This window comes from Apodemus sylvaticus, chromosome 7, assembly GCF_947179515.1.
Source record: "Apodemus sylvaticus chromosome 7, mApoSyl1.1, whole genome shotgun sequence".
Lineage (NCBI taxonomy): Eukaryota > Metazoa > Chordata > Mammalia > Rodentia > Muridae > Apodemus > Apodemus sylvaticus.
The window spans coordinates 72198125-72268063 of NC_067478.1; the positions used below are offsets into that span (position 1 = coordinate 72198125).

Here is a 69939-nt window from a genome sequence, read left to right on the forward strand (position 1 = left end):
AGCTTGTCTCTAAAACAAACCAAAACAAACAAACAAACTTTTTCTCCAGAAGACAATACAGGTGCAAAGAGAGCTGTCAGGGCAAAAGGAGAAATGGGTCTTGTTAGTGCTAGGGCTAAGCTGGAGAGATGGCAGTGAGTCTGGGGGCCATCCATGGGGAAGAGCAGGGTGAGGAAGATGGGTCCCAGATACCCACAGCATGCACATTCATTCATCTGTGTGGTTCGTGGACATACCAGATAGCGATGTTCAGTGACCTTTGTCTTTCATAGCCATAAAGCTCCTTGTTTCCCAGCCTAGAACGCCCAGTTCCTTACCTTGGAACTCAGGGATAGATTTGGAATAGGGCTTTGTGATAAGTTATTTCTCTGCCGGTGAAATGAGCCAATTCAAGCCAGATTAGATTATATTAAATGCAGGTTTATTGGGAAGCTGCTCTCCAGAGAGTTCAGTGGCCCAAAGGACTGAGGCCAGGGAAGCCACCATGGGGGGAGGGGAGAGAGGAAGGAGGGAGGGAGAGAGAGAAAAAAAGAGAGAGGGAGAGAGAGAAAAAAGAGAGAGGGAGAGAGAGAACAAGTATATAGAGAGAAAGAAGTAAAGGGGAAGAAGAGAGAGAAGGAGAGAGAAATCAAGGAGAACAAAATGGATTATAAAGGGAAGAGCCTCTGGGGAAGGGCAGCACAGACCTGGGCGCTGAAATCAAACACTTAGCTCTGTTCTTGGTGTTACACTCCACACTGCATCACACCGAGAGCAAAGTCGCAAAAGAAATCCCAGGCTGGCGCTCTCACTACCACAACTGCTGGCTTGCCGGGACTGATGCAGCCCTCTGCAAACTCCAGTCAGAGCCAGAGTAATCTTTACAGTCATATTCCATATCAAACCACGTGTCTCCGTGCTCCAGAGAGACTGTAGCTCCCCTGTCAGGGTGCCTTCTTACTTCAGGGCTTTCGGGGTGCCACTCGAGGTTTAATAATAAAGACTGAGACATCTGTATAGTTTAAACCTGTCGGGCCTTTTGCTGGTGCAGTCTCAGCTAGCTTCGAACTTCTTAACCCGACTTCTCTGCCATTTCGTCCTTCCATGTGGCACCCTCTGCCTAGCCCCCTGCCTTGTTCCCTCTATCTGTTCAGTCTCCAGCCCTGAAGATCTGCTAGTCTTTTTTGTCCCTGCTCTAAGCCACCAGCCCTTTATTATGCAAAAAGCCACACCAACCAGTAGTCTTTGGGGGCTGTGTGACTTTCCCTAAAGCCTTCCTTTTTTGAGCAGGTGAGGAAGTGGCAAACATTTATACATCCTGCCAGGCTGGCGCTGGCTACTTGAACAGTTGGGAACACAGGGACACACTTTTTCACAGCTGGTAAATACCATATTTGCCGGCCATCCCAGCACCCTCTGCTCTCCCCTTGGGCTTCCCCATCCCCCACCTAGAGTTTCAGCAACTCTAGACTCCGCAGCTCCCTCTTCCATATCCGTATTAGATTCTTAAGGCCTTTGTAATCACTTTCTCTGACTGGAAAGGTCTTCCCTAATACTTCAGTTTTTATTGATTTAGTTAGAGATAGGGGTCTCATATAGCGCAAGCTAGTCTCAAACTCACTATACAGCCAAGGCTGGCCTTGAATTCCTGGTCTTTCTGTCTCCATCCTTGTCAGTGCTGGGATTACAGATGCAAATCATCATGGCTAAATGCTACCTCCTCCTCCTCAGAGAAGCCCTCCTTGACCACCCACTTTAAGGAGACTTCCTAGTGCCTCCATCCCTTTATCTCACCCTTATATTTTTATCTCACTTATTGCCAGCTGAAATGGTAGTATTTAGCTTTTTATATTATGGGCAGTTTCAAAGATGCAAAAAAATAGAGACACTCGTCCAGCAGGCTCCATGAGGCCATCTCTCAGCTTCGGAATAATCAACAGTGGGCCAGTCTTGCTTTCCCCACAGCCTTTGCTTTCCAGCAAATTCCAGATATTTCATAATCTTATCTGCAAATACTTTAATAAAAAGTTTATATTTATTGTTAGTTCTTCATTTATTTTTTTGATATTTTCTTTATTTACATTTCAATTGTTTTCATTTATTTATCTTTTTCTTTTCCCTTTTCCCTTTTTAATTTTTTATTTTATTTATTTATTTATTGTTTTTGAGACAAGGCCTCTCTGTGTAGCCTTGGCTGTCCTGGAACTCACTCTGTAGATCAGGCTGGCTTTGAACTCCAACATCTACCTGCTTCTGCCACCCGAGTGCTGGGATTAAGTGCATGAGCTATGACATTTGGTTGTAATTTTATTTTTTGAGTCAAGGTCTCTCTCTACAGCCCAAGCTGGTCTGGAATTCACTATGTAGTCCAGGCTATGACTATACTATTACTTATGATTATTTTTGTTTATCTCAGGCTGGCTCTGGGCTCCCATTTCTCCTGCTTCAGCTTTCCAAATATGATAGCAATTAAAGGGATAAATCACAAGGCCCAATTTTTGTTATATTATCTATTTATATTTATTTTATTAATACTAGGTTACATATAGCCAAGGTAAGCCTCATACTTACTATGTAGCCAAGGATGACCTTAAATTCTTTGCCACTACCTCCCAACGCGCTAGGATGACAGGTGAAAAGCTGTTTGCCCGAGTCCGAAGCAGCATCCATGGGGACTGGGTTTGTCTAGCTTGTTCACTGCTGTAACTCCTGTCTAACACAGTGCTTCGCTCAGAGCAAGTGACTCTGGACATCTGCAGGGATGTCAGCACTTCTCAGGACAGTGCTGCACATGCATGTGCATGGACCATGTGACGGTCCTGTGAGTATGTGCTCACTGGCTTGTGGGTGCTGCCATCATTGCAACTAGTGGCTGAGAGCGTGCCTCCTTCCTGACATCATCGCCCACACCCCTGAGCCCCAGTGACTCATGTGGGTGTATTTCCCCCTTTCTCAGTCAGGCATGAGGAGGGAAGAAGGTGTACCCTGCCTTTTCCAGCTCCCTGAAGGCCCAGAGAGCTCCCTCCTGTCCTGTCCTGTCATTCTTTGGTTATCTGCTCTCCCCAACCAGCAGAACTGTACCATCCTCCTCTCCAGTCCTGAAGCCCCACCCAGCTGGGCCAGCATCAGCTGAGTGGGATGCAGGAAGGATGGCCGTGTCCCATCCCATTGACTCTCGGTGCGGTTTCAGGATAGCTGAGCAACGGCTTCTCAGCTGCCCAGCAAAGGCTGGGCAGCTGAGAGCAGGGTCTGTCCTGGAGACGCGGCCATACCCAGAGCCACACCAGTCCTGCACCTTAAAGGACTTGTTTCCTGAAAGGTTGATGACAACCAAGATCCAGTCCATCACGGACGCCTTCCAGATGGGTCTAGGCCAGCTGCAGAAGGCAGTGTGTTTGGGGCTGCTGCACCAGCCACAGCTGGCCTTTGGAGTTGTTGGGTTTTTTGTTTTTTGTTTGTTTGTTTGTTTGTTTTGAGACAGGGTTTCTCTGTATAACCCTGGCTGTCCTGGAGCTCATTCTGTAGACCAGGCTGGCCTCGAACTCAGAAATCCACCTGCCTCTGCCTCCCAAGTGCTAGGATTACAGGCGTGCACAACCACTGCCTGGCAGGGCTGGCCTTTGGGAGGCAAGGGTTGAAGTGGGCTGTGTCCTGGAGACCCTCCATCACATCAGACCTGATTGCCAGCAATCTCTACATAATTTCCTTCTCTTGATTTTGGTGGAGTGTCCTGTGGTTAGAACCCTACCCTGAGGTAGCGCACAAAGGGGAATTTATAAATGTGCACGGAAGGACAGATGGAATCATGAAGTAAAAGTCAAAACATGGGGATGGAGAGATGGCTCAGCGGTTAAGAGCACTGACTGCTCTTCCAGAGGTCCTGAGTTCAATTCCCAGCAACCACATGGTGGCTCACAACCATCTGTAATGGGATCTGATAACCCTCTTCTGGTGTGTCTGAAGACAGCGACAGTGTACGCATAAATAAAATAAATCTTATTAAAAAAAAAAAGTCAAAACATTTGAGCAGGGTTTTATGGCCCGACTCCTTCCCACCCAGCTACTGATTGTGCTACCGTGATGTGCCTCGCTCTAATCTGTCAGTATGATGAGCTGGCTCCAGGTTGAGGAGTGGTCTTCAATGTACCATGTACTTTATTGTGCTGTGTGTGTTCCAATTGCCTGTAACCTTGTTAAAATCTCACTCAGCCACTGGGAGTCTCTATTTCCTTTTTGCAACCTAGAGCTTTATATAACTTCTTAGGTGAAGGCTCTGTCACAGAGCTGCAGCCCAACCTGGTTCTTTGTTTTTAAGATAGGGTCTCATACAGTCCAGGCTGGCCTTGAACTCTGATCCCCCTGCTTCTACCTCTAAATGCTGAGATGACAAGAATGTGGCCGCCATGTCCTGCTAAGCTGTCCTTTATGTCTAACAAGTTCACAAGTGATGCCCACAGAGGACTTGGGCAACAAAGAGGATGATCCGTTTCGTTTGCCATCAGGACCCAGAACCTGGGCCCCGGGAGTCCTCTGCAAACCACCCCGACAGAGCATCAGAATGTTAGCTTGGGAATAGCTTCAGCCTCTGGCTAACTGTGCTCAGGTCTGGGGACAGGAGATCTCTAGCCTCAGCCTCAGTCCTGTTTATGTGGAAAAGTCTTTTCTTGGTTACTGCTCGATTTCGCCAAAGGGTTGTTTCACATCTGAAATGGAAAGGAACACAGTTCAACCCACTCATTATCTTGATGGCCACAGGAGGCCCTCTGAGGAGGTGACGCCCTTTATGAGGACAGCAGCCATCAGTTAAAGACTGTGATTCATTACACTGAGGACGGAGACATGCTCAATTCCTGTGGCTGTCTGCTGTCTCTTCAATGGAAATGCCCAGCTGTCTGTCAGAGGAGAAGAGAGTGGACAAGAGTAGGTTAGCCTCCCATTCTGGACTTCTCCTAACTGACCACTCCACTGGCTCGAGGCACGCACACACATTACAGTTCCTTAGTTACTTTTTGGAATGTCTAGGCCTCTTCAGGAAGGGTTAAGTGGATTTCTATTTGTAGCTACATCAGCCATTTCAGCTTATTGTGCCAAGACCTGAGTAATCTTAGGGGTTACTGCAAAGTACATAGGAGAGCACTTACTGGGAGGGAACCCAGGGCAAGATGGACATCAGGCCAACCTTACCTACTTGCCAAGACTCCTCCCATGTGCACAGGAAAGGGACTCAACCAAAGACTCTGTAGCTCTGCCCTCAGACCATCACTCCTTTAAGATCTGTATCTTCTGGAAAGTGAGGAAGATGTCAGCTGCTTTAGCAGATTCTATTGGTCGGGGGAGGTTAGGCTGCAGTTGGAAGAAGCACTTCTCTGACTTCCTATTGGAAGATGAAAGTCCTAACTCGGTGAACTGCACAATTGCCATAGCAACCACACTTAAAGGGCCAGCTTTTAAAGGGTTCCCTTTAGACTCTTAAGAGGCAATAGGCAGTTTCCAAGGGGGGGTCTAGAGATCTGGGGATCTGAACCCCTGTGGAAAGCCCTACCCATGGGGTCTCCTCCTCCTCCTTTTCCTCCTTCCTACTCTCCTACTCTTCTTCCTCTTCCTTTTTTTTTTTTTCGAAGACAAGATTTCTCTGTGTAGCCCTGGCTGTCTTGGCACTCTATAAACTAGGCTGGCCTTGAACTCAGAGTTCCATCTGCCTTTGTCCCTCAAGTGCTGGGATTGAAGGCATGCACCACCACCAAATGGCTTTCTTTTTTCAATGATGTTGGTACAGGTCCTTTAATGGGTGGTTTGTCCTGACCCCTTATCTCCTAGGCCTTTGGGGAGGGCCACAGGCAAAGGGCCCAGGCTTCCAAAGCTTGGATATATCTTTCATGGGTTGTCTTTTGTCTAGACAAGTACTGATCTCTGTATTGTGGTCCAAATGCTATGGGAAAAAATCCATATTCACATATATAACCACGTGTGTTTGTATATGTGTATATAAAAAAAGAGGGTAAAGTTTTCAACATCTTAAACATTGTTCATAGATCAAGTTCCTATCTATTTCCAGAGCCTAGGAGGAACAAACTCCTTAGCAAAGGAGAAGGTGATATAGTTGTCTTTTTTTTGGTGTTTTGTTTTAAAGATTTAATTTTAAATATATGGATCTTTTGCCTACATGTATGTTTGTGTGCCATGTGTGTGCCTGGTCCCCACAGAAGCCAGAGGAAGGTGTTGGATTCCCAGAACTGGAGTTTCAGTTAGTTGTGAGCCACCATGTGGATGTTGGGCATCAGACTTGGCTCTCTTAACCACTGAGACATCTCTCCAGCCCTGCATCCTTCCTACCAGTAAGCTCCATCTCCAGCCTCTGTGAGCTATTCAGTAGAGGGGATGGAGCCCCACCCTTAAGTTTTAGGAGTATATTTAAAAGGGTCAAACACATACATACACCACACACACACACACACACACACACACACACACTGTTGTGTTCAGTGCTCAGCTTGGCTGCATTGTGAAAGACTCAGGTCCTAGCACGGCTATGGGTACAATGTCTGGGTACCAGCTTACCATCTAGTCCAGGCTCAGAGTAGCAGAGCCGTGTCAGCCTGTGCCAGTGCCTGGGGGCAGGGCAGGGCAGGGCAGGCTGTGTGAATAGAGGGTGTTGTCAGTCCTCTAGGGGAAACAGGAGATGAGGGCAGATCCTGCCTGGCAGGTTTGTCACCCACACCTCTGCTTACACTTTCAGGGAAGCTCCTAACTCTGGGTGGAGACCGGCTCTTGATAGCAAGGCCCTGAGGAGCCAGCCTTAACTTCCTGGGAGTGGCAAGGTAGAGCTGTGAGTGTTCTATGAGGATGCTCTTGGTCTTCCTAACCTGGAAGGAAACTAGTGTTGGCAGTTTAAAACGCAGAGTATTTCTGGAGGCCATATTTGGGGGAGGGACGAGCGACAAGGGAGCAGTGATTTTTCATGGCAGTGTTTCTCTGTGTGGCACCGCTGAAGCCTTGCTGGGTCTCCTCTATCATTACTCTGCTTTGTGGCTCTAGTTGGGTCTCATACCCTCCCTGATTCTGTCTCCCTGTCCCTCCTGTTCCTCTGGAGACCTTTTTGTCAGTAATCCACCTGGTTCCAAGTTCCCTGCCTGAAGTCTCTGCGAGGGGGCCAGATGTTTAAATGGACATCATACCATGAGGGAGTGTTGTCTGGGGGCAGGCAGGGCGGTGAGCAGGAGAGAGGCTCAAATGTTACTGATGCTGGGACTCATGCAGAGGAAATCCTACTCCCCAGAGGAAGCTCAGCGGCTAAAGGCTACTTTCTGCCTTCACCTCTAACTTGCTTGTTCTTAGGCCCCATGAAGTCCCACGTTTTCCCAGAGCACAGACACCTATTGCCTCCTCCCTTGCGCTCAGACAGGATCTCTGGTAGCCCAGATTGGTCTTAAATTTTCTAGGGTCAAGAATGACTCTGAATTCATTCTTATGTTCCTGCCTCCTAAGTACTGGGATTATAGGCAAGAGACACCGATTCAGCTTCATGTTTCTTTTCTAATGACTTCAGCTCATTTTCAAGACCAGATGATCCCCTGGGCCAGAGTTAGCTTCCATTGCCCCTGATCTTGCATCACCCTCTTGTAGGAAGGGCCAGTGGATTCTGTCTGCCTTGTGGCTCATATAATGGCATCACTTTTGGAGACCTGGGATCTCATGACCCATTGCTAGCTGAATGATGTGCTCTAGCGGGTATGGTGTTTCTGTATCTGCGTTGGTTCCCCTCCTTTAGAGCAGTACCGGGTCCTCCTAGTGAAGGGTGGATAGAGACTGTAAAAGTCTGCACGCCCAAATCTTCCCTTTATGCACTGTTCCAAGCTTCGGCATCTCCCCCACCCCGCCCCCATTCCCCTCACTTTGGCTCTTGCAGCCACAGTGAAAGGAGGTTGGGGAGGGCTTTGGAGGCCAAAACCCAGGCTAAGGAGTCTATGGCTGGGAGCATTTATTTTTATTTTTTTCCCTGAAGTTCCCTGTAGCGTAAGGGCTTTGGTCCCATCTCAACAAACAGCCCATGTGCCGGTACAGGTGAGAGCAGAGGACTTTGGGAATGCCCCAGGAGGTGGAATTTTAAGAGCTTGTCCAGATCTGTCCACCCCTACCCCCATGAAGCTAGGCCACATGGCCTTGCCCCAGGGGAGCGAAGCTGCCATGGATCAGAGCCCAGTGCACAGTCAAACACAAACAATGCACAGCTGTCCGGAGCCTCTGAAGCGCCATTCACTAAGGCCCCGTGGAGTCAAGTGCCCCAGTTTGCCTGTTCCCTAGTCTTGAGGGGACCATGGCCACCAGAGTGGCCTCCAGCACTCCCTGTCCAAGTGCTGAAGGTTCCTCGCCAGTGCTTCCGGTGCTCTACCACAGGGCTCTGTGGGTGACATGGCTTCAGACCTTTGTCCATCCCATGTACTCCAGGGCTTCATTAGGCCTGGCTAGCCCAGCACCATGTTAAATAGCTTTCTTGCCTTAAATTAACGAACCCCAGAGCAACCCCACCCATCTTGCACCTTGAATATATTAATCTATTGCCTAACTTTCCTCCTCATTCAGCTTCAGGAAAACACCAGAGAGGGGGAGTTTCTTCCCCAGAGTCGACAATGACCAGAGCTGGGGTGGAAAGGCCAGGGTGCTCTCTTCTCCCGACCTTGGTAGTCCGGGTCAGGTATGACTTATCTAAGGTCACAGTCCCAGGACCCAGAGCTGTGACCCATCTGGGATGTTATCCTGTTTTTTCTGCAGTGAGCTGACTTTAGCTGCCTCTCTCCTTGGCCCCCATGGCTCTCCAGGTCTAAGGGAGCTGAGGAAGGTTCCAGCTCTTGACTCCACTCACTCCAGGATCCCTAGACTGTCTCCCAGCTCCCTCCATCCCTGGCATCTCAAGGTCTTTTTTTGGCTCTTGAGATCCTCAGGCCAGGCCAGGGTACAGAAGCAGTGGGCCTGGAGGGTGGGCCGCATCTGGGTACAGGCCAGGTCTCACACCCAGTACTGGCCATTCCTGAGGGCAGGATTGGGTGTCCGGCAAAACTGCAATAGTTCTGGGTCAGGTTGGCCTCCTGGCGGGGGCCCCTGGCCAGGCACAGTCATGAGTGGGATGGCCTGGCCTGGCTCGACCTTTCGAAAGGTCTCGGTGTCACCGGCTAGGCCATTGCGGGGTTTGGCGGTCAACACCTGGACATCGTGCTTGCCCGTCTTGTTGCGTTTTCGGAGGTAGAAGAGCAGAGGCAAGATGAGAGCCAGGAGCAGGAGGACCAGGCACACGGGAATGATGATGCTGAACATGTTGGCCTCTAGGAAGCCCAGGAAACCACTTGTGGCCTCAGTGGGCATGGGGCTGGATGCTGCCTGGCCTGGCTGGCCAGTGGGGGTGCTTCTTCCTGGTTTATCTGTTTCTGCACGAGCAGCCTCAGGGACACTGAGTAGGATCACGCTGTAGGATTTGGCTGCATGGTAAGGCTCAGTGGCAAAGTCCAGCAAGGCCACAGCAGGTGGGACACCCCTTGCCCACAGCTCCAGAGTAAGCCTGTCACCTGCTGGGCCAGCGGACCTGCCCTCTGGCCTGCCCACCTCGAGCCCCAGCCTTCCTTCTTCCAGGTCCTGCTGAGTGAAATGTTCCACGAGTCGGTTGCTCCTGGATTCTGATCGGCCTTGGGACACACGGACCACACGGCCATATCGGGGTCCCGCCAGGAGCCGGAAGTGGGGCATACTGCCTGTGTGGTTGGCCAGCTCACTGGCGTCAAGCACAGTGGGGTCCAGGCGCAGGGTGGTCCCCTGAGGCCACGGCCCGCCAGCCCCCACACGCAACAGAGCCTGCACGGTGACATTTACAGTGGCCGATGCATTCACACCCCTGGCCAGAGCTAGGACTTTGAAGTGATCCTGAGAGGAAGAGAAGTTGGTGAAGGCAAAGACCACGTCCCCCTGGTCTACCTGCAGCTGGCTGAAGGCGGAGACGGGCTGCCCCCCTACTAGCAGCTGCCCATACAGGGGCCCCTGAGTGAGGCGGTAAGCTACGTCTGGCTCCTCGCGATCCGAAATCACCTGGAGCTGCTGCCGGCTCAGTGAGGATCGTCCTAGAGCTTGGGGTACCTCCAGGGGGGCTCGCAGCTGCACCTCGATGGTGGATGGTAAGACATCCACAGCCAGGGACATGGATATTGGGGGGCTGGCTCCATCAGACATGCTCAACTGGAAGATGCCAGCCACACTGCTCCCGTTTGCCACAAAGGCCAGTCGCCCTGCGTCCACATCAGCCTGTGTGAAGTGAGTCACAGGCCCAGTGTTGTCCCCAGCCAGGCTCAGGAAGCCGTTATGGGGTGCCCTCTGTACTTCATACTCAATTTCCCCTGGAGCCGAGTCTGGGTCAACGACACTCAGCTGGGCTCGAGAGACAGGGGCCCGTGAGCCCCTGGTAACACGAAGGGGAACGGAGGCCTGTGGCTGTGGGGGCCTCTCATTCACGTCCCTCACGGTGATGACAAAGGCCTCAGAGGTCTGGGGCCCTGCCACAGAAGCCCTCATTGGTCCCTGGAGGTGGGCACGGAAGCGGAAGCCATCCTGCTGGGTGCCCCCACCACCATGGGCATACACCAGCTGCCCCGCAGCTAGCTCGGATTGCAGGAAGTAGGGTCTCCTGGCATGGAGTGGCTCCTCAGACACCAGGAGCTGGCCCCGCGTGGGGAACTGTGTGACCTGGAAGAGTACGTCATGTCGACTGCGCTGAGATGCTGGCACACTGGCTAGGAGGTTGGCGGCATCGAGGGCAGCCACAGTGATCTTGGCCCGCTGGCCCTCAGGGACCCAAAGACCTGGGGGATGAGACATAGGCTATGAAGGTCCAGTCCACTGGAAAAAGAGTCATGAATCATCAGAAAGGAGACCCCAGGGCAAGTCTGCACTTCTCCTGTAGGCCAGTAGTAGCTCGAGGATGGGGCTCACGACCCTGGAAGAGCAGGCCTTCCGATGTCATGTTCCCCACGCACCACCCTATACCTCCCTGGGACTAAGACAGAAGCTGCTGGTCAGGCTCTGTCCCTCCGTGTGGGCATCTCTATCTCCCTGCGTCCTTGGCCTGGCCATCCCTTCATGCTATTCACCTTTGTTCCTCCAGAGACGGCTGGGGCGCTGGGGACAGGCAGCATCAAAAGACACCATCACAGCCAGGGTGGCAGCCAGATCCCTGGCAGGTGGTGAGGACAGCAGGAGACCGATGGTGTCCTGGGCTTCCCAGAAGGGCTCAGAGGACATCTCGTGCTCATACAGAATATTCCCAGCATTCACCTGGGGAGGGGGCAAGATGTCATGACTGGCTATGACAGGGGGGCTCAGCCTGGAGTACCTGGAGGTTCCCTGTCAGGATGGCAGGGCACGGGAACTCTCTAATCTCCTCCGTGCCCAGCCTTACTCTGAGTTCTTCTGGCTGAACCAAGGTCTCTCTGTGTAGCCTGCTCTCTACCCCCCTGGTTCAAGGGGGTCACCCCTAGGGCATTGCGTGGCAGGGCAAAGCGGGCTCTGAAGCCTGGGGTTCAGCTCTAGCTTTAGCTGGGGAGACTGGTCACTGATTCGTGTTTCCATTTAAGGTGGGTCCCTTCTCCTTCACATACAGTGTGCCCCCATACTTCTTGCTTCCCATCGGCACTGCTTCTAGTCTCTCTTCGGTTACATCAGCGCTCCCCCAAATAGATTATCTTTTTTTTTTTTTTGCTATGTTAATTTTTCCTTTCATCTTAAAGAAAACCACTCTCGAATTTACTTTTTTCTTGAGAGAGGGTTTCATGCATCCTCGTCTGTTTTGCCTGGAGCTTGCTAAAACGCCAGTTTTATGTGGTGCTGCTGACGGGGACCAGAGCTTCACGCGTGCTAAGCAGGCATGCTTCTGTTTGAGCGACATCCCCAGGTCTCAGAACATCCTTTCTGCTGCCATTTGCCACCTCCCCCTTCTCATTGCAGCAAAATTCCCCAAGAACGGTGTCCACTGTCACCACACATTCTCAACCCGCTCCACTCAGGATTTTGTTCCCAGGATGTCACCGATGGCACTAACGGGATGACACAGAGACTGGCTTCAGTCTGGCTGACTGCTGAGCATCTCTTGACATGATTTCCAGGATGTGATGTTCTGCTTTGGGTCTCCTCAGATCTCATCGTCTCTGCTGATCCTGCTCCCAGCATCCTGTGGCATGGTCTCTGTCCTACCTACCCCATGGAGTCTCAGAGCCCTTACCAGGATCTCCAGCCCAGTTTACTCTCACCGGAGCCCTAGTCTCAAATTCCCACCTGTGTCTTTTGCTCTCCAGATGTCTAATGGACGTTTCAAGTTCCCTAGGCCCAGGTGTGCCCCAGTGGCCTCGCCTGAGACTCTATCGCCATGACAGCAGCTGTGCTGTTGAGCGACTCAGGGAAAACCCCAGAGGCTTCCTTAGCTCCTTTTACCCTCAGCACCCAGGTCCTACCTGGGTTACCGCAAATGTTTTCTCTCTGTGTCCCGCTCAAGGCCTCTGCCCACTGCCTCTACAGTCCTAACACAGGACTTTGAAAAACTATGATTAGTTTCTTGTTTTTGTTTTGAAGAAGGGTCTTACTATGTTGCCCAGGCTGGCCTTGACCTTCCAAGCTCAAGTGATTCTCCTGCTTCAGCCTCCCAAGTAGCTGGCATGTGCCACTGTGCCAGGTTGAGCTCAGCTCTCGCTTTTATGACTTCTTCTTCTTCTTCTTCTTCTTCTTCTTCTTCTTCTTCTTCTTCTTCTTCTTCTTCTTCTTCTTCTTCTTCTTCTTCTTCTTTTTTGACTTGTTTTTTTTTCAAGACAGGGTTTCTCTGTATAGCCCTCACTGTCCTGGAACTCAGTCTGTAGACCAGGCTGGCCTCGAACTCAGAAATCCGCCTGCCTCTGCCTCCCAGAGTGCTGGGATTACAGGCATGTGTCACCGCCGCCCGGTGATGACCTATTCTTTAGGGCATTGTGTATGTTCAACACCAAGTAATATTCTTTGTTTCTGTAAAGAAATCTGTTTCCTGCACCTTCGGATCAAGACACATCCTCATGCCTTATCTTTGTTTTCCCCTCTTAGGAGGGAAACACAGGAAGATTTTCCTTTCAGCAAAACAGGACTTGCGCAATAGTAAAAGAGAAACAGAGTGGGACTGTTGTGAACAAGCAACAATCTCAGAGTCCCGGAGCGTGGCAGTAGGGCTGTGTTGTCTACACCGGGAACCAATCTGCATCAAGAGAGGGGCTCCTCCTCAGTGGTTTGCTACAAGAAGGAGCACAGGCCTTTAAAGAATCAGTTTATCAGGTTTCTGTGAACTTTCCTAAGGCTTCAACGGTGACAACTAATGTTAAAATATTAAATGTAATAAATATTCCAATAAAATATATCTGTGGGCCAGATGTGTCCTACAGGATTGAAGACTGTCAGTTGTAACCTCTAGTCCAGGCTGGTGGTGGGCACGGTAGGAAATAGAGCCTCCCAGAGTGGTGGTGGTCGGAGTGACACCTGGCTGCCTATCGGTGTTCCTGTATGAGAAGGCACAACTGAGAAAAAGGCAAAACTCAGGCCGGGCTTGGGGACAGTGTCCTTAGGTTAAGGGAACTCACGACAAGCAGTTAGAAGGTTGAGTCGTGGTCTTGCTTCTTACTAGCCATGTATACTGAATAAAAATCACCTGACTGCGTATGCACTTCTTTTTCTGCAAAAAGGTTTTCAGGAGGTTACCTGAGCCCTGCCCCGTCCAGCCCAGGGCCTTGCAGGGCAGTGGTACTGCTCACCCACTGCTTACTGCTGCCTGGCCTCTGCCAGAGCCAGTGGAGGAGGGTGTCTGTGCCACGTAGCCTCTTTCCAGCCTTCTTGGGTGGCACTGCCAGTCTGGCCCCCTGGTGGCCATTCAGCTCTGTCCTTCTTGTTGCTGGAGCCTGGGGGATTGCTGGGTGGGGGAGGGGCGGCCATGGCCTTGCCCCAGTCTCTCCTTCTTCCTGGTCTCTGATAACAAGGCTCCCAATGCCTCAGGGCAGACGGTAGATGCTGGGGCCTGGGAGAGGAGCAGGGCCTGAGGAATCTCACTGGACCCTGGTTAAGGCAACTTTCTCCTCTGAGCCACCTACTGGGTGGGAGTTGCTTCCCCCTGCCAGCTCCTCTGTCTGGGAACTTCTCAGGGGGAGCACACACCCTGATGGGGTAGAAAGGAACTTGTGGGGCCCAGAAGGCCTCTGAGAGAAAGGAAGGAGACCTGGAGGTGGGTCCTGCCCTTTCCAAGGGCCAGGGTGAGCCCCGTTAAAAGGTTCTTGGAGTGGCACCAGAGCGCTGCAGTGGCAGGGCCAGCTGTGTTCTCTTGAGTCCTGCTCAGACCCTGTGGGGACCACTCCGTGCATGTGGTAAGGTAGGTAAGCGGTGACCACTGGTGCCCACTAGTTAGCACCCACAGCCCTGGCATCCCAACATCTCAGTCAGCTGCGACTTGAGGCTGGGAATGATGCTTTTGATTGGTGGTCCTGGTGTGCCTTAGGAACTCGGCTCCGAAGAACAGATAGATCACAGTGTCCCTTGGCTTGGCCCACTCTCCCTGTGGCTCATCTGCTCCCAGAGCGCTTACATTCTCTGGCGTCTTTCTTGAGTCCCAAGCTCAACTTTCTCCCAGACTGTCTGACTGAAGTGAGCTCGTCCCCTCCTCGAAGGCTGCTGGGCTGCCTCTGCACCCCTGCCCCTCTTCCCCCCCCCCCCCCCCGCCGCCCCGCGGGCTCTTTTCAGCCTCTAGGATCCAGCAGTGGCTTCCTTCTGGAGGCCTGGCCCTGAACTCAGTGATGCATGCTCTCCGGCTGGGAGCGACCTGAGGTGAGGCAGGGGTCTGTGTGGTGGCTGAGGTGTGAGGCCCTTACCTCAGCCTGGGTGAAGTTCACCAAGGCCTCCTCGGCGCTTCCTTGCTGGGCGTGGAGGAGTCGGCCACGCTGCGGGCCTCTTACCACCCGGTAGAGCAGGTGCCGAGGGTCGGTGTCCGCGCTGGAGCTGGCGCTCAGGCTCTGGCTGCTGAGTGGCTGCACAGACTCTGCGAAGCACGAAGGAGCCTGTTAGCTTTTGGCAGGAGCCAAGGCAAGGATCCTGCGCTACCATCTTCAATTCTGCCTCGGCTACTCAGTATGCAGAAGACCTACCTGGACAGACCGTCAACTTCCGGGTGCCCTCCAAGGAGAGGAGTACCTGCTTCTGGGCCACCACTCGGAAGAAATGTCCAGGAGAAGTGTGTGCGCCGTCAGAGAGGTCGAAGTGGAAGCCTCCTTCCAGGGCTCCTGAGCACAGGGGGTGGGGGTGGAGCTGGAGCCTGCGCCCAAGGTCCCCCCACCCCAGGAGGCTGAAGAAGCCGCCCAGTACCCACCTCTGTGTGAGAACAGCACAAGCCCACTGTCCAGCTGGGCCTGTGTGAAGCGGTGGACCTCGGTGTCTGGCGCTACCCTCAAGGCTACCCGTCCATTGCTGGGCTGCTCAATGGTGTAGACCAAGTCTTCCGGCCCTGAATCATTGTCTGTTCCTCTGAGGGCCTCAGGAGGGATGGGCACGATGGTCCCCTCCCAGATCTGGGGACACAGACCCATGAAAGTTCTGTGTGTCCACACTGTATCATCCGGTCCCCTCCCTCCTGGTCCTGGGGCTGCCACAGGGCCTCCACCCGGTTCTGCTCAGCTGTCATGGACGCCTGTGCCATTCTGGGCTCCACGCACAAAGGGTCTTCTATCTCATTCTCCTCTTCTGTCCTTCTCCACCTGGCCTAATCTTAATTGTACCTCAAAGCCAGACCACAACCTCCTGCCGAGAAATGCTCCTGTTCGGCCCTCACTGAGTTCTTACTTCCGAGATACCCGTCCCTGACTAAAGGTGCTGCTGTGTCTCACTGGTGGGCAGGGATCTCCTTTCCCTCCTTCCATGTCACACACCACCTGGCAGGGGTGGGCACAGGACAGAGGTAGTGGTGTTGGCCAGCACAGGACACTTAGAAATAGGCTCTCCTGCCAACTGCAGCTCAGGGCGGAGATGGAGAGCGGAGAGGAGAGCTGAATTTCCGGATCAGCTAGGAACCTACCCATGCAGAGTGCAGGGGAGGCCCCATAGGTTACCCACCCACACAGGGCAAGGTCCTCTTCTGGAGCCCTGTTCCATGTGGCACAGGGCCAGTCGCTGGGGCCATTCTGGGTAGGAGGCCCTCATCTCAGAAAACATCCTTCTAATACCCACAGGCCTCTCCCTCTGGTGGGCTCCAGGGGGCTAACATGGGTGGATATTGCCACCTAGTGGCCAATTTACCACACATAATTTCCAACCCAGACAACCCTTAGTTATCTAGACCAAGGCTCCCTCTGCCTATAGGGATAGAAACATGGGAAGCTTGGCTGTGATCTTTATTTGCTGTGACACTCGAGCTCCCAACCAGCAGCCCACAATACAGGGATTATAATAAACTTCTTTAGGCATTTTGGGCCTGAGACATGAGGGAGAACCTTTCTGTTAACAGGCGGGTCCAGGGACTAGCAGGGCCACGGATGGTTTTTCTCAAACAAGACTGCCCGCTGTATTTGCAAGTGCCCAGTAACAAAACCTCACAACTGTGTTCTGTTTTCAGCACAGTAACACATCTCTCCTTCCAAATGCCAGCTTTGTGGTAGTGAACCCATTTCCCAGAGAATGAAACCGAGTCAGAGAGAAGGGGAGAAGTAATGATCTCTAGTCTCTTTCTGGGACCAGAGATGGGGTCGGCCCAGGAGTGAACTCACCTGCAGGCCCGTGTTTGTGGTGAGGACAGGGGGTTGGTCATTTACAGGGAGGATGGCGATCGTGAAGGCGGTGGGCTGACTCTGGCGACCCATCTCTGAGGCATTAGCCAGCAGGACGAAGCCGTCTGTCTGTGTCTCACTCCCATCGTGCACGTAGCGGATCAGCTGCTCTTCCACCTGTTAGGAGAGCCAGGACTGATTGTCAGGGCTCAGCCAGCCCAAGACTCAGCAGGGATCTTGGCACCAGCACCCTTAATGTCTGTCCCATTGTTAGGTACATGAGACAGATCCCTTTTGAACCCGTTTCCGCAGGTAAGAAGTGTGTGTGTGTGTGTGTGTGTGTGTGTGTGTGTGTGTGTAAAATAACAACGGTTTCCATTTCCCGGGGAAAGGCTGAAATAAAGCATAAGGCAGTGCAGTAACTAGGGCTGCTCTGAGGCCCTGGCATCTCTGGTACCTCTCTCCAGGAGAAAGTCCTGAGGCTCCCAGCTTGAGGTTGGTCTTCTTTTTGCAGGGTCCCGTGCCGCGGTGGCTCTAGCACCTGTAGGACAAGGCCTGGCAGTGTGGGGAAGTAAGGCCCAGTGATCTGGATCAGCGGAGGGGCCAGGGTACGGGTGCCACCCTCAGGAACACTGAAGTTTTGAGCATCCAGTGGGATGGCTGTGGGCAGCACCTCCAGCTCCACAGAGATGCCTTCGAGAGGATCACCCAAGCCCGAGGACACATCCAGGGAGAAGGAATCACGCCAGGCTCCAGGGCGAGAGTGCAGGTAGAGAACCCGGCCCAAATTCACTGCCTCCTGGGAGAAGCTTTGCACAGGGTCCAGGCTGGGCGGCCCATCGGCTGAAGCACCGTGGGACACCATCACCAGGTAGCCGGCGTTCGGGGCGCTTCTCAACGAGAACATGATGTCGGCAGGCAACACTGCCTCCTGGACTACCTGGTCAACAGAGATGATGGGGACAATCAGGGTCACAGGCTGGTGTGGACCTCAGGTGGCAGAACAGGCTCTGTCACCACATGACCTGCTCAGGCTTGGTTACATCTGACACCACGTACCACAAGAGGGCGCTCTCACCATACCTATGGTGACTCCCAGACTCCAGGTCTTAAGCAGTTTGACTATTTGGTGCAGCCCAAAGTACTGAGTACTCCCTCAATGCCTGATCTAGCCACAAAAAACGTCTGAGCACCACTCTTAAATTATACTTCTGATTCTATGCCTTTGCAGAACACAATCCTTTAGCTTGGAATGCCACCTGATACTTTTTGCTGTCCACACCCCATACTTTTCTCTTTTCTCCACTCTGCCTTCTTTTGTGCCTTGTCCGGCCTGCAACTCACTCAATAGACTATGTTAGCCTTGAACTCAAAGAGCTCTGCCTGGCTCTGCCTCCTGAGTGCTGGGGTTAAAGGTGTGCACCACCATAGCTTGGCTCATCGGCTACCTCCTTCGGTGTGGGCACTTCCTGACATGTTTAGTCACGGTCTTTCTCAGAGTCAGATCTGGAAGGGCCTCAAAGCTGGAAAGGATCTGGTCATGGCAACCGATCACAGCAAGGCAGTGACCCTGCTGGCCAGCACTGTGCTGTGAGCTCCCTGAGTTAATAAACACTCCACAGACCCTCACAGTCCTGGTGTGGGGTCTAGGGAAAGAGCTGAGGACCTGTGGATCGGAGGGGCAGCGCCTCCCCAAAGCTCGCTGCTCATGGTAACTTCCTAGGGAGCGTAACAGATTATATTCTTGGGCTCTGCTTCAGAGATTCCGTGGATCTGGCTGGAGCCCAGATTTTACACGGTTAGCCATGGCAAGGGCACGTGTGTATGTGATCCCTGGAGGTACATGACACTTAACAGGTAGGTGTATGTATAAACAGACTTCCTAGAAACGTGTGCAACTACAACACATACAGGTGAATACTGACGCTACATAATCTTCCTGACGCCCGCGCCACCTCAAGAACATCCCCCTCATGGGAGCACTCTCAGCTTGGCAAGGCCATGCACACCACCTTACCTCTAGCTGGCCCCTTCTGATCTCAGCCGCTTCCCCCTGGAAGACGTAGATCTTTTTGTGCTGCACCAGTTGTAGTGGGGCCAGGGGACCCTCCAGGGCAATGGTCACTTGTAGGATGGTCTTAGTGTGTACTGGCCCTGCTGCCACAGAAAGGGCCAAGGTGTCTTGGGGGCTGAGGCTGCCATTGTGGCTGTAGACAATGGCTCCATCCAGCAAGTCCCGTTGGGAGAAGGAGGTGACTGACTGGCCATCCCGGAGCAGCTGCCCCCAGTGAGGGCCAGACGTTACATGGTAGTGGACCTCATTTCCACTACGTATATCCAGGTTGGTGTCTAGGTGGAGCACAGCGGTGTCAATGGTGCCCTGGCCTCCCTGAGGGACCACGAGACTAGAACCGTTGGCTACGTGAAGGTAGGGCTCTGAGGCCTGCACTTCCAGCATGGCGGTGGCCTGGTGCTGCCCGTCAGACACCTGCAGCTGGAGCCAGCCATGATCGGCCCCCGAGTGCACGAACAGGACTTGCTTCTTCCTGAGATCCTCTTGGGTGAAACGGTAGATGGGCCTCGTGGGCTCCTCCATAGCCACGATGCTGCCAAAGAGGAGGTCCTTGCGGGTCAGCACTAGCTGTGCATCACTGAAGCCGGAATCAGCGTCACTGAAGGCCACATCATCTGTAGTCAGCAGCCGCTGTCCGCCCCGGGCCACGTGGAAGACACGGCTGATGGTCTGCACAGGGGCGTGATCGTTCACAGGCTGGATGGCCACTCGGAAGACACCACGAACCTCCTCCCAGGCCATGTCACCGCTGCCCTCGCCCTGGCGTGTGGCCACAAACGGGATATCATCCTCTATGGTCTCCGAGTCATCATGCTGGTAGACCAGTCGGCCATGGAGCAGGTCCTCGTTAGTAAAGGATGTCACTGGGGTGGCCTTACCCTTTGGGTCCTTCCAAGCCAGCCTGCCATGATGGGGCTGCTCTATAACCTCATAGAGATAGCTGGCACTGTTGAGACTCTTGACAAAGAGGTGGTCAGCAGATAGTACCCCCTCTCCTCCCTCAGGAACCATGAGAAGGACATTAGTGAGGACGGGCGCATTTGGGTCACCACCAATGTGGATAGGGAACGTGTAGAGAGGGGAGAAATATGGTGGAGATGTGACTCGGAAACGGAAGGAGTCGTCAGCTGCCTCAGAGGTCCGCATTGTGGCCTTGTATGTCACACGGCCGGCCTGCAGGTCACTCTGGCTGAAGCTCTGACCGTCGGACAACCTCGTACCCTGAAGCAGGAGGTTGCCTCTCCTGGGGGCCTGAACCAGCTCATAGTGGAAGGTCTGAGGGTATGGGCCGCCGTCCTCTTCTTCCTCCAGGGACGCCTCTAGGTGGGCTGGGGTGAGGGTCTCCTGATGAGGGTTTTGCGTATGCAGAGGCTCAAGCCTCAGCATCCATACTGTGGCCCTCTGGATGGTCACTGGGAAAGACAGGTTGCTCAGCGTCTCCTGACCCACCTGCACCTCCAGGGTCAGGTCCTCGACTGTGTCGTGGGTGTGGTGCTGCGGGTCAGTGCTCAGGTACCGCACTCGGCCCTGCTCCACATCGCGCTGGTGGAAGGCCAGTGTGTCCCACCACTCGGTGCCCTCGACCCCTCCGGCCCCCTGCTTCTGCAGCTCCCCGAACTGCAAGGTGCCAGTGACTCGGAACAGCACGCTCACATCCTGTCCTACGGCGTTCGTTTCCACTGACAGGTTGGCAGGCAAGATGGCTGCAGCAGAGCCCTGGGCCAGACGCAGGCCTGTGTTGTGGAGGATCTGTATGGCTGGCCGGACAGCCACTACCTTCAGTGTAGCTGGAGCGCTGGCCTGCATGCCATCACTGACCCGGAATGTCAGGTCCTGCGCAGGCCCGCCACGGTGGACGTAGACAATGTTGCCTGCCTCCAGCTCTCGGCAGGAAAACTCAGTTGCTGCCTCCCCGGGCTGGTCTCGGTGTTCCACAGGGACACTAGAGGAGACACCAAGGAGCTGGATGGTGAGACCCTCACAGGCAGAGTCTGGGTCGTAAGCCTGGAAAATCTCGGGGCCCAGAGGCTTCTGTGTGTGTTCCAGGATCACCATGAGGCTGCCGTGCGGGAAGATGATACGAGGTGGATCGTTGACAGGGTTTACCTGGATGGGCAGAACGTAAATTTGGCCCCTCCGCAGGCAGGCGGGCACAGGCGCCCGAGCAGTCACTGACACCTCCAGCATCAGCTGGTCAGAGGTGTCTTCAGAGCCATCGTGAACAAAGCGGGCCTTGCGGTTCACCACGTCCAACAGGGTGAACATCTTCCGGGTTTGGGCTCCCGGGATGTCTAGCTCCAGCTCACCGTGGCGTGCACCCTGGCTCACACTGAACAACACCTGGGATTTGCGCAGTTCTGCCTCGGTCAGGTCCAGCGTGGGCTGCACGTGCCGCCACTCAAGCCAGGCCGTGCCACCCTCGGCCACCACCAGGGGGCTGATGGTAAGCAGCTGGGTGAAGTTCGCAAAGACGGCAGGCAGTCCTGGCTCGGGAATACACGGCTCTGGCAGTTCCATGCCTGGCCAGGCTTCCGGCGCCAGGGTGGAGAAAGCTCCGTACGGGCCATAGACCTCCTCCTCATACTCATCTTCCTCAGGTCTGCAGCCTGCTGCCATGTCCCGGGTCAGCCAGGCATCCCGCAGGCCCCACCTCCTGCCGTTAATACTGAAATCTTCTATGCAGCCTACCAGGGAGATATTGGCAGCCCCCGGGGCCAGGCCCAGACGGTGTTCTTGGAGGTGGCGGGAGGCCTCTGTGTCCAGCCCCCCAAGAAGGAGACTGCCACGTGGCTCCAGGTAGCTGAGGACCCCACGGTTGAAAGTCCGAGTAGGGTATTGGTCTACAGAGATTTCCAGCCGGTGAACATCTATGTGCACGCTGACCTCGTGGGGCTGCCCGTCAGCCACAGGCACGCTGTTACGAAGCAGCATGGTGCCCTGGCCCTTTTCAACCACAGCCCGCAAGTGACCCTCAAATATGTCCACGTAGATAAAGTTGCCACGCTGGTCTCCTGCTTGGAAGGCCAGGGGTGCTTGCTGACTTCGAGTGGTGAGCGTAAACTCCAGGGTGCCTTCCTCCCGAGTGCTCCAGGCCGGGAAGGCAGCCAGTGAGTGGGGTCCAGAGAAGCCCAGGCCCACGTCATCACCAGCAGAGAATTCTTCAGCACAACCTTCATGAACATCGGGGGTCAGTGGACGGAGAAGGTTGCGGCCATTGAGGATGGCTGAGTGGAGGCAGCCCCTCAGGGGTCGGCTGATTCCCTTCAGGTAAGGCAGGTCAAGGCTTCCAGAGGAGCCCACAAAGAGTCCATAGGTGGCCTTGAGGTGGGATGCTTTTGGGATGGGAGCAGAGGTGTTCAACACTCCGTCAACAGAGAGCACAGCCCAGCTGTCGGAGACAGTGAGCACGACAGTGTGGGGAGTGGAGTCGCTCAGCACTGTGTCTGCTGGCGTCTGCAGCCTCACCTCCTTTCCCAGGGCAAGTCTGACCTGAAGAGAGACAGGGAGATCAGGGGTGGGAGTGGTTGACGTTTCTGTCTTCCCCACACTGAGCCCCCCTCAAAATGGGACTAGGACAGGGCTTTCCATGATGTCACCCTTAGCTCCCTATTGTTTCAACTGGGTAGAGTCAAGGCCCCAGTGTGGCTCAGAGACTGTCCCTGACCCTAGGGATTTACACAAAGCAAGGCTCTCTCCTGAAGCAGCACTCTGCAAGGTCTCCTCCTTCCTCTCTTTCCTGGAGTGAGCAGTGCCAGAAACCCTACTGTGAGTTCTAGAAAAACTACCTCTGGAGGAGTAATGAGCACTTTGGAGTCCCCTGATGAACCCCCTTAGTAGACAAAGTAGCCTGGCTCACTGTAAGGCTAAGAACCCCAAGAGATGGTCTGTGGTTTCCTTTTCAATGTTTTATCTACTTATTTGTGTATGTGCATGTGGGAGAGTGAATATGGGTATTTGTGCATGTGGTGTGCATGCATGCATGTGTGTGTGCATGCCTGTGTGTGTGTGCCTGTGTGGTATGCATGCATATGTGAGAGTATGTGCATGTGTGTGCATGTGCATGAGTGTGTGTATGTGTGGTGTATGCCTGTATGAGAGTGTGTATGTGTGTATGGGTATTTGTGAGTGTGGTGTGCATGCATGCGTATGTGTGTGTGTGCATGTGCGTGTGCCTCTGTGTGTGTGTGTGTGTGTGTGGTGTGCGTGTATGAGAGTGTATATGTGTGTGTATGGGTATTTGTGAGTGTGGTGTGCATGCATGCGTGTGTGTGTGTGTGTGTGTGCATGTGTGTGTGTGTGTGTGGTGTGTGTGTGTATGAGACTGTGTATGTATGTGTATGGGTATTTGTGAGTGTGGTGTGCATGCATGCGCGCGTGTGTGTGTGTGTGTGCATGTGTGTGTGCCTCTGTGTGTGCCTCTGTGTGTGTGTGTGTGGTATGTGAGCATTTATGAGAGTGTGTATGTGTGTGTATGGGTATTTGTGAATGTAGTGTGCATGTGCGCGCGCGCGCGCGCGTGTGTGTGTGCGCGTGTGCATGTGCATGTGCCTCTGTGTGTGTGTGTGTGTTTGCAGGCACATGTGAGGGTCAGAGGACAACTCTGAGGAAGGAGTCAGTCCTTTCCTGTTGCGTTGTGGGTTCTGGGTACTGAGCTTAGGTCATCCGTCCTGCACAGAGGTGCATCTATCCACCCGGCCTAAATGCTCTGTTTTTGAGGATTTAGTAGATGCGGCATCCTCTATGAAACCCAGACACCAGAACTGGAGTGGGTGGTGATAGATAGGGTGCAAGATCTCAGGAATCCAAGCTTGGAGTATCTGTGGACCCTACTGTATCTGCTGCCCCAGGCCCAGGCTCCAAGTGACACCTTGTGGCAGTGAAAAGCCATGGCAGCCGTGGGATGATAGGGCCAGGGTCCTTCAGCAGCAATGGGGCGTGAAAGCAGACGGGTCCAGGCCTAAGACCTTGGGTTCGTAAGCACCTTATAATTAGGGGGAAGACTCAAGAGACAGCGAAATGACCCTTCACTCATAACATTGGTCTTAAAGCATGCAATAAGGACAAAAGAGGGTGGTGGTTGGCAGTAATGGCATTGTTACTATCTTAGATTGTACCACCTTACTGCAGGGGAGCCGAGGGGGAAGGGGGAGTTCCAGTGGAGGAAATGGGTCAGGCCAGTAGCCTGGATACTACTGGGATCCCTGGGAGCAGAGATACTCCTCACACATAGATGTCAAGGAGAGGGGACTGGTCAGGCATGAGGAAGAGAAAGATGGGCAGGCAAAAGAGCAAAGCAGGAGGGGCTGGAGAGTTGGCTCAGGGGTTAAGAGCACTGACTGCTCTTCTGAAGGTCCTGAGTTCAAATCCCAGCAACCACATGGTGGCTCACAACCATCTGATGGAATCTGATGTCTTCTTCTGGGGTGTCTGAAGAGAGCGACAGTGTATGCACATACATAAAATAAATCAATAAATCTTAAAAAGAAAAAAAAAAAAAGCAAAGCAGGAGTCCTAGTGAGGAAAGCCTGCTAGTCAGGCACTGTGAGGAGGTGGACCCAGGAAGCTCAGTCCAGACGGCCAGCTAGGGGCTATGAAGAGAAGGGAGACCAGAGACATTGGCAGCTGCTACCAGGAGCTCATGCTGGGATGTTGCTGGACACCGGCAGCAGACAGACCAAGACCGGAGGACAGGGGTGACTCGCATGAGGTTACACAGCCAAAGGCGAGGCCTTCCCGCCTACAGAAGGGATCCCTAGCCCTGTTCCCAGGTGTGCCACTCACCTGTAGGAGCCCGGAGTGGAGCTGGAGCAGGAGATGGTCAGCTTGGCCTGCAGCCAAGAGAAGCAGGGCTTCGGGCTGGGATGTGGAGAACTGGAGCAGCAAGTCTACTCTGGTCAGGGCTGAGGGCACAGGCACCACCAGGTGGTTCTCCCCGAAGAAGGAGGCTGGTGAGAGAGGGGGCTGTGGTCAAGGTCAGCCTCCAGCTAGGAGGAGGCTAGGACGGTAGAGCAGACAGGAGGGCTGGGGGGCGGGGAGGCGTGGCTAGGCTGACTCGGCCCCATGGCTCTACGGGGCCCTGCCTAGGGGCTCGGTAAGATTCCAGCTACTCCAGTTTGCTTGGGTTCATCAAACCCCAGGTTCCCACCACCTCTGGGCCTGAGGGAAAGTCCAAGTCCATCCTGGGTGTGGTCTCTCCCTATCTTGTCTTGATCATCTGGCTTGGGCACGGGTCCTCAGGAACAGCGTCCCGGGGATGGGGCGGACTCTCACAATGAAGGCTGATCCCTGATCACATTCCTCTCCCGGGGTGGTCTCCTCATACTCAACCCTCGCTGCGATTGATTGCGGTTCATCTGTGTTTGGCTGTGGTGCCTGATGGTGGTGTGCGGGCAGGTCATTTCTTCTCTATTTTCCTAGTGCCTGCGGGGACGGGGTGCGGTGGGGTGGGGCTGTTCATTGCTCAGAGCCTGCCAAGGAGCAAAGGCTCCCAGGCCAATGGGAAGCACGTGCGGTGTCAGACTCAAAGCAGGCCAAACTGTCCTCTGCTACTCTGTGATTGCTTCCTGCCTCGGCACTACCACTGGTCTCTGGTGAATACTCACATCCGGCCTGTTTTCAAACATGCTGAAGGAGCCAGGGAAGACAACCGCGGAGATTCCCTTCCCTAACCCAAGCCAGGGCTGACTCTGAGTAAGACCAGGGATGCATCTGTCAGCTGGGCCCGTGAGGGTCTCCTCAGGCAGCAGGGCAGATACGGTCTACCCAGGGTGGATAAGCACCACACAGGCCCCTTTGGACGACACTGAGGACCTCCTCCCGAGCTGAGGAAGCTTCATCTCTCCTTCAGGCAGTTTCCTAAACTTAGCTTTCTTCAGTCTCCAGCAATTTCTCCACCATTTCTGACCCTTTCTTGCAATGGTTAGAACCTTGACTGCCTGCAGATATCCAGTGTTGGGGAAAGACGGCAGGAGAAAAGGAAACTCATCCCAATCAGGCCTCTTTGAAACTGCAGAGGTCAGTCAGGCTGATGGCTCTGAGAGAGATGATCTGGCATCAGCCACACCAGTGCTGGGCCCCGGCCAGCCCGAGCCAGCCGATTTCACCTGACGAAGCAGCATCAGCCACTGCGGGGGTCTGCACCCTTTCTGTCCCAGGAGAGATGGCCAAGAGAGATAACGCTGTTCTCAGGGCTGAGCTGAAATCCTCCCTGGTGGCTCCTGAGTTACAAGGATAGCTGAAATGCAAAGCCCCTGCCCAGGGCTCTGCGGGCCCAGGACATCCGTGTCAGAGACCCTCGGACCGGGACGCTGGTCAGCAGTAGGTGCTTGTGGGGGTGCCGTGTCTGCTTGAGCAATATGCAGCAGGCCAGACCCTGGGCAGCCACAGAACAGAGGGTGGGGCCAGAGCCCCCACCGGAAGGAGCCACCACCCTGGTGGGCTGGAGTGACTTGGAGCAGCTGGCGGGAACTGAGCAGTAAACCTTCAGGGATTTTGTGGGCCAGGTGATACTGCCCACTCTGAGAATATTTATATCCTGCAAAGAGGTAAACATTTCAAACAGGGGCTGGGCTCTCGCCACCCACAAGGAAGGGGGCACACTCCCCTGAGTGGGAGGGATGCCACCCACACTCCCTTGAGCAGAAGGTATGCTAGCTTCCTAGGTCTTAGATGAAGACCCGGGCTCTGGGTCAGGTGCTAAGGTGCACGGCTGGCCCTAACCATTGAACCACCTGCCTCTGCTCGTTTCCCACAGGAGAGAGCAGCAGCCTGTTTGATTAAGTGGGAGGGTGGCAGGAAGCAGAGGTACTTTCCAGAGAGCTGGGGTCTGAATGAGCCCTTTGAGGGACTGGACCCTGCTGTTTCCTGTGTGGAGAGGCACTCACACTGGCTGCCTTGTGTTGCTCGAGTGTGCAGGCCAGGCAAGCCCCCTCGTCAGAACAGAGGCCTCTGAAGCCAAGCTGGCTGGGGCTTTGGAAACTCTGACAGTACCCCACCTCACCTCCATACTCGTGCTCCTCTTACCCTTCTGACAGGCTGCATCTAGAATTGCTGTCATTAGGTAGGGGGCAGTTGGAGAGGGCCTTCAAATATAAAGTGGGTGCAGGATGAAGAAATAACAAGCTAGAAGTCAACCCCAGAGGACATCCTGGAGGAGGTGTGCATAAAGCATCATAGAGGAAGAGGAATACATGATCTCAGGGAGCAGGAGCAGTGGCAGGTTGGCTAGCAGGGATTCATTGATCTTTCTGGGTGGGGCAGTGGAGGCTTCAGTTCCCATATCCCCTACTGGTTCTAGAGAACTTTCAGGCAGAGGGTTAGTGGTTCAGGCTGTGGAAGGGGGGTTGTGGTGGCGGTGTGTACGGGCCAAGCCCTCTGTGTGGGAGGGGCAAATGCTGCAGAAAGGCTGCTTGCTGCCTGTGTGGGCTTTTTTTTTTTTTTGTTGGTAGAGAAAGGTCACAGGTGAGTGTCCAGGGCTACGCAGATGTGTGTGCCGGAGTGTGTGGGTGGCTGCTTGGGCGGGGGGTGTCTTTGGGGTTTGTGTAAAGCAATGTGTTTGTGTATACGCGTAAGGACCCAGAGCTGTTAGGACAGAGGCACGATTGTGCCCAGCCCGTCCTGCCTCCCTTGCCTGCCTGCCATTACTTGGACAGGCCTGACTCCCTCAAAGAAGCCATGTGTTCCTGGAGGGCTCCTGCCCCTCCCTTCCCAGAGTTCTGCTGAAGGTGGGGAAGTCCTTGTGGCTTCCCACCCTTCCTCTCATGAACAGGGAGCTGCTGTCTGGGCCCCAGGGTGGGGTGGTTCCATGCTTTTCCTGAGACCCGGGGTTAGGATACAGAAAGAGCCAGTGTCCTGCCGTGCTGGTCTCTTTCACAGATGGTCAGGCGAAGCTTTGGTCAATCTAGCTAGCCATCTAGCAGGCCCTGGATTGTGCTGGTATCTCCTGGATCTCCCAGGGTGAAACACTTGGGGACTGTGTCAGTGGGGATCTGGTCCCTGCATAAGGCTGCAGCTTCTCCAGTTCCCCACTTGTTTTGTTGAGGTAGGGTCTTACACGTAGTCAGAGTTGGATATGTAGGCTGCATCTTCGTGGTAGGATTCTATGCGCATTAGCCTCTTTCTGCTGGCCAGGGAGTGAGGCTTCCAGTTTTGAGTTTTTCTCTAGTCCTGGGGCCTGCTGCAGACCCAGCTCCTCGAAGTCCTCTGTGATCCCACAGCTTTGGTTTCCTCTGCACACATCTAACCAGGAGTCCAACTCCCTGCCCTAGGATGTACTAGAGAGTCAGGCCTCTGGCTACCTCTGTCCTGGGTGCCCCACCCCTGAAGAGCGAGTTCCACAATATCAAATTTCTTTATAGCCCAGGCCACATAGGGGTGACAGGGGAGAAGCTATCTGACTTGGTCTCAGAAAGGTAAGCTTCAGGTCTCAGCTCAGTCACTGTCTAAACTCTACCCCAGCCACACCCACAGCACGCTGTTCCCTGGCAGCGAACCTGGGAGCTCTGTGCTGCCCCTCATAGCCTAGGGCAGCCAGGCGGGCTCCCACAGCTGGCTTGCGTCATGGGCAGAGGCAGCATTCCTGCTCGTCTGCCGTAGCCTGACTTTATAAGGGAGAAAATGGGAGCCCAGGGCTGTTGGGCAGGATGGGCAGGAGTGCCTGCTGCCCAGCTGAGTGCAGGGAGGGGGTGGGAGCACTGGGTGTGCGAACATGGGGGTGACGCCTAGCGCCGCGGCAGGAGAGGTGGACAAGAGAGACAGGGGACTAACCTTCACGGATCAGTCATCCCTCCACCCACACGCTCCGGCCCCGACAAGCATAGATGCATATGGCCCCTAATGCAGCGACTGGGGTAGGAAAGAAGAACCAGCCTGGGAGAGAGATACTGAAAACGAGACATAGAGACCCCTCTGCACAGAGACTGAACTCAAGGGACACAGACTAGAGTTAGGAAAGGAGACAAGGGAGCCCAGGGAGACAGAGAAGGCAGGGCCCACTGCTGTGGGCTGGGGTGAGCGGTGTCCAGAGAGCTTGGGGGAAGAGGATCCTGCCTTGGGGAAGCGGATTTCTCTACTGTAACCTGTGGGGTTTGGTTGGCATCAGGTTCCAGGTCTGAGGAGCAGGGTGAGGCTGGAGTCTGAGGGGAGTCTGAGGGGCGGTGGGATAGATTCTTTTGAGGGCTGAGGCAGGGTTGAAGGGCTTTCTGTCTACACTCATGGGTGTGGGGGCCCACCTGAATACAGCCTTTGTAAGAGCAATGGGCCAGGTGCCCTGCCTGAGCCGCCGTATTCGCTCTGAGGTCATCCAGCCCTCAGGCCAGCTCGCTTTCTCTTGCACCTCCAAGGACTCCTCCTCTTTTCTCCATCATAGTTCTGCCTTCCAGGCAAGGAAACCTGAAGGAGGTTTCCCTAGGGATGAGCAGAGGCTGGTCCCTGGGCACTGACTTTCTCTGTTCTGGGCTGGTGGAGCAAAGTGACAGGCTGACCAAAGCAGCCTGTGGAGTCCCAGGCTAGACCAGAGTAGCCAGTGTGTGTGTGTGTGTGTGTGTGTGCATGTTCGTGTTTGTGTGTGCACATGTGTGTGTGTGTGTGCATGCATGTCTCTGTGTTTGTATGTGTGCGCATGTGTGTGTATACAATCTAGTGTGTGCATGCATGTGTGCTTGTGTGTGTGCACGTGTGTATATGCATGAACTCGTACACGAGTGAGTGTGTGCACATGATGTGCATGCATGTACCGGGGTGTCAGCGTGTCTGGATAGTACCTGTAGGTGGGTATGCAGTCAGTGAGGATGCTGGATACTGGGTACAAAGAATGATAGAACTGTGTGTTCAGGATCCTGGTTGGCCAGGAGGGGGGGATAATCTACCCGATCTGTCCACTCCTAAGAGCACTTGGCAAGAGAAAATCTGCCTGGTGGGCCTAGTTGGGGGGTCACCTCCTCCCAAATCTGCTCCTCACATACTCTCCAGCAGCACATTCCACCCACTGAAAGGCCCAGCCGTCAACCTGAGGCAGGCCCTCATCTTTCCTCACCTCTGCTACTCTGAAGGTATCCAGGGGAGGTGAAGTGGAGTGGATTCAGGTCAGACGACAGGGACAATGGCCTTCATAGGCACGGCACTGGGTTATGGCCAAGCCTGCAGCTCTCGCTGCTAAGAGCCGCCAACGGCGGAAGGCTGCACGCTGGCCATGCTCGTCAGCTCTCCTCCCCTGATCCAGGCCTCGCCAGCCGTGTGAACAACGGTAGACTAGTCCGAGATCACACGGGATTGGAATTTAGAGCTGTCCTCCCTCTCAGGGGCAACACCTCATCCCAGGGCAGCGCTGGACCACCGAGCACTGTGAGACCAGACAAGCAACCACCATGAACAAGCATCAAGAGACTTCTGCTGGGCTCACGACAATCTCCTTCTCCTCATCCCGAGGACACAGGCCACAAGAATCACACTCGGATCCTGACCCTCTCATGGATTTTTCGGTTCCCTGAAAGTCCAAAGAGGCCAGAACAGAACCGTTTCCTCAGTTATTGCCCGAGCTCTGGCATCGGCCGCATCTACTGGTGCTCTAAACAACTACCATCAGTCAGCCATGCTGAAGGGCATATACCAAGGATGATTTCCAAAGTAGTGAGGCTCACGTGGGGGTTGAGAGCTCCCGGAGAAGAGGAGGAATGGTCTCGGAGATACCCTGTGAGCTCTGCAGAGGCAAGATTAGTGTCCTGGACTTCCAGTCACAGATGCCAACCCCGGGGCCATGCTGGGCACAGGGGGAAGTAGGAGGGAAAATGAGAGGTTTTGATGGAACCAATTGCCCAGAGTCCACCCAGGCTGGAGGCCTGGACAGGGAGGAAGTGGACTCAATGGAGTCTTTGTGGCGTTCCACAGCTCCCTGCCCCAGGCAGAGAGGGTGGGGCTGGTGTGGTGCGGAACAATTCCAAGAGGCTTTTCTCTGCCTTATAATTTTCCTCCTTGTTCAGAGGGGTGGATTTCCAGGGCCTGTTCCACATTCCCTATCCCTGGCTGGCTGGGCCCTAGTGGGTGTGAGATTCCCATCTCAGTGGGTCCAGTCTGGGATATGGTTACTGGCATGCAAGAGAAAAAGAAGGGACCCTCCCCAGCCCTGGCAGGGTCTTTATGAGACAATTCCTGTCTTACAAGACAAGACACTGAGGCCTAGAGAGAGGCTCACAGGGACAGAGGCCAGGCAGGGACTGAAGGCCCTGTGGGTGTGGCTCCAGAGCTGGGTGCTGTGGGTGCTGGCCGGGGAGGTGTGTGCACACGGAGGTGGTGGCTGGAGCATCTGCTGGGGCTGGCTGGGGCGGGAGGAGGCTGTGAGGGCTGGCTGGCAGCTGGCCTGGGGAAGACACACTTTTCCCCTTCTCGTCCCCCTGAGGCTCCCTCTGTCAAGGTCGGGTGGAAGTGGGAGGGGTGGAGGGCCGGAGGGAATGCATCTGCTTCGGCTGGCAGGGTGAGGCGGCCTGGCTTCTCCTGCAGCAGCTGCGGGTGGACTCAGGGAGCTGCTAGGGGAGGGAGGGGCTGGTGAGAGGTGGCCCGGCTTCTCAGAAGCCCTTGATTAAGTCCTGCCCACTGGGGACTTGGAGGTCAGGGAGGGTGGGAAGTAGGGGGTCTAGAGGCGAAGCAAAGGTGGCAGGTCCTCTGAGTTATCTGTTGGGCCTAGCCCTCTTGCAGTCAGGGCTCAGATGCCAGTGTCCCCTTAGTGTCACAGACCAGTCATGACAGGGGTACTGTTACAGGGCTATTGGGAAGGTGTTTTAGAGCTTCCTTGCCTGGAAAGCTGGGCTTGGAGATATTGAGTGTGTGAACTGGAGTGGGAACAATGACTGGGGGCCTGAACTTAGCTTGGTGACATTGTGTAAGCAGAACAGGCTGTGTTTCTTGGAATATCATGTCTGGCAGGTAGGGAAGAAGAGGGGGAGACCTGGAGGTAGATTAAGGATCATCAGTGTCCTAAAACACACCCAGACACACCCAGACAGGTAGGTGGACAGACAGACAGATACACACCTCAACTCAGAGACCTGATCGCCTACATTCTCTCTGGCCTCAGTCTTTCCATCTGTGAAAGGGGACTTAGATGAAGGGAACAATCCATGCCTGGATTCAGGTCAGCCTAGACATGAGTGGCTGATAGAAAGTTGGGGTCACTAAAGTGGGGTCCTGAGGACCAGCTCATGGTCCTCCATGGATGCTTGTGTGTGTGTGTGTGTGTGTGCATGTGTGTGTGTGCGTGTGTGTGTGTGTGTGTGTGTGTGTGTGTGTGTGTGTGCGTGCGTGTGCTAGCTCAAACCAGGGCCCTGCTCATGGGAAGCATGTGCTTTACCACTGAGCAGACCCTCCATGCGTCAGACATTCTCCAGCGCAGGACCCAGGCTTGTGTCCCTGCCTTAGGCTCCTGCACATGCACAGGGTCCGTGAAAGTGGAGACGGGAAGCATCCTTAGGGAGAGGAGTAGACATCAGAAGGAGGTGACATTTGCCCATGTGAACATTTTCTTCTTAAAAAACTTTATTTTTCTATGTGTATAGTAGGTGTTTGCCTGCATGTATATCTGGGCACCATATGCGTGCAGTCCCTGTGAAGGCCAGAAGACGGTGTCGTAACCCCTAGGACTGGAGCTATGGCCAGTTGTGATCTACACCGGGTTGCTGGGAATCAAACTCAGGTTCTCCTGAAGAGCAGTCAGTGTTGCTAACATCTGAGCCATCTCTCCAGTCCTGAGAGTTTTCTATCAAGGAGAACTTTCTCACACAGACAGAGTAGCAAAACATCACAGTGCCCTGCCATTGGAGTCTGTGGCTACAAGGTTGGACCCAGAAACCAAGTACGCACTTGGGTAGTAAAAGTCCCACTACCCAGCCACTGTAGACAGAAACTGAGTGCTTCTGGACCCACTCTTTCCCCCCTCGTCAGAGTCAAGGGCTGTTCATTTTCCATCTATCCTGCCTCTAAATTCTCCCTTAAATTAACCTCCCTTCCCACTGTGCCATCCTACAGGGCAGATCACCACCATCCTGTGCCTGTCTTAGTTACTTCCTGCCTTCCCAGCAAGGTGTAGCCACAGTTGAAGTGATTTGCCCAGCATCCTCCCTGGCCTGGAAGCTTTGGGTGGCTCTCTACCCCGTGATCAGGCTCCAGACTCCGAGTGTGATGTGGAAGGTCCTGGGGGACCTTGTTCTTATCCACAGCATCCCCCCTCATCGCCCACAAATGTTCCAGGTGCCAGCCTCACCGGTCCTCGGACTTCCCTGCCCGAATCTAGCTGCTACCCACACCCTGTTGTGGGTCCAGCTCTTGTCTTCCTCCTCTCTGAGGACAGGTCTCATGCTCCCTCACCGTCTCATAGCCAAGGCGCCTTCATTTTAATTGGGGTGCAGATACTCAACTGTGGCTTGGGGAGCTGTACCACCTCTCTATGCTGACACTGTGAGTTTCAGGCAGGAGACTGACCTTGTGTGATGGAGGGAGATGGGAGGAGTGTGTAAAGGGCAACCCCTAGCCCATCCAGGCAGCACCTTGGAGACTGCCTTGTCTGTGTTTCACCCCCAGACTCCTTTCTAGCCCTGCTAACCGTCTAAGGTGCCTGGACACAGCGACTGAGGAAGGGTGGGAGCCTGCTTCTGGCCATGGTCACCCAGTCTGATGCTTGTTTTTAAAGAAAATAGACTGTGGGCCCCTATTTATAGCTGGAGTCATAACCACAGATGGAGGATGGGTTTGAAGTTGTGCAGGCTTCTGCTGCAGCAGGACCCAAGGAGGGGCCAATTCCCAGGCCCCCTCCCCACCCGCGGGCTCTAAGGAAGTGCCTGTGGGATCCTGACATTCCCTGGGACAGGATGTAGCCTATGCTTTGGGGTAGGGGACCGGGCCTGGGTGAGGGGGATGGAAAATTTCTCTCGGGATTATTGGTCCCCGGGGCACAGACTCCTGTCTTGGGATGGGTGGTTGTGGGCCTATTTTGTCTACCGAGAAGACGGATGAGGCCTTTGGGGGTGCCAGCTGCAGAGTGAGCACTTCAGACTGTCACCCGAACTGGGTAAGGGATGACACAGAGAAAGACCAGGACCAGAGTTGGGAGAGGCAAAGGTGAAGAGTCGGCAATGGGAAGGGAGGAGAAGGAGAGACAGAGGGAGCACAGAGAGGGAGAGATGAAGACAGCCAGCCAGGGACAGGGGTGGTCGAGATGGAGACACAGAGATGGGACAGAAGAGGTCTGGGAGAGAGATGGGGAGCCTGCAGCTCATGGATCTCTAAGCAGAGTTAGGCGGGAGCTGCGGGGGAAGTCAGAAGTGGGCGTCCCTGCCAACGGGAAATCTTCAGGGCACTCGGGGCACAGTGTGGGGCCTGAACTGGAACCAAACAGGCAGGGGCAAGAACAGGGATCTCGGTGGCCTTCCCAGATGCCCCTAGACACTGGGCTTGGAGACCCTTCTCGTTCTGGTACTCTTGCAGTTCAAGCTTAGTTCCGGTGAGGCGCACTAAGTGCTACAGGCACGGCAGGGCCTATGGGGTCAGCTCCGTCTTTGGCCTGCTAGGGAGTGAGCTTCCTGATCCTGAAGGGGACAGCCACCTGCTGGAACGCACTACACAGATGCTGCCACTGTTGTGCTTTTAGGGGCTATGGGATGACTGTAGCCTGGGCACATGTCGTAAAGCCACAGCCACAACCGGTGACTCAGACAGTTAAAAAAGGAGCAGGCCCAAGCAGTGACTCAACTGGCTCTGGAAAGGCTGGGTGGGTCTGGCTGGGACAAAATGGGGTGGTCTGAATTTATTTTTGGCAGGGTGGGGCCAAGCTAGGGGGTGGAAGTTGGGAACTGGAGGTGTGGGGGGGGGAACTCTCATCCTGGGAGAGCCCCAGGGTCTGGGGCCAGCTTTGAAAAGTGATTTCCCAATGCAGAGGAACACTGGCTAACCAGTGCCCTTAAGCCCCAAGGAAGGTCTTCTCCAGCCTACTGTGTGGCTCAGGACAAGGAGCCGGCTAGAAGCTGAGTCCCTGTCCCATTAAGAGCTTGGACTCAGAGTTTTAGAGATGATTTGGGAGATTAAAGTTTTTGTGCAGAGGCACAGAGAGGGACAGAGGTCTGTTGAAGGCCACACAACAGGGTCAGATATCTCAACCTGTCATGTAGAAAGCATGGACACACGTTCCCTACCCGCTGGTTGTTACTAAGTGGAGGAAGACGCCTTCATCTCAGCCCCTACTTCTAAAAGGGCTCAGCTGGGCTACAGATTCAGGGCCTGAAGCACACGGACCCCAGATGCCTGAAGACAGAAACAGCCAGGGGGCAGGCACCTGGATTCTATCAGAACATCCGGGGAGCTGACTGGGCCCTTCCCAGAATGCTCTGGGAGGAAGGCAAACATGTCTACACAGAGAGGCTTAGCCTCTGGATAGCCCTTCATCCCAAGGACACCTCTAGAGTTACAAGGCCAGGCTTGTCACCCCGTAGCCATCCCGGGGTCCCCTCTCACATGTCCTCACTGAACACACACGGCATCACCCTCACAGCATCCCAGAGACATCTTCTCAGCTTCTCTCAGCCTGAATTCCCGTCCCTTGTTGTGTTGCCACCATTGCTGATTACGGTGGTGACAGTGGCCCATAGTACTCTGAAGCACTTTATGTCAATGTCACTGGGCTCTGGTCAGACTTGGAGAGGGGACCAAGAGAGGGCCCTATGGAGTTTGCAGAGGGCAAGAAAAAAGCAGGTTTCTGGGTTCCCTTACTCATAAACCGCACCGGGGCCCATTTTTTCCTTCCCAGTCACTAGCTTTGGGGACAGAGTCCAACTACCTTTTGGTTACTCACTTAGCATCCTCTGACTGGGTTCCAGTTGCACATCAGCTCGTGTGCCTTGTGCAGGGCCGTCTGCTATTGGGAAGCAGGCTCTGGGTACCTGCTGCTCTGTCTGTGAGATCCCAATAAGGTGAGACCTCAGCCCTCACATGGGACAGATGCAGACCCTGCCTCCACTTTGTAAAGGGTCCTGGTCTGGGGGTGTGGTGGGTGGCTGACAGCCCTCCCAGAGTCCTTGCTTGGAACCTTTCCTGAACAGAACCCTCCACCCCATCCGCGCCACTGCTCAGCCACCCACTACAGAAAGACAACAGAGTAACAGCAACCTTGGGCACAGACGCCTGGTAGAGCTTTATTTCCAGGCCATGGTCTGGCTTTGTTGTCTTCAGCACATATGAGAGGCAGGGGCATTCTTTCCTGTTGTATAAAGGGCTAACTGGAGGCTCAGAGTGGGCCATGCCAAGGTCCTCGCACAAGGACGGGCTGGGACCTAATCCCAGATGAACGCTCTGACACCATGTCTGTAACCGCCGTGCCTGGCCTCCCGCCTCCCCATAGAAGGTCTCTGAGGAACTGAGGTCTAAGAGCAGGAAAGGTGGGGGCTGAGTCAAAACGAGAATTGGAAAGACGCTCAGCCATAGCCCAGAGACTCCCCAAAATGGTGATTTGTTCTCCCTCTGCCAGGAAGTGGGGGGGGGGGCACACGCCTGCCTTGCCCCAGCTGCAGCGGAGATTCTTGGCCTCAGTGCCTGTGCACTGAGGAGGGGGCAGGGAGGAGCTGATGTCGTGGGAATCAGCATCCTGGGCCCATTGATATTTATAGCTGCCCCTCCTGAAATGTGGGCGGGGAAGGGTTTGCTCTTAGGTGGGAACGGAAGTTGGGCTCCTCTCCCCAGTCTCCTCTGCTCCCCAGAGAGCAGATTGGCCGAGACTTAGCCAGAGGCCCTTTCCCGGGCGGGGTATGTCTTGAATTGGGGGCTTTCCCTAGGGCTGCTGGCTTGCACACTAGACATAGTCTTGGTCAGAGCCCACTGAAAAATGTGCTCTGTGTGTGTGTGTACACGTGGGCACACACGTATTCACACATGCACACCTGCTGAGACTCAGGAGACGAAGGGAGTTTTATACAGAGCCCCAAGAGAAAGGCTGACTACAGCGGACATTAACTAATAGCCAGACAGTAGGACATGACTCATGCGGACCACGGAGGGAGAGAAGGGCACAGCATAGTCACGGTGGTGCGTGTGGCCACGAGACCGTGAGGCTTCTGCTCACTTGGATGTTTTATTTGATGGTAGGGGTAGCGGAGTGGGAGTCTGGGCAGGAGAAACCTCAGAGTCTGGGTTCAGGGGCTGCTCTCTGCCCCAGGGCTCCCTGCTGAACCATCTGGAGAAGGACACTTTACAGGAAACCCTGCAGTCAGCCTTGAGTGGGATTCTTTGAAAGATAGGAAGTGATCTTAATCAATTTCATTCTCTTTCTCCCTTTTTCTGCCACAAAATCCTCTTGGTCAGAGGATACCCTGGACGGGATCCACATTTTTTTTGTTTTGTTTTATTTGACACAGGATCTCCCCATTGAGCCAAGAATGCCTAAGGGTCTTAAACTCACTATCTAGCTAAGAATGACCTTGAACTCCAGATCCTCCTGCTTCTACCTCTGAGAGGTGGGATAACAGGTACATGCGCTCACACTCAGTTTATGCAATGGGGCTGGGGCCTGAACTCAGCTCTCATGCATGTCAGACAAGCACTCTAACAACTAAGCTACATCCTCACACAACAGTGTTTTTAATCATCACCATCACCATCACCATCATCATCATCATCACCACCATCACCATCACCATCACCATCACTATTTTGAGACAGGGTTTGGCTATGTAGCCTAGGCTGGCCATGAACGTTCAGCCGTGCTTCTTCCTCGTGAGTACAGGGTTTATAGGAATGTGCCATCACTCTTGGCAAAAAACCAGGTTAAACTCCACCTATAACCATTTGTGTAGGAAGCTGCGACAGTACGTGCACTCGGTGAGACAGGCATCCCATATTCTCAGGATGATTTACCTCCGGGTGGGTTGGTGTGTGATCCCCGGGTGCAAAATCCCCGGTGAGCCCCCAGTGGGCAAACCCTGTGCTCCGCTATGTGGTGGAGAGCCATGAGAAAGGTGGTGAGACGCCAGGGGCTGCTGGTCCTATCGGTGAGGTCACCGCCCATACCGGGAATGAGGACAAAGGGCAGGGAGGCCTAGCCCCCCATCCTCTAAAGAAGCACTCTGTGACTCTAGGCTAATAATGTCTTCAACCCTGCTGTGGCGGGCTTATGGCTGGTCTGGAGTCTGTGGAGGCTGTGAGGTCTGTGGAGGCGTTGGGGGAGGGGACAGACCAAAACACTTAAGTAAGCATGAACACGGCTGGCAGCCTGGCCCCGCACACCAGAGCTGGCAGAGCCCGCTCCTGCACAGGCTTCGAGTCGGCGGGCGTGGGTAGGCACTGAGTGAGAACTGGTCAACAAGACAGGCCCTGCTCCTGGCCAGGCCCGCCCACACTACCTCCAGAACAGGAATGGTCTACACCACAGAGCCACCTAGACAACAGCCGCGGGCTACAACCTATGTCAGAGACAAAAGTGTGGCTGGCTCCCCCCCCCCTTTTTTTTCCCTCTAGCTGGACGTGGATGTAGGGCTTTAATGGGAGATTTGTTTCTGTTAGGAGGTAGGAGGGCTTGGAAAAATGGACATGGTTGCTGGGGGGACAGTGACAGAGTCCTGGACTTCTCTAGAGATATCTCTCTTTGGGTGTGTGTGTGTGAGGTCACTGGTGTGTACCCCCACTCTGATGGCCTGATCTGGGATGACCACTGTATTGGGGAGTAAGACTGCCTGGAGAGATTAGGGGTTGTGGAGGAATGAGGGGTTGAAGGGTGGGGTGGGGTCCTTATTTCTCTCTGAGCCCAGTTTCCTCCTCTGTAAAATGGGGCTGCTTCCTGCCTTGTACCCCAGCACCCACCATGACTAGTTCTGGAGGCAAATTCTCAGACTGAGTCATGAACTGGCCTGACCCTCTTCCTGCTGGGACGTTCGGATTCTCCTGGAGGCCAGAGAGCTAGGGAACCCTGCCCTAGAAAGGATTTAAGCACTGAACTATTGATGCTAATCCAGTTAATTCCAAGATTCCTTGCAGATTCAGCAATGAAGGTAATACTGTGTACACAGACCCACTCCGTCTGTACGTAGAATAAGAGGTTTGTTTTTTACGGAATTGACATAGGCCGGGGCAGAGGCATGCTGGAGGGTTGCTGGACCTGGCCAGCAGTTGTAGGGGAGTCAGTAAAACAGCAGAACAGAGGACGCAGGCTTAGCTCATCTGCTCCTGGCCCTGGCCAGGAAGTACAGCTCTGGCCAGCACCCCCATGGACTCCAAAGCACCACCCAAGTCCAGGTCTGTCAGGTGGAGGGGCTGAGATGAGGCAGCAGCTACGCTTGCCCTTCCTGCCTCTGTCAGGGTCTGTGAGAACAGCTGTATAGCACCATGGCCTGAGCCAGTGAGTCCTCCTGTGCAAGTCTCATCTGTGTACGAGCGAACAAGCAAGCATGAACATCAGGGATATCCAAGTTCCCCCTCCCCTCCTCCATCCTGGGCAGCACGCCCAGTTCCCAGACAGCCTATACACTTCCTGCGTGAGCACCACACATGCCCAGTCCCTTCCCTGTGGCCCTCTCCCCTCCCAGTTCCAGCAGACAGCAGCCTAGCCCACCTGGCATGGCTCCCCCTCCCCCCACAGCCACTGCCCAGGCAGGCACTGCTAAAAGGCCCTTCTTGTCCTGCCTGGGCATGTGGACATTGGGAGGGGGGAGCTCAGTTATCTCTGCTTCTGGGGAAGCTTTTCTAAAGTCTGGGTGGGCTGCGTGAAGGCCCTGGCCTCTGCCCTGCCTCAGAGTTCCGGGGCAGCACGCGCAGTGCATGGACAAGCTTTGTCTGTCTCTACAGCACTGATGCCCCCGTGAGTCACTGTCAGAGCCAACAGGATCTACTCTGATTCTCTTTCTTGTATCTTGGGCCCTGAAGCCTGGCTGCCTTCAATACCCCCATTGCTTCTGATCCCCATTCAGACAACCCTGAGAACGCCTCTGGGAGGCATGTTTATATAGGTCCTACCTCAGTCTCTCACAGCCCACCTTTTAGTGTGTGAGGGCAGGTCAGAGAAGAGGCATGGCAGTCGCTGTCCCCAGTGCTATACTCTGACACACCCCAGCGTCTGGGGTTATAGCCAAGTCTTCTTGTACTGGAATGTCACCTTTTTCCTCAGTCTGCCCTGCAGGACACACTCTCCCAGCTCTGCTCCTCTGAGGAGGGTCTCATCTCCCTCAGAGCTCAAAAGGAGTGGACTCCCTTTCTTCCCTGGGAATTTTCTTGGGCAGCTGGGTTTCTACAAAGGCCTAAGACTTCTGTTTCCTCTCTGGGGGCTCATTTCTTCTGTCTATACAGTTGAGATGTTGGTCCAGATGGTTGCCAAGAAAACTTGCCTCTCAGACCCCATGACCTGGATACTCTGGAATGCAGAGAGGTGTAGGGCAGCCACCCAAGTATGCCTCAGTGGGACAAGAGAACCCACGGGCCTCCAAGAGAGGCGAGGTGATGCTTTCTTCAGGCAGAACTCAGGAGGGGTCTGGGCAGTTTGACATTATGGATCATAAAATACAGACAACCTGGGACAGCTGGAGACCCCACAAACAGAAACCAGCCTGGGGAAGAAATACAGGCCCCTGGACTCCTGATGCTGGGCTGTGAGTTCAGCCTCCATATAGATCCCCTAGCCTGCGTTGGGGGTGGCAGAGTTATTATGCAGAAGCTCTGTCTGGCATAGGGGAAAACATCAGACATCTCACTCCTTCTCCAAGCCCATGTCCTTTCTGAAGTCCAGGGTGGGGCTAACGTTATAAAACAGGCAGAGTTACAAAACAGGTACCCGGTTGCACCTCCTTCTCCCCATCGCTGCCCAGGCTGGGGGCTTCATTTTGCCATTTAAGGTTTCTGTGTCCCAGTCCAATGGCTCTTCCTGCCCTGTGCTCAAAATATGCCTTCCAATCAGGCTGCTGGTCTTTCTATTTCAACACCCTGTTACACCCACCTCCTGCTCTCCTCCAGGCTGAGGACCACAGACGGGAGTCAGACTCCCCTCTCACCCTTCAAGGCTTGACTCAAGGACAATGGCTGTCCCTCTGTCCCTCCCACCTTGTTTCTGATTCGCTGCACATTTTCACCCGGATCTTTCCATACACAATTAGAAACCGCTCTTTGAATTTTAGCTTACTTTATCTCCCGAATTAACACACGTTCTCTCCCCTTCCCTTCTTCCTCCTCCCCCTCTCCTCTTCTCCTTTCTTCCCCTGCTCTGTTATCCTCCGACCCCCACTTGTTTCGGAGGCAGGGTCTCACTGTAGCTAAGGTTGATCTGAGACTCATTCTGCAGCCCAGGCTGGCCTTGAACCCACAGTGCAGCCAATCCCCTTCCTCCTGCTTCCTCAATACTGCCATTATAGGCATGCATTGCCACACCCTGAGTCAGCCCGCCCATCTTTGTGTAGCTCTAGCATCACATCTCTTGTTGCCAGCGCTAAGATGGTGTCTAAGAATTGTTTTAGGTTGAAGCCCAAGCAGGTAGAGGCTGCAGGGAACCATCTCTTGGCTGGAAATGCCCAGCTACCTCAGTTCCCGCCTCATAGCTCTCAGGTCTGTGCACATCTGGGGCTGGGAGATTTTAGGAGAGGCATTCTGTGCAGCCGGGATGAGGAGCCTGGATCTACCCGGAGTCACCTTAGTGTAGGGGTTCTTCCCTGAATCACTTCCCTTCTGGGTGCCTCGTGACATCCTTCTTTAGAGCTGGTCTCCTCCGTCTGATGGGGAGAAGGGTGTGGTCTGGGCCCCTGGAAGGGAAACTCAAGTTCCTTCTCTGCTCTTAGCTGCTCTTGGAAATGGTCCTGAAAGATGTAGGCTGCCTGCCTGATTCATACATGGGTAGCAATGACTGATGGGCCCCCGAGGCCACAGATCTTATGGTATAACCAGACCTCGTCTCCAGAAAAGGAAGAACACTGGAGTGTTAGGGTTCCTGGGATGGTGACAGCTGTGACAGATGACATGCCCACTGGCATCTCTCAGAAGGTGCTCTTTACCCAGTCTCTGCTGATCAGACACCAGAGCTAGGGACAAGGGGGTGTGGCCTAGGTTGCCCCAGGATTGTCAGAGAGATATCTGAGGGGTGGCAGTATTGCCTCTGGAACCTGGAGAGTGGGTGGTCTTGTCTGTCACCAGCCAGGCCCTCTCAGTGATGAGAGCAGGGATGAGGGGTAAAAGGTATAAAGACCGACGGAGGTAGGGGCGGCTAGCCAGCTCTGGGAACAAAAAGAGGGGTGCAGAGCTCTGAGAGGGTACAGATGCCAGAGGCAGGCAGAGGAGGCCGTGGCAGAGGTGTGCAGGCACACACAGGGTGGGGCATTATGCCTCCTCTCCGCTTCTCACTTCATAGCACCCCACTCTGGCTCAGAGTATCTGTGGCCAGAATGCACGCTTAATGCTGCCTCTGGGTATCCTTTGATACCCACTGAGGTCACTCAAACCTGTCTGGCAAAGAGAATGGATAGGGCCGAGGTGGCCTAAGTGTCCCGGACAATCTGGGTGGGCAGAGCCACACCCTTGGCAATCTGACTGGAGGGGGCCCTTTTCAGAGTCTGACTCTCTAGGGTCAGGAAAACCAGACAACTTTGGATTCCCGTAGTTCGCATAAGTAGAGATCAGAGCTTTCCTTTCAGACCCTCAGCCTGGGGGAGAAGTACAGGCCCCTGGACTCTTGATCAGGGACCATGAGTGCAGTCCCCATGAAGATCCTTTAGGCTGGGACAGGGTCTCAGTCCCTCACTCACCAGGAGTTGTAGATCTGACCAACAAGGCCAATGTAAGAGCCAAGGCCAGGGCTGGAGCTGACAGCCGGTGTCCCGGGCCGAGAAGCATCGCGGCGGGGCTGGGCGCCTGGACTTGTAAGGCAAGGGAACAGAGCGTGCTGAGTCTGGAGAGCAGCAGTCGCAAGTCGCAAGTCAAGTCGAGGGAGCAGAGCTTCTCCTCAAGGGCTGTCCGGTACTTAACTCCAGGGGCGGGGCAGGCGCCAACCCGCGCTTGGATTTCGGGCGGGGGCTCCCTCTGTCTGCTCCCACCTCCAACCTTCTTAAAGGGGCCGTGCTGGGCTCCTGCTCCTGGTTAGGGTGGAAGGACCTTTCCTGCCAAGGCAGATCCATGCCCCATTTTAAGGATTTGGGACACCGTCTCAAAGTCTTTAGACCCCCAGAACACTGTGGACAGGATCGCTTGAGAATGGGAAATAAGAGTGAGAGCTGCCAGCCCTCTTCTGCCCTTGTGGGGATGCCGGGATTTAGGTGCCTTCAAGGTTACAGGTCCCTAAGGATTCCACTGGAGCAGATCGCTAGGCAGGGCTCTGGGTTGGCCCTTTTCTTTCCACAGACTGTTGTTTCTCTGCCTGTAAAGACAAGGGGTCTGGATCTTGTGGTGCAGAAGCTTGGCTCTGTGGTAACATATGCTTCAAAACAACCCTGCGGGGTGGGGGCTGAGTACCCTTCCCTTCCTTTTGTGCAGAAGGAGCCCAGCTCAGAATCCAAAGTCAAAGGTACGTGCCTGGCCATTTCCTGCCAGGATCCCAGGCCTCCTGACCCAAAAATCTTGGTGTTTTCACTTGCCCCACGCCTCCTGGAAATCTGGCCCTGGATTTAGCTCCTACCTAACAGCTTCAGGCTGGGGCCTTCTCCTCCTGGCTCCTTCCCCAGGCAAGAGCCTGCTAGTCCCAACCAGGATCTGGGAAAAGCGGAGTTATTGTGGCCTTTCCCAGTGCCTGTGTTTGCCCAGCCCCAGTTGCGCTGGGACCTGGACTGGGTTTTTCCAGGAGATGGATAGAGGAACACCCCTGTTCCCCCTCTTCTTTCATACATATCCCTCCACTGGGCTCCCCGCTGTGCCCACACTCCACTGTGCACCCTCTTTCCAATCCTTACCTTTGAGCAGCAACAGTCATAACACAAGTCCAACATTTCATGACTGTTAGAACTGAGCCCCATTTGGATAGAGAAACGAGGCTGAGAGAGAGTAAAGGTCTTTGGCAAGTTGATCCAGGCGAGGGCAAGCCAAATCATGGAGCCCAAGCTCTGTGCTCGACTGCCCTGCCTGGCCCGGTGGTGTTCTTGGTCCCAGTTCTGTTACGTGACTGTCCAGCTGTTAACTAGTCCCTGCTCCTGTGTTCCAGTTCCTCATGTACAAGTTTGAATTTATGAGCATTAAGTGTTTTACTATGTCTCAAACACCTACCCCAGAGCCTGGCATACAGTAGGTGCTCAACACATATCATCTTTTCTTCTTCCTCTCTCATTCTATACACCCCAGTACTTCACGGTTTGTATACAACCACCTCACATCCTCCCTTTGATGGAGGGTCTTCTGTGAACCTTTGACCCTCCCCTCCATAGGCAGTTGCATACAGTAGGTGCTCAATAAGTACCTGCTAAGGTTGACTAAGAAGCTATTCTGCTGGGATTTAGACTTAGGAACTATCTGGGCACCCTAGGTAACCTGACACAATGAGCCTATTCCTTGCTTCTTGTTTTCCTTCTGAGTCAGCACAACACTTGGTCCTCATTAAGGGCCAAATATGGATCTAGGGTTTGGGAGGGGAGGCTTCTTGGAAGGTTGGGGGAGAAGAGTTCTCTCTTTAGGAATGAGAGGGAGGGGAAGTGCTTGTCTTTTTATGAATTGGGAACTAGAGGAGAGATGTGTACCATCCTAGACCGCCCATCTGCTCGAGTCTCGGTCCCTCGCCATAGATTTTCTTGCCCACCACCACCATGAGGCATTCTCTGTCTGGGGAGCCTCACAGACTAGTAGCTGCAGCCCAGCCCACAGCTGCGACTTAAGACAGGATGAGCTCAGAGCCTCCCAGCCTTGTTGCTGCTGATGGAGTTGAGAAACAGACCCAGAAAAAAGACTACAACCAGCACGGTGTTCATGACCCAGCTTGTGCGTCTCTGCTGGGGTTTCCCAGTTAGTAAAACATCTCCAGGGGGAATACCTAGGCGGCAGAACACTCACCTGGCATGCGCAGGCCCTGGAGTCACGCTCTGGTACTGGGGCTGGGGGAGGGTTGGGGTAGGATGGGGATGCAGCTCAGTTGGTAGAGTGCCTGCTGAGCACCCAAGAGCCCTGGGTTTTCTCTGCAGCACAAAGCCTGGGCATGGGGTGAAGAAGTGGCTCAGCCGGTAAAGGTGCTTCATGCTTTTGCATGTGCCTTGAGTTTGATTCCCAGAACCCACATTGAGGGGCTCACGACTGCCTATAGCTCCAGTTCCCAGGGCTCTGATATCCTCTTCAGGATTCCATAGGTACCTGTATTCATGGCATACATTCACATAAACACACACAAAACTAAATTCAATTAAAATGAATCTTTTTTAAAAAAAAGATTTATTTATTTATGTATATGAAGACACCATCTTCATGCACACCAGAAGAGGGGGCATCAGATCCCATTATAGACGGTGCTTGTGAGCCACCATGTGGTTGCTGTTGTGAGCCACCACGTGGGAATTGAACTCAGGATCTTTGGAAGAGCAGCTTGTGCTCTTAACCACTGAGCCATCTCTCCAACCCCCTAAAATGAATCTTAGAAAACAAACAAACAAACAAACAACAGGGACAAAACAGTGGACAAAGCTACACAAGCTTTTAATCCTAACACTCAGGAAGCAGAAGCAAGAGAAAAGAAATTCAAGGTCATTTTCAACTTCAAAGTTACTTCCAGACTATCCTGAGGTGGGGGAAGACAGAGGGAGATAGATAGATAGATAGATAGATAGATAGATAGATAGGTAGATGGAAGAGAGAGAGAGAGAGAGAGAGAGAGAGAGAGAGAGAGAGAGAGAGAGAGAGAGAGAGAGAGGGAAATCATTCTTGCCCTGCAGACCACTGGGCTCTGGACCGAAGCTCAGCAGAGACATGATGATTGAGGTCCCGGTAGCTTTAGAATGACTGGTCATCTCCCACTGACTCAGAATGTGCTGTTGGGAGGGGTAGCACCAGCTCCCCAGTTGTCCTCATCCCAGCTTCTTGGGCACGCCTGTCTTGAGCAGAGCTGACCGGAACCTCCCTGGCATCCTCAGAGTTGACTCTCACCTCCCTTCTGCCTGCTAACCTTTGCCATGCTTTTCCTTGACTTTGGTTGACCAGACACACACAGTGACTACTTCTGGTGCCCTATCTCCCTGGTCATGTTTTACCTTCCCACAGGGAGGCCTCGCTGCCCACCTTCCTTGACAAGTACTTTTCTGTCTGAAGACTCTATGGAGTCTTCTCCCTAGCTAGACCGGGGGAGATAGGTTCTAACCCACCGTTTTCCCCACCCTCTAGACTGACACCGCTCCACAGGACAGGACACCTGGCGAGACAAGGAAAGAACATTCCCACCTATAAATCAGAGGATTACAAATCCTCTGAAGCTTCAGTAACCTAGGGTATATGAGGTCTCAGTTTCCCCCAAATACTCTAAGGCAATGAGACGACAGACGGCCTAATAATTTCTAATTCCCCACCGTGTGTAGCTCTGCAGGCTGGCTCGGCCCTTCTGATCACTCTTACTGTCCCCATCCCCAGGGCATGAGGACGAAGCCTGCCCACTTGGGCAGTGGCAGCCACGCCCTGCCCTCAGCCTGGATGTTTTGCACTCTGACCGACTGGCTCCACCCAAGGAGCCTGGGGCCAAAGTCAGCCTGCTGGTAAATGGCATGGGCTTCTGCCCTCAAAGGAGTGGCTTCTGAGAGGCCTTGTTCTTCAGCTCCTTGGAACCTGCCCTTAGGGAATTGGCCCTTTGCCATGGAGGACACAGAACACAGGCGACCCCGTGCAAGGGCACGTGGGCTTTAGGTACTGGTTCCTTGGCTCTACAACCTCAGAGTCAGAAACTCCTCTGCAGCAGCCGCGGGCTAAGCTTCTGCTAGGACTGGTCTTGCTCCTGCTCTTTGGCCAAGGAGCCTGCCGCAGCTCCTCCAAGTGCAGGCAGCCAGGCTCGGGCGGGCAGGAGCGCTCAGTCCCAACAATTACACAATTCAGAAGCTGAAAAGTTGTCTTTGCTGGTTTGGGAGCAAGGCTGTGAATGGGAGGCCCGTGGGGAGCTTTGCCTATCTAGCCTGGGTGGGCTGTAGGCATGTCTGTGCCATACTGGGGTGACAGCATGGGGCCAGGGGTGGGTTACCCTTCTCAGGTTCCCCAGAACAGGCTCTCCCCTGCCACACCATGTCCACAAAGGCTTGTGGCTTCAGTGGCTGTGACCAGCTGGCCACAACTGACTCCCTTTGGGATATGCTATTTCTAAATATTAGTTCATGCTGTTAACCCTTGCCACGCTGTCCTAATGGACATGGGATACCTGCAGAGACAGGCTTTGGAAGGGAGCTGAATGGGCCCCAGCTAGGTGTAAAATCTGTGAGTGTACTCACTCAGGGTCTGGCATGGGTTGGGCTCCTTTGAGAGGCTCTTTTGGGTTCCTGGGAGGATGAGAAATACCTGCTTGGGCTTGGGACCAAGGCTCGCAATGGGCTGTAGATGTGGATCTGAGTTGGCAACCTGGGCAGGGAAATGGAAAGAATGTGGGGTGAGGAGCCAGGAGTTGGGTCTCGCCAAGCCTCTGCTGTGTGCTTCAGATGAGTCATGTCACCTATCTGTGCCTTTCCCTCAGTGGTGCAGAGCCACCATGGTAGGGGATGATGGCCTTCAACAGAGACACTGAGGCTTCGTAAACTGAAAGGCAGAGCCTGGAGGGTCTGCCAGGGTCTCACTTTTTGTTTAGGACTCTTAGGATTCCCTTTAGGAGAGGCACTTGGAGCAAGCTGGTGGGGCTATTCCCAGCCTGCCTAGAGCCTGAGGAGTGTGCGGTCTATACAGGCCTGCACGGCTTGGGCTGCAGCCATCCCGTCTAGTGACCACTTGCCCTTGTAGAGTGAAACACTTCATGGCGGGACTGAGGAGGTATTGACTGCAAGTGTGAGGATCTGAGTTTGTATCCCCAGCACCCATGTAAAAAGCTAAGCATGACCTTTCCTGTGATCCCAGTTCTGATAAGTAGAGATAGGTAGATTTTTGGGAGTTTGCTGGCTAACCAGCTTGTCTTAAAACATTAAGTTCTAGATTCAGTGAAAGACCCTGTCTCAAAAATATATATTTAAAAAAAATATATATATATATAAGGTAGAGTGGGGTTTGAGAGATGGCTCAGTCGGTAAGAATGTGCATTGCTCTTCCAGAGGACCTGAGTTCAGTTCCCAGCACCCACCACAGGCAGCTCATAACTGTCTGGGCCTTCGGCTCCAGGCCTGGGGCACTTCCTGCATACATGGCACCAAGCCACAAACGTACATACAGGATTAAAACTAAGATAAATCTTTAAAAAGAGTAAGTTCAAAATAGAGGAAGACATCTTACATTAACCTACCCTTAACCTCTGTTCTCCTCATCCACAGGCAAACACACCCATACACACATGCACCTAGCATGTACACACAACCTCACAGAAGCCAGTATCTAAGATGCCCTCAGTAGCCCATCTGGAGCAGTCTGCCCTGGATGAACGAAGCTGGTCTGAACAGAGAAGGCAGGGCGGAAAGGACAGTGCCAGCTCCGGGGCCAGGTCACAGTGGCACTGTGGCTTCTTTGGCTTTGCTCCCTCTGCTCCTTTGCTGTGTATCACCACCCAGCGAGTAGGGACAGGCAGCCCGCGAAAGGCCCAGGTGGGGGGAGCTGAGGCCTCTCCCTAACATCCTGCACCAACTCACCTCTTAGGAGAACGAACCATCTTTGGGTGTGTCTGCCAGCTCCAAATGCACTTTCTGATGACTGCAGGCCCTACCACCGTTCTGACTGCCACCTCTCAAGAGCTCTAGAACCTGAACCTCAAGCCAGATCTCTCCCAAATTCCTTAACCCTGGGCACTGTGCGAGACAGGAGACTGCTGTAGTAAGTTGTTTGTGACACTACAAAATGGGTGTAATACTGTACAGGTGCTTGCCAAGGATAGACCAGTGAGTGAGATAGACCTGTGTTTGCACAGGGGGAGGGACTCCCTGCTTCTGCTGACAGAGCAGCATTCTTCTGATCAACCAGTGGGCCAATGAATTAACTTCTGGATCAGTATTCCTCCAGCCCTCTGCTGAGAGTTAAACTCAGGCCTCGCACAAGCTAGACGTGAGTCCTTCCACTCCTGAGCTGCACTCGAACCCCCACCCCAAATATTTTTTCTCTTGGTTTATGTTTATATGTGATTTATTCATGTGTTTATGTGAGTGCATATGTGGGAACATGTGTGTGCGTGAACATGCAAGGGAAGTCAGAGTTCAACATTGGGTGTCTTAATTGCTGCCCACCTTTTCTGTTGGTTTGTTTTGATTTTCGAGACAGGGTTTCTCTGACAACTTTGGTGGTCCTGGAATTCACTCTGCAGACCATGAAGTTACAGAGATCTACCTGCCTCTGCCTTCCAAATGTTGGGATTAAAGGCATGTGCTGCCACTGCCCAGCTGTCCATTTTATTTTTAGTGTGTGTGTGTGTGTGTGTGTGTGTGTGTGCATGAATACATGTTACAGCACACAAGTGGAGGTCAGAGGACCACTTTCAGGAATACTTTCTCCCCTAGCCCTTGGGTCTTGGGCCCCAGGGTCCAAACCTGTGGCCAGCGTCTTCACCCACTGAGCTGTCTAGGCAGCCCTTCAGCTTAGGCTTGTTTCTCTCTCTCTCATTATTTATGTGTCTGTGTGAATGTTTGCCGCATGTGTGAAGGTGTTGACAGAGGTCAGATGAGGAGGTCACATCTGCTGCAGCTGGAGTTACTGGCAGCTGTGAGCCAATGGCATGGGTGCTGCCAACAGAACTCAGGTCCTTTGGAAGAGCTGAATCCCTGAGCCGTTTCTCCAGCCTCTCCACCCTCGCTTTAACACAGGGTCCGGCACTGGACCTAATTGGGAGAAAATGACTTGCTTGGGAGTTCCAAGGGGTCTACCTTTCTCTCTCCTCAGCCCCTCAGCACCGGAGTTATACAGGTCGTACCTGTGCCTGGCTTTTCCCAGGTGCTGGGAATCTGAACTCTGGTAATCATGAATGCAGGGCAGGTAGGTGGTTTATCAACAGGTCCATCCCCCACCTCTCAAGTATTGCTCAAGTGTAGATCAGGTGCCAAGCACTATGCCAGAGCAGGGCATTGGGGATACTGGGGTGACTAATTATAGGAGTCAGAATTTTGGGATTTGTAAGCTCTGCAATGTGAGTTGGTAACTGGAAGGGCAGTAAGGACGGAGAGGTGCTGGACAAACCCAAGGCTCAGGCACTGAGATGAATGGGGGGGGGGATGGACTTGGGGCAGGAACATCTCACGAGAAGTTCTTTGGAGGTTAGGGATGTAGCTTGGTCTGTAGGCGGCTTGTTTATTATATACAACTCTGCAGTTTGATCAGATGAACCGAGTAAAACCAGACGTAGTGGCGCTCATACTTTGAATTTGAGCACTTGGGAGGTAGAGACAAGAAGATCCTAAGTTCAAGGTCATCCTCAACTCCAGAGTGAGCTGGGCATGGTGATTTTGCAGAGCATGTGAACTCCAAATGACAAGCTGTAGGCTGAGCCTAATGCTGCTGGGAATATAGGAAGAAGGAGAAATGTTGAGGAATTGTTGGTGGAGGAAATTAAAGCCACAAGAGGAGAGGTACTGTCTTGTGCAGGTGTAGAGTGACATTAGAGAGACAAGGATCCTTGTCTGAGCCTGCAGACACCAGTACTGACAGCCTGGTTTTTAAGTCCCTCTCTCTGTCTCTGTCTCTGTCTCTGTCTCTGTCTGTCTCTGTCTCTGTCTCATGTGTTTGTATGTGTGTGCTGTCAGTTCTTGCTTCTCCCTTGTCTAAGGCAGGGTCTCTCTCTCTCTCTCTCTCTCTCTCTCTCTCTCTCTCTCTCTTTCCCTCTTCTTCTCCCCCCTCTCTCTCCTCTCTCTCTCTTCCTCTCCCTCTCCCCCTCTCTCTTCTCTCTCTTCCTCTCCCTCTCCCCCTCTCTCTCTTCTCTCTCTCTCTTCCTCTCCCTCTTCCCCTCTCTCTCTTCTCTCTCTCTCTCCCCCTCTCTCTTCTCTCTCTCTCTCTCCCCCCTCTGTCTCTCTGTCTCTCTGTGTGTGTTGTCAGTTCTTGCTTCCCCCTTGCTGCTCTATATGTCAGGCTAATTGGCCGACAACTTCTCGGGATTGTCCTGCCTCTTCCTCTCATCGTGTTGTGGGAGCCAAGGATTGTAAACACATGCTGCCGAGCCTGGCTTTCTGTGGGTTCTGAAGATTCCAACTTGGGTCCAAAGTTCTTTTCTTGATATTTTTTTTCTTTTGATTCTTTTTACTGCACATAGTTTTAGACTTACATAGAAGTGTCAAGATTCTTGCAAATAGTTCTCATATACCCTTCACCTAGATTTCCCAAGTGTTACTATTTTACCACACCTTTGTTTGTTTTGAAACAGGGTCTCTATGTAGCCTTGATTATTCTGTTCTACTCTAGACATTCGTTTACTCCAGTCTGGTTTCAAACTCAGAATTTTGCCTGCCTCTGCCTCCTAAGTGTTGGGAGAAAGGGCAGATGCTTTTTATTTTTACCTAAATATGTATGTATGTATGTATGTATGTATGTATGCATGTATCTATCTATCTATCTATCTATCTATCTATCTATCTATCTATCTATCTTGGTTTGTTTCCCAAACCATTTGAGGATTAAAACAAGTCAGCGTTTTCTAAGAACAAAGACCTTTACTTTTTAGTAGTGCAATGATTAAGCAGGAAATAAACATGGCTACATTATGAAATAAGTCATAGATAAATACTTTGGTCAATTTTTGTAATATCAAAAGCAAGCCCTGCCAGGGCTGGAGCAATGGCTCAATGGTTAGGTATGCCTGCTGCTTTTCCAGAGGTCCCTGGTTCAATTCCCAGCACCTGCCTCTAACTCCAGTTCCAGAGGATCTGACACCCTCACATGCAAGTAAAACACCAACATATATGAAATAAAAGTAAATAATTAAGAAAAAGAAACAAGCCCTTCCTTTCATGTTGCATAGAGCTGTTTGGGTTTTTTGAAATTTACAAATCTAGCACAGTTCTTCAGGATTTCCTTGTTTTCTATGATACTGGCAATTTTTTGTTTTTGTTTTTTTTTTTGACTCCAGGCAAGTTACCTTGTGGACAGGTCCTGACCTCAGTTTGTCTGGCATTCTTGTGGTCAGATTTTTAGCTTTGGAAACACAACAGAGTGGTGTTGTAGTCTCCTGGTGTAGCCTTCCAGGAGGCACCAGCGTCTCTCTTTGGTGGGATTTTGCTTTCTTTGCCTTCATTTTGGTTTTTAATTTAAAAATGTTGTGGTACATGACTTTAGACCCAGCACATAGGAGGCAGAGGCAAGCAATCTCTACGAGTTCGAGGCCAGCCTGGTCTTCATGGCAAGTTCCAGGACAAACAGGGCTACACGTGAGACCTGTACCCAACCTCCCCTCAGCAAGCCAAGACAGTGTATCGGGAAGAAGCACTCACTAATTTGCCGACCTGAGTTCAATCCCTGGATCCCACCGTGGAAGTAGAGCACTGATTCTTAAGAGTTATCCTCTGTGGCATGCATACACCCATACAACACACAATAATAAAATGACAACAGCTTCTGTGTGAGATGTAAATGTGTGTACACCTGTGCAGAAGCCAGAGGTGACCACCATTGGGTAGCGTTCTCTATTGTTTCCTACCTTCTCTTTTGAGGCAAAGTCTCTCACTGTACCTGAAGCTCACTGATCAGGTAAGCTGAAGGGCCGGGCACTCCTCCCCAGTGCTGGGATTACAGGCACGCGCTGCGTCACCCAGCTTTTTATGAGGATCCTGGGAACCCAGGCACAGGTCCTCATGCTTTACCCGCTGAGCTTCGTCACGTGTGTCACCTGGCTGAGGCCGAGCCCGCCAGACTGCTTCCAAGCAAAGTTACTGTTTGCCATTTTGTGATTAATAAGCACTCGCCAACACTGAAAGGTCAGGCTGAGGAAGAAGACCCAGAAGCAAGCCTGTAAAGGAACAGCCGAAACCAGGGCAGGAAAACCAGAAGATCCTGCAGTCAGGAGAGGGTCTGTGTGAAGCAGGAGGAGTGGTCAGCCATGTCGGTCCAGTGCTACCAAGCGGCCAAGTCAGAAGGGGTTGCTAGGAGTCCACTGTGTTCGGCGACTGTGTGCAGGTATGTGGGCATCTAGTCCAACTTAGCTTGGGTGGAGCAATGGGCCTACAGCCAGCTTTCAGTGAGTCAAGGAGAGAGAGGCAGGCTGGCCACCACAGAGAAAACACCCTTTGAGTAAATGTGTCTGTGAAATGGCAGAGACAGACAGGTAGGTACAGAGACATGTGTGGGCTCAGGGGCAGGGTTGTTTTTATTTTTAAAGAGTTTATTCTTTTTATGAGTATGTGTGTATGCCAGAATTATATAAATGTACCACATTCATGCAGGGCCCAGATGGAGAAGAGGGTATCGGACCCCTGGAACTATAGTTATGGGTGGTTATGAGTTACCCGATGTGGGTTCTGGGAGCTGAACCCTAGCCCTCTGGAAGAACTGGAAGTTCTCTTAGCCAGTGAGCCATCTCTTTAGGTCCCAGAGGCAGAGTTTTTAAGAGATGGAGGGGACCTTGGCTATCAGGGGTGATGAGAGGTGCCAGATGACGTGGAAATCGGAAGAGCAGCCTTAGCTTCCAGTGGGAAGCGGAATGGGAATCCGGCAGGCCTCCCTGAGAGGGCTGCAGCCACAGCACTTCGAGGTCTGTTTTCACCTGTGCAGGTGGGTAGGAACTGCATGGAGGTCCAGTCTTGTGGAGGGGAGTGAGGCATGCTGGGACAATGTCTGGGCAGGGGAGCAAGCTGCCTAGAGGTGAGGTTCGGTCGAGGCAAATCCAAGGTTGAGAGCTCAGAAGGCAGGAGAGGCCTGGGGGCCAGGGGGTGGAGTGCGGTGGGGAGGAGGAGGAGAGGGAGGAGGAGAGGGAGGAGGAGGAGGAGGAGGAGACGCGGCACGAGCTCATCACTCTGGTACATAAGAACTGCTGGGGAGTGGGAAATGGAGGGCAGTGTCTATAGGGAGGTGGCAGTTGATGTTGTGGGAGGCAGTGGGAAGCCCAGGACCACTGCTGGGAACAGGGCTTGGGAGGGACTTGGCAAAGGTCTTTGCACATGAGGACTGGGTATTGATTGAGGAGTGGGTCTTAGGAGAGCCAAAGTTACCAGGTCATGGTAGGAGTTAGGAGTTAGGAGAGGTAGCCATGAACCAGGACCGCCAGGTTATGAGGAACAGGTTCCCCAGAGAAACTGAGGCAAGATACTTCTGGTCACTGGAACCCACATGACGTAAAAGGGACTCTAACCAGCCATGAATGGGAGAACGGTCAGCTGAGGCCTGAGGCAGCCAAGGGCCTGCTTCAGGGGATCCCAGATTCCAGCAGAGGCAGAGTGCATGCCACAGAGGGGAGCAGCTTAGGCTAGCTGAAGGTGTGGGAGTCCGTTTCCTCAAGAAAGCTGTGTGTGAGGACATGTGACAGGAACAGAACAGACCCCTGGGAAGGAAGCACTTGGAGAACTCCGCCAGGCAGGGGAGGGGGGCCTGGAGTGCTTACAGGGTGGGGTGAGCAGGTAGCATCTACACTCCGTCCCCAGCAGAGAGGCTGCTGCTGCTGGCTGGGAGCTTGCTCGGTTCTGAGCCTTTCTGTTCCCATGATTTTGATTTCCCAGCATGCCTGATGGCTGCGCTTGGCGTTTGCCTTGAGTTCAGAGCACCACCACAATGGCAGCTCTGTGAACAGTGAGACTGACCTGAAGAGAAGTCCTTGCTTCCTGCTGTGGTCTCAGTGTCTACAGTGGGGCGGTGACAGACCTCTTCTAAAGGCCACTACCATCCATTCTTTGGATGAAGACCTTTCTTTTTTTTTCTTTTCTTTTTTTTTTTATTGAATATCATCTTCATTTACATTTCAAATGCTAAAACCTTTCCCAGTTTCCCCCTCCCCGAAAACCCTCTACCCCTCCTCCCACCCCCTGCCTCCACATATATGCCCCTCCACCTGACCCACTCCCACTTCTATCCCATCAAATTTCCCTTTGTTGGGGCCTCTATTGAGCCTTCACAGGACCAAGGACCTCTCCTTCCACTGATGCCCGACAAGGCCTTCCTCTGCCACATTTTTGGCTAGAACCATGTGTACCCCTTGGTTGATGGTTTAGTCCCTGGGAGTCCTGGGGCATCTGGGTGGTGACCTCATTGTTCTTCCCATGGGGCTGTAAACCAGATCAGCTCCTCCAGACCACCCTCCAACTCCTCCATTGGGGACCCCACGCCAGTCCAATGGTTGGCTGCTAGCATCGGCCGATGGAGACCTTTCTTAATCTGTGGTGGATGTAAGGCTGGATCCTGGATCCCTCTGAGCTCTTGGGGTGCAGACATCTCTGGGATTTCCCTAGACCTGGGGCTCATCCTTCCATGTCATGGAGACTGCACAGCCTCTAACACTCAGTATTTCCTAACATACTCCCTCAGAGGTATGCTCTCTACAAAGCCATGAGAACCTGCTGCTGTGGACCCCAGTGTGAGCCCTTCTCTTCCTGTTTGCTCCTCACACTGTGTCTGAAACGCCACCATTAGGTAAGTATTCCTTTAGGTAGATGTGGATCTTTAAAGGTATCATGCTTTGGCAAAGGAGTCTGGAAAGGGGCTGTGAGATAGATACCGTAGTGCGAAATAGGTTAACTTAAACAAGTAGACTCTGATAGAAGAGAGGACTTATCTAGAGTCTAGAGGAGAAGGGTGGAAGGGGCAGGTGGGTGGATATCCCAGGGACTGCAGGAGTGGGCAGGAGCCCTTCGCCCAGGACCTACTCAACCTTTCTGTCCCTGTCCTCAATTGTAAAGTACCTACTGGTAGTGAGCGGCCAGCTCAGGACCCTTGTCACTGACTTCTCCCTCCCCATACCCAGATATGGGGAACGCCCAGGGCATTCAGCCTGGTTGGATATACGAGAGGACATGGAGCTGAATTTTCCTGTATCTGGGCTCTCAGCAGAGCGCTGCCATGCCACAGCTCAGGCACCACGGCAACGGGGGAAATAAACACTCCGGGCCTCACAGTGCAAGTTCTGCTGTGATGTGATGTCATCCTCCACTCCAGCCATTGGGCCCCCACCCCCACCCCTGTGCTGGCTGTACTTCTGTGGTGGCTTCAGCTGTTGAGTCCAGGCATCTTCCCACACAGCCCCCCTCCCAGCTGTTTCGGTGTCTCTGAAGTGGGGTGGGTAGTGGTGAGAGGGGCCTGGGCAGGGGTACTGGCTCCCTGTTTCTCAGGCACTGCTTGTAACTGCTACCGTTTTTTTTCTCTCAGCCTTCACCATGAAACAGTCCAAGGGGGCCAGAAACTATGTGTTCTACGCACAGCACCCAGAGAAGGAGGAAGAGGTGCCCTCATGGCACGAAATCAAGCAGACCCCTGTTGTCATGGCCACAATCAAAGGTGAGAGCTGTCCTACCCTAGGCCCGCCCTGCTAAACTGCTGCTGAAGGCCTGTCAGCCTTGCCTCCAGCAAACACTCCTCAAGGCCTGAAAGCAACCTGAACCTCAAAGTCAAACCTGCCCACTGGCTCTGTGAGATGCTGGAAGGTCGGGGCATGGGGGGGGGCATACAGCATGTTTGGGGGGAAAGGATTACGAACTTTTTTAGCTTGGCTTTTACTTTTCAGGGTGCTAGGGACTGAACCCGGGGACCCATATGTTATAGGTGATGGATGGCATGGCCACTCAGCTACTGGGCCTTCCCCAGCCCTGCCTTTAGTGATTTCTATTTCCTTCAAGTGGAGACTGGGCGAATGAATTCTCACTAAGTTGTCACTGACTGACTATTACTTGGAAAGTGTCTTAGAGTGGAGAACGATGGGATGTTTGGGTTCTCCTGAGTCTCACATCGCCAGTTACTGTGGCTGGATAGAGTGATGACTTCTCAGCCTCAGTATTGTTATCTGTAAGATGGAAAAGATGGAAGTATCTGTCTTAATAAGGTTGTCTAGAGGCTCAACTGAAATAACCATATCAAGTGGTTAGCATGAGTCTTAATACGGACCAAGTTCCCCACTGACTATGACCGTTGCCTTTCTTGTTATAGTGAGTTGTAGATCCACAGGAAATTGCCTTTTATCTCTGCATATTACCTTGTAGGGAACCAGCTGATGCCCAGCTCTGTGGCAGGACGTCTTTAGACAGCGCAAAGCCCCCTGTGTTCTCATGGTGGGCTGGGGCTGAGGTTGTCTTGTCTGTCCTCACAGGTCCAGGGCCTGCCAAGTACCTCCGGCCATCCTGTACTGGCTATATAGCCCACGACATCTCCATGTTCCAGGAGCCAGCTTATAGTCTGCACACACGGCACACTAAGAAACGTGAGCAGTCCCTACTGTCTGTCCCTTAAGGGTCAGGTCTACTGTCCAAGATTGCTGCCACAGGCCACTGGGGGCTGCGGCTGGTGAAGATGGAGACAGAAGGAAGCCAGTACGATTTCCTAAGTAGACCCCCAACATCTGAAGGTAGATCAGGCAGATCTCCCCAGGGAGCTGAGGGGCTTAGACCCATCACTGGCAGAGCAGGGCTTCCTCTCCCTGGGGTTCTTTGGCTCTGATATCACATATTCTGCCTGGGAAGCTTTCAGTAGTCAGTGATGACCCGTGGCTGACAGCCAAGCCCAGTGAGATGAGAGGTTGGGCGGAGATACGGTCGTGTGTTTGGGGCCCTGAGGTCTAGGGTGACTGCCCCCCTCTTCCGCCTTAGCGTCCCTTTGGCAGAGGTTTCTTGGCTGGGGCTGAGCCCTTTCTCAATACTCACAGTAGCTGCAGTGGTTGTCACTGCCCTTGGCACCAATCCGGATGTGCCTGTGGTAGGAGACTAACCACACTGTGGTCCTGCCCGCGGCCTCCAGCAGTCTTGCACAAAAGGTCCCATTTTACAGATAAGGAAATCAAAGTTCACAGACAGCTAAGAAAGAGCCAAAGGAATCTGAAGGGAACCCTTGCTCGGGTGGCAGCTGTGACAGACCAGTCCTTTTTTGTCCCTCGCAGGGATCATAGACATAAACAGCCCCGGACCTTGCTATTACTTGAATCCCAAAGCAACTCGTTTTGGAATATCTACCTGCCCCCAGGTATCCATGGAGGAGCGCATCCCCAACCTACGTAAGATGGGTTGGGAAAGTGGGTCATTGGGTGGATGGGCTGTGTGTGTGGGGGTGTCCATCCTTGGCACTTGGAAAGGGACAATCAGGGGGATACCTGAGAGTGCTGGCATCTCAATACATATTAAGACACAAATATCAAAGCATTTGGAAAGCAGAGGTAGGATAGCCTGTTCCAAGCCAGCCAGGGTTACATAGTAACTCTGTCTTTAAAAAGAGAAAATGGACACAATGTTGCTATTACCAGGCATGTGTCACTGTTTCTATTTATAGAAGCCGGTGACAATATACATTAATATACACTATGTTGTGATGTCACAGGGCTCTTGTCAAAGTAGTAAGGTTGTCATGCTAATGAGCTCACATATCTAGTGACTTAAAGAGAATTTCCTGGTGCTGTCGTAGGACACAGGGCAATGCCATCATGGTGACTGCCAAGGAATTATTGCTACAATGACAGTGATGGCTTTTGCTTTACAACAATGTCACAGTCCTGGGGACTGTCTTGGTGCCCTTTCCCGGCCCACAGCCACATGTAATCCTAATGACTTGGGTCTGCTGCTGTACTGTTTGAAGCCCCCAGAACTAGGCAAGAACTCAGCTCTCTTTGTGACCCAGCAACTGGTATCAGGACCTGTGAAGTTCTCTCTACTTTCCTTACTTTCAGGCATAAATAGCACACCAGCCTCCTGCTACTACAACATTGAGAAGACTCGACCCTCTGGGGAACGTAGGCCCCCCCAGTACACTTTTGGCTACCGGTGTCCATATAGAGTGATGGACCCCAACCCGGCTCCTAACCAGTACCAGCTGCCACTCACACTGGGGCCCAACATTCCTGTCTCCCGAGCTGCCCCTTCCTATAGTCTGGCTTCCACAAACAAGAATTGGTTCCACAAGGAGAATATAGCAGGAGGTCCTGGACCTGCTATGCACGCTCGACCTGAGCCGTCCGTCTACCAGAACCGCAGCCCGGTGTTTAGCATGGCCAAGCGCTTTGACTATCCTCTGGACCACACGCTTCGGCCTGGCCCTGGCTCCCACAACATTCAGCCGGTCACCGTGCACAAGCCCCGCATACCTGCCTTCACCATGGGCATCAAACACTCACCCCACTTGTGCCCACTGATTGTGAACATTTGTGACTGAGGCCTCTGCTGGAGCATGCCCCTCCCTCCTCACAGATGCTATTTTCCTAGATCACATTGAGCAACTCGAATGGATTCCTGTAGCAGAGCTGGTGCCTGCTGAGTGGCCAGAACACAGAGGCATTGGATAAATATTTTTGTTTATTCATTCCTTTGTTTTGCAAACACTCTCAGCTGCTTCCGCTGGGCTTTGCTGAATGGGTGAGGATTGGAGATCCTTGGTCCGTTTATCTGGTGTACATGGGTTTCCATGCTGGTCACTAGGTGAAGTCGCTATGTGGCCTCCAGGGCTCCTGGGCAGGCCCACCTGAGAGTGGCCGCTGACAAGCTGTGTGGCTTTTCCCTGCTCATCTCTGAGTCTCATCGTCCTTTCCAACAGTACTGGTGATGGCCGTGGATGAAGTCTAAATTCCCCTAGTTCTAGGGCTGTATCTCTGGTCTCTGGTTAAGATGCAGACTAACCAGTCCCCAAGGTAGGAGCGGAGGAGCCAGGACATGGCAGAAATGGGAGGGGTCATCTTAGTTTGGGAAAAAACTCCAAACACGTGGAGACTGTCGGGAGCAGGTAGAGGTAGAGAGACAGCACACAGGGTGACCAAAGGGTGCAAGTTGAGGCGTTGCCTAAGTAAGGAGCTCTCGCTGTGCCCTGTGGGCTTTAGCTAGATGGGACAGTGGCTTTGTTTGTCTTACAGCCTAAGCGCTCCTTAGCCTTCCAAGTGTGGGATTAGTGCATAACACTACACCCAGTGAAGACACGGTATTCCTGAAGACTTTGAGCAGTTAGAGAAATCGGGCCAGCAAGGGCAGTGCTGGAGGCTGTGGTCAGCCTGCAGGCTCCTGGGAGGGGTCTGTGTGTCACATGCTATCTTTGGAGGGTCACTCACTATGCCCCTAGTCTCAGTAGCTCAGCCTGGCAGAGGATGGACGGCAGTGTGGCCAGAGGAGGGCAGCACTGCCTCAGTCTTCAAGGCCAGGCCTGGCTCCACGGGCTTTTGGCTGATAGGTACCTGCAGGCTGGAGCCTCGCAAGCACACACCTGCCAGTTCTTGACTGTTGATCTTCCCCTCCAGACCCCCCAATTCATCTCAATCCTTAGAGCAGTTCTTTCCCTCTCTCTACCATAGGTAGGTGTTGACAGTTTCCTAGGACTCAGATCCCTGGGGCTGGGAACCTGGAAAGGAGAAAGTGAGGGGTATGGCCACAGACCTCCTGGGCTCAGCCAGAGGCAGACATTCAGAACCAGAACCAGTGTCTGATGGCTTGTCCCCTCTTTATTTTGTTTTGTTTTATTTTATTTTATTTTATTTTATTTTGAGACAAGGTAATCTTAGCTGTCTGTGGAACTCACAATGTAGACCAGGCAGGCCTGTGTGTGTTAGGTGTTTATGTGTGGGCACATACATGTGAGTACAGGTGCACATGCACATGTATGTATGTGGAGACCACAGTCAGTACTGGGGGTCTGCCTCCATTCCTCACCACTTTAGTTTTCGAGACCAGGTTTCTTAGTGAACTGGAAGATCTTCATTTTGACTGTACTGGTTAGCCAGGGAATCTCTAGCAATCCTCCTGTTCCCTCCTCAGGGTGGGGGTGGGGGGTGGGGGGTGGGGGGGTGGGTTGCCATGCCTGATAGGTGCTGGGGATCAAATGCAAGGCCTCGTACTTGTACGCCAGGCAGTTTACTGACTGAGTCATCTTTCCAGTGCTAGGATTTTGTCTTTCAGAAGGCACGGTTTTGCTGTGCAGCCCATGCTGGTCTTGTCCTTGCGACCGCCATGCCTCTACCCCCATCCCCCCACCCCCGCCTCAGTCTCCTGAATGCTAGAATTTCAGGTGTGTACCACCACACCTGGATTAACATTGTGATTTTGCCTGAAATGAACACTGAATTGAATAGACCTAGTCTGGATGGCAAGGACCCAAGATCACTGTTGGAATATTAAGAGACACAGGACCGTTTAGGAGGGAGGCTTGTAGCAGCCACCTGGGTTCCTACCTGGCTCAGAGCCTTGAAGTCTCCTCCTCCCAGACCCTGACCTGAATTCTGTGTCTGTCTCTTTATCCCCAAACCTCGGCAAGGCTGGCTTGGGCAGACTCTTGGGGGTGTGGGGGAGGAGAGAGAGAGAGAGAGAGAGAGAGAGAGAGAGAGAGAGAGAGAGAGAGAGCCTGAGCAGGGACCCATCTGTCTTGCAGCAGATTAGAAAGATGTCATTTTGCCGACAATGCCATTTATCATACCGGCTGCAAGAATTAGTGATGCTTGGGCTGAAAATGTTGGGTGGGGGTGGGGGCGGCTGTGCATTTCCTGTGTCATCAGGGCAGGTGAGCCTCAGACCAGTATCTGAGCAGGCCTTTTGTTTTTGTTGTTGTTGTTGTTGTTTTGTGTGTGTGTGTGTGTGTTTCGAGATAGGATTTCTCTGCGTAACAGAGCCCTGGCTGTCCTGGATTTGATTTGTAGACCAGGCTGGCCTCAAACTCACAGAGATCCACCTCCCTCTGGCCTCCTGAGTGCTGGAGTTAAGTGCTAGCATGCCTGGTCTGAGCAGGCCTTTGCTGACAGAGTGCCTAATGTAAGCCAACACTGTTAGGACGGAACTAAGTCCCAGGGCAAAGGAGCCATCCTGACGACATCATAAATGAGTGGCCTGTCTCCAGATTAGCGCTGGTGTGTGACCAGGACTGGGGCTTCGTGCGGGATGACAGCTTTTGCTCATTCTGGGGCTGAGTCCGCTCCTTTTTCACTAGACAGATCAGCTTGCTCCCTAGGCTCACAGGGTCGGAGGACGAGAGAGCTCGAGGGACTCTTGGAATGGATTTGGGGTTCTGAGGGACGGAGAAAAGGAAGGAAGCGTCAGAGCGCATCACTTGTGTCCCTTCCTTACAGGTAGACTGAGCCAAGATGTCTCTCAGAGAAATGGGAAACCCACAGTTTACCTTCTGCTTCTACCTCAGACACATCTGCCACATTGTCTTCCCAGGGCGAACGCAGGAGCCTCCCCTCTGTTCCACAGCAGATACGTCCCTCACCCTGTAGCATCCCAGGTGCTCCAGGTGAAGGACTTTGAGCACCATTGGAGGACTTTCGGCAGTAGAATGATGACGGGGCTTAAAGGGGGGAGTATAGGGGGTTAGGTGAGTGTGGCTAGGCGGCGTGGGGGAAGGTGTCCAGGTGGGCCCTTGCCTGGGCACCTCTGCCCCTGAGGGACCACACACACACAGACATGGTATAGAATAGAGTTTATTCAGAATAGGGGATGGGAGTTAGTGGTAGAGAGGGAGAGGTAGAGAGAGAGAGAGAGAGAGAAAGAGAGAGAATAGAGAGAGTGGAGGCCGGCCATGACCACGTGGAGGGGGGGGAAGAGCCCCAGGGGCAGAGAGGTGAGAGAGTATGGGAGAGCGGAGAGCAAAGAGAGAGAGGAGGGGCAAGTAGCCCCTCTTATAGTGGGCCAGATCTTTGGGGCGGGGCATACCTGGCTATTGCCAGGTAGGTGTGGGGTGGAGCTTAGACAAAACCCCAACACCAGGTACCTCCTCATCTCACACACCCTAGGCTGCTTCACAGATGCACCCCAACTTCCCGGAAGCAAAGCATATAGACTACAAGAGTGGCAGAGCACACACACACACACACACACACACACACACACACACATACACATATATACATACATATACACATACATACACACATTCATATGTACATATATACATACATGCATACACACAAACAAACAAACACACACATGCAGAAGTCGGGGCTGGGGTGGGAGGAGAGTGCTCTGTGCTCATGCAGGAGTTGAGGTGCTCTGGGTCAAAGATGTCACTTATCCGCCAGCAGAAGTCAGGTGGTCCCTGCCAGCTCCAGCACTCAGGAGGGTCACCCAGAGTGAGGGCAGCTCTTCTGTCCTCGTGCCTCAAGGAGCAGGGTGGTGGCTGACTGGAGGAGGTCTCCTTGTGCCCTAAGGGTGGGAAGATGCACGTCTCAGCGGTGTGTTTATGGTGGGGTGAGGGCTTCCTGCTCTTCCTGCTCTTCCCCTCTGTGTCTGCAGCCTCCCATCTGGTCTAGCTCTGCTCGGAGGCTCTCCTTCCTGTGGTCCCCGGACACTACTTTCCTTCTTGACTCCCGTGTCCCTCTGCCCTGTTTATACTCTAGAATAAAGATCGACATTTTCAATTACCCCGAAATAACACAGCTGCTCTTGGAGGCTCCAGCCAGTGTGTGTGTGTGTGTGTGTGTGTGTGTGTGTACAAGCACACACGAGAGTGCTCATGCGTGCAAGTGTGCACACGAGCACTTGTTTGTGTATGGAACCCATGGGTGGGAGTGGGATGTCACCCATGGTCCCAGTGTCCTTTGTGTCCTTTCCGTCTAGAGCCTTCATTTCTTCCTGGGAGATTGGAAGCACGTTTCCCTTCAGGGGCGGAAGGGAGACAAAAGAGAGAAATAAAAAACTGTCATTGCTGTCTTGTAAACACAGTTGCAGTGCACAGCAAGCAGAGACTCAGCAGGAGAGGGGACAAGGGAGAGGCAGGGCTGAGGAGAGGGGGCTGGGAGTGGGGTGGGGGTGGGGTGGGCTCTGGAGAGGAGAACAGTGGGGTGCTGAGGAGAAGGGGTCCGTCCCTTAGTTCTTCCTCACAGCCTGGGTGTGTGGGTGTGGGCAGAGGAGGCGCCCAGGGAGAAGAAATAAAAAGGTTGGTGCAGGATTGTGGAGGGGATTCAAGCAGGAAGACACTGGTGGCAGGAGCCAGGTGACTGAGATAGACATGCCTCTTGTGGAACGTGACATCTCCCAGAAGCAAAGCAGCAGCCGCATGCACAGTCCTTGCCATGTTCCAGGCACTGACACAAACAGAGCATCAGAGAGGGGAGCCGAGCAGGGCGGTGACACAGCTGGAGTGAGATGGGTGCCTCCAGCCGGGGTCAGCCGGCTGCAGCTCTCCTTTCACATGGCCTGTCCCAGGGGATGGTAGCTAAGAAAGAGGGCAGAGGAGTTGGCTCCAGCACATCTGCTCCTGGGACTTTGCACAAATCCTCCTTTCTTTGGCTCATTAGTTTCCCCATCTGAAAAGTAGTGGAACGTTGGCTGCTCCTCAGGGTTGTGGGGAGCATCACACATCTGGATGAGATGGCCTCCCAGCCCTGGTTCTCGGAAAAGCTGGCTGGAGGTGGAAAGGAACGACACCCATCAAGCACTGGGAGAGGGACTGGCCAGCATCCAGACGGCAGCCTCCGCAGCTGCTGAAAGGAGGCGAAGCTCCAGGTCTACTCTCTGCTGCCTCCAAGTGGTAAGAAATGGGTACTGCATAAGATGGGTCTCAACTGTTACCCAAATCTGTCCTCCCTGGCTTTGTCTTGACTGCCAGAAATGGGAAGGGACTTGCTAGCAGGTTGTCCACAGCAGAAACTTAACTGGCAAGGCACAAGGTGGTAACCTCAGCTCTATTTTCATGGAAAGCTCTGGATCTTTAGGGAGCCCTCTTACTCTCCTCCAGCGAGAAGCCACCTCATTCCCTGGGCTCCTACAAGCCAGGAGGTAGATCCCCTAAGATCTCAGGTGCTCTGTCCAGTAGCATCTACTGGAATCTCAAAGTGGCTGAGCTTATTTTGATCCCCATTTTTCCTGGTAAGGAAGCAGGTATGAAGAGGTTTTAACTATTTCAACACACACTGGCGGAGCAGGGATTCAAACCCAAGTCAGTCTATTCCCTCGGAAGAAGGCCTCATTTGATGCCAAAAAACTGGCCCCATGAACCTGTGATAATCAGCTGGGATTAAGCTCTGGGCTCAGGGTCAGCCTTACCACTGTGCTGATGTGTACATGGGTAAGGTTCATTCCTTTGTTCATGAATTTGTGTGTGTGTGTGCATGTCTGTGCATGTGTATGTGTGTCTATGTGGGTGCATGTGTGCCTGTGCATGTATGTGTATATATATGTGCATTGTTTACACGTGTGTTTGTGTTTATGTGCACACATATGTGTGCATACATGTGTCTGTGTGTCTGTGTGCATGTGTGAGTGCATATCTGTGCATGTATATGTATATGTGTGCATGTGTGTGTGTACGTGTACATACTTGTGCATGTGCATGCATGTGTCTGTATGTGTATCTATGTGTGCGTGCATGTGTGTGTGCGTGCATGCGTGTGTGTGTGTGTGTGTGTGTGTGTGTGTGTGTGTGTATGTTCTGGACTTCTCAGAGGTCTTTTCTGGCACTGGACTCAGCAGGCTCAGTTGAACAGCTTCCCAGGCTTGGGTCTGAGGATGAGAAAGTGAAAGACTTGGTTTGTATCACGCTTGTCCTGTCAGGCTTGCACAGATGTGTGAGAATGGGGATGCATGAGGAAACTGGTCTGTGAATGTGGGCACATTCAGGCCTGGAGCAGGTGCAAGGTGAGAAGCCACCCCTCATTTCTTGGGAGTCTTTTCCTCACCACCAACCTCAGAGGGGAGTTTTTCTTGGCAGGAAACAGCCTCATCAATCAGTGGCAATGGGGGGCTGACAGGCAGCCCCTCCTCACGGCCGGGGCTTCAGGCAGACTCATAAATCCCACTCTAGGCTGGCTGTAAATTCCTGTGATTCACACCAGCCTCTTGGAGGACAGAGGCATTTGGGGCTGTGGAGAGGCTTTTCTCTCCTGGGCAGAAGAGGTGAGCACGCGGAAGAGCCTAGGCCGTGACAGGGACCTGAGACAGCCTCCCAGGAGTGCAGAGTCTCCTCCCTCAGAGAAGACTTAGGTCATTCTGAGCCACCTCTGTCCAGATACAGGCTTCAGCTGGGTCCCTCGGTGTTCTGACCTGAACCAAAGTGAGGCCATCTGTGTGTACTTTGGGACCATGAGTATGCAGGATCAGAGATTCTGTGGGACCTGTGGCCAGAGTGTATATCTGTCCTATGTGTCCCCCAGCAAATAACTCTGACTTTTTCACACAGTATTTTGTCCTGGTGACCATGAAGGCCAAGGGGCACAGGACCTTCTTTGCATAATTTGAATTCCAGGGGTCAAAAATCCGACACTCAGGCAGAGAAGGACCTCAGGGAGTGGTAGCCATTTGTTAAATCCATCCAATCAGGACTTCTGTTACATTCACACACCCTCGGAACTCTTCTTTGCTTCTATTTTTCTTTACGCTGGCTTACAGATTTCAAACATGAGTTTGCCTTGTCTTCAACAAGATTTGTGAAACCAGGATGTAATGCCCTAGTTAACACACAGAAATATATATGCACACACATGTGTAACTCTGCTCCATGTTTATACAGCCACCACTCCTTTCTGGTGACATCAGCATCCACAGATTCACCCAATTGTGAATTGAAAATATCTGGGGAAAGGTATCTATACTGAACATGCACAGAATTTTGTCATTATTTCACACACACACACACACACACACACACACACACACACACACACACACACACACACAGGAGGGTGTACTCAGGTTATAGCAAATGCAATGCATTTTGCACAAAGCATACTTTCTAAATGGTTAGGCATCATCATGGGTCACACACCACTCTGTGAATATTGATTTCTAGTCTTCCCTCGTTTTACAAAGAAACCAAGGCCCAGAAGTGTAGGCACCTGCTCAAGGTCACACAACTGTAGGGTTAGCAGCCCAGCACAACTGACCCCTAGTCTGGTGTTCACTCTTCAGGAGTAAGTTCCTTGTCTGTGGAGGAACTACACTATGTATGCAGGTCTTCCTTGCTGCTGGAGCACACTGAGATTTCTGAAGGCTTCCTGGAGACTGTGTCCAAATACAGAATAATACACAGGAAGTGACTTCTGGAAGCAGGCTAATGGGACGGCATACAAACATCTTGAATATCTTGGTGGGACCAAGCACTGACCTCTGATTAGCCCTCTGCTCTTTCCCCCTTTGTGATGTCTGTGGATTTGGCTGCACCTCAGGGTTAGCAGCGAGTGGAGAAAGAGGACTCTGGGGAGGGAGAGAGCAGGGCCCTTCGGCAGCCCTTCTCCAGGGAGCTGCTCACTGAGCAGTAATTAGCGGTACCTGCTCTCTCTCAGGCTGGCAAGGAAGATGGCCTCATTAGTGAGCCTTCCGCTACATTGCATAATCCTTACCTACAGGCCTAGCTTCCTGCTGCCCCTGCTGCCGCCACCACCCAGAGACATGGCACGGTGGTTCTCTGGCAGGGGACAGGTGCCAGCTCCAGGGAACCAGGATGACAGTATATGCAGACAGCTAGAATGTGTGGACACAGCACAAAACACACAGAAGTGCCCATGCACACGGATGCGTGGTATATATGAACAAACATTCCCCAGCCTTGCCACACAGGTATGTATTTAATGCATAGACATTGCACACAGATGATTTGATGTGCGTGCATTGAGATCCACAATGATTATAAAAATCTCACACCAGCAGTTGCTTGTGCTTTTACACAAACACCCAGAATTCTTATAGCTCAGGCATGCATGGGCTATTGAGAGACACGTACAGATCAGACCCGCAGGTCTGTGCAGAAGCCCAGGTGTGGGTGACACCTTTTTGTGCAAGGACACCTGTACATACACATATCTTTTCACAAAGAGCACACTCATGCATTTTTCTTGGACTCTAACAGGGCTCAAGGGTCTGGGATTTAATTCCCTGGAGGAAGTGTGGAGACAGACACTGAGGATGCCATTACTTCTCATTGTTCTGGCAGGGAGGAGAGGAAAGGCAGGAGAACGTTGGCAGAGCAGAGGGGACACGGAGGAGCAGCTGGAGGACGGCCTAAGGGACCAGGAGCAGTGGGGACTGAGAAGGTTGATGCTTCTACTCTGTTCGGGCTCAAGGACATCTGTTTACCCTCCTTTTAAAACCAGCGAGTTGTCAGGCCAAGGCTGGCCTGGGGCGGAAGCCTCTTTCCAGTGCTCTTGGCACACACAGGCGATGGGGACTCGCACGTGTCTCATTGCTTTAGCCCAGATGGAATCCTCCCTGGAACCCCCAACCCCAACCCCACTTCTTCTCCAGAGAGGGGAGGAGTTACAGTGGCAGAGCACTGTTTCACAGGAGACACTACCGCCTGTGAGATTCCTCCCAGGTACCAAGACAGTTCTCTGCAGCCCTGCTCGGCTTCAGCCTCCTCCCTGGGGAGACGGAGGCATGGATTCTGAGGGGCAGGAGGGATGAGAGCCAGAAGCAGGGAAGTCGGGCTGGGTGGGAGGAGGATGCCAGAGACAGACAGGTGTGAAAAAGCCAGACTGAGAGAGCTATGCAGAAGTTTCCAGAGGCAGAGAGACAGAGCAGGGCAGATAAATGAGGTACAAAGACCGGGAGATGGGACAGTTAGCCAGTCTCACGCAGGAGCCACGTTTCAGCCGCTGCCGGTGTGGAAAGATCTCTGGCTTTGAGAGACGCTGGAAGACCGAGGTCAGACCACCTAGCATCTAAGCTCTGGCTGTTGGTCTATACAGTGGGGTACCACCTCTGCCCCCGGGAGGGCTCCTGGGGGCGGCCTGCTGGCCTTTCTCATACCTTCCTTTGAGTTCTATGAGGCTGAAAGTTTGGCAAGGGCTGGGAGGCTAGGCCACCTTTGAAAGTCCCCAAGACAGTAAAACGTGCGGAAGAGGGACGTCCCTGTGGGGCCAAGATATTGTGCTGGAGCCACGCATCACTGAGTGATGGAGCATTTGCCTAGAATATTGAAAATGCATAAATATCCATTTTCAGCCACCGAGGCAGATATAAATATGAGCGGGGCGTGCAGGCCTCAGCTCTAATTTACTGGCTATGTTCCCGGGTGGCATGGACAGTTACACTTGGTTGTCAGGAGCCTTTTCAGGTTGGCTTTATGACTGCCGGATGTCACCTAAGACCTTTCTCCGGGAGAAGTGGCACCTTAGGAATTGTAAGGCAAAGGGTGGCCACTCCCAGGCCTACCCTGCATTGCCAATCCCGCCAGTGGGAGCTTCCAGTGTGGGAAGGAGACACTACCCCGGGTCTTACCTTGATAACTGAAGGGAAACTGAGGCTCAGAGAGAATCACATACCAATGGTGCCCTTTAAGTATCCTTCCCTGAGGAAAATATTTCAGAACCCAGTCTGGGCCTATAAACAGACTGAGAAGGAAGGCATAGCCCGCTGAAAAGACATCACCTTTCCTCAGTATCCAGACTCTCCCTTAGCCTGAGGAATTGTTTGCTCTGGTGGGGGACTCCCATCTCCCCACAAGTGGGACACCTTGATTCCTACCAACTCTGAGGTAGCATTTTTTCTTTGGGTTGAGTCATGGGGCCAGAGCTTCCTTGACACGAAGCTCTGATGCGAGGTACAGCAGTTTCCATCCTTCAGTCCTTCTAGGGTCTCTTGTCCATAAGAGGGCTGAGTTGGGCTCTCCTATGAATGTGAGCTTGCCATAGGAGAAGGGAACACGGCAATTACCTGCTGCCAGGGCTGTGTGGGTAAACCTGATAATAGGAAGACATTGAGTCAAAATTGTCCCAGGCAGAGTAGCATAGAGCCAAGGCACAGGACAGGGCGGAGGCTCAGCCTGTACAGTAAGGCCATTCCTTCTGCTCTTTGTTTATTCTTCCTTTTCTCTTTTATTTCTGCCAGCATCAGTAGGACGTGTCCCCAGGGGCCCAGGCCCATGTCCTCTACATCTATCCCGCTAGAAACAAGGGCTCAGGACAGACCAGCCTGATTAACGTGGACTTTGGGCGATTGGTGCAGAAGTGAGACACCCTCAAGTACAGGTCTCTGCTGGGATCACGCTGGTCTGCACACATCCTTACTTACAGCAGGGTGGTGGCAGGGGTGGGGAGGTGGGGCATCTGCCGGA

At 53.1% G+C, this 69939-nt stretch overlaps 2 protein-coding genes across 2 annotated transcripts; one reads left to right on the forward strand and one right to left on the reverse strand.

Annotated features, from left to right (window-relative positions):
- Positions 1-7979: 7979 nt before the first annotated feature.
- On the reverse strand, positions 7980-42737 carry Cspg4 (chondroitin sulfate proteoglycan 4). The gene is made up of 10 exons (XM_052188275.1): positions 42576-42737; positions 24619-24782; positions 18781-22326; positions 17221-17703; positions 16764-16940; positions 15374-15572; positions 15153-15287; positions 14880-15046; positions 11106-11289; positions 7980-10817 (listed from the first exon to the last, which is right to left on the reverse strand). The coding sequence occupies exons 1-10, from the start codon at positions 42661-42663 to the stop codon at positions 8983-8985; spliced, it is 6978 nt and encodes a 2325-aa protein (XP_052044235.1). The 5' UTR covers positions 42664-42737; the 3' UTR covers positions 7980-8982.
- Positions 42738-55341: 12604 nt separating this feature from the next.
- Positions 55342-59136, forward strand: Odf3l1 (outer dense fiber of sperm tails 3 like 1). The gene is given in 6 exon segments (XM_052189721.1): positions 55342-55378; positions 55381-55425; positions 56158-56286; positions 57092-57202; positions 57875-57988; positions 58655-59136. Coding segments are annotated over 6 exon segments (918 nt in total).
- The last annotated feature ends 10803 nt before the right edge of the window (positions 59137-69939 follow it).

Coding starts and splice junctions, on each gene's coding strand:
- Cspg4 (XM_052188275.1), bottom strand. CDS start 42,663: ATGCTTCTCGGCCCGGGACACCGGCTGTCAGCTCCAGCCCTGGCCTTG. Junction 24,783..42,575: donor GGTCAGATCTACAACTCCTG/GTGAGTGAGGGA, acceptor CTCTCTCACCAG/CCTCCTTCTTCGGGGAGAAC. Junction 17,704..18,780: donor TCAGAAGGGGCCAGCTAGAG/GTAAGGTGGTGT, acceptor TCTGTTGACCAG/GTAGTCCAGGAGGCAGTGTT.